This window comes from Choloepus didactylus, chromosome 8 (assembly GCF_015220235.1).
Source record: "Choloepus didactylus isolate mChoDid1 chromosome 8, mChoDid1.pri, whole genome shotgun sequence".
NCBI lineage: Eukaryota > Metazoa > Chordata > Mammalia > Pilosa > Megalonychidae > Choloepus > Choloepus didactylus.
In genome coordinates, this window is record NC_051314.1 from 37267272 (window position 1) to 37339360 (window position 72089).

General features: G+C 39.2%; 1 pseudogene; it reads right to left on the reverse strand.

The window, feature by feature from the left end:
* Positions 1 to 28702: 28702 nt before the first annotated feature.
* On the reverse strand, positions 28703 to 30530 carry LOC119542600 (annotated as a pseudogene).
* Between the last annotated feature and the right edge of the window lie 41559 nt (positions 30531 to 72089).

The following is a 72089-nucleotide window of genomic DNA, read 5'->3' on the forward strand; positions in this document are numbered from 1 at the left end:
TAGGGGAAATGAAATCCTAACGTTAAAGACTGATACATTGAGGGCTGAGTGAACCCAGATGGATAAAAACACACAGTCATAAACAGAGCTATTCTTGGGTATACAATGTTTGTTTTAGAAACCAAAACACTCTATGCCTTTGAAAATTACATTTTTAATCTACAGCATGTCTGTTTGCTGTGTCCTCTAGAGACCTCAGTAAGCCAACGGGAAAGGGGGAAGGGAGCAACATTTTATTGAACCTCTTCTGTTTCCCATGCACTCTTCTAGCTTTTTTACATGCATTATCTCATTTAATTCAGGAGTCCTGTGAGCCATGCATTATTGCTCCCAATTGTAGATAAGAAAACTGAGGCTCAGTGAGGTCAAATCATTTAGCCATGACTCAGAGTTATTAAGTAGCTGAGTCCTCTGCATTGCACATAGCTGATAACTTACTTGATTTCTAAGGTGGTCAAGAGAATAGAAAAGTTCAATGTAGATGTGGTCTGTAAAGCAAACACTTGAAATGCTGCTTGTTCGATGAATATAATGTCAGTAATTATGAAAATGGATTAAAATAAAAAAAACCAAAGGCAGTAAAAAGAAATAAAACAGTTGATGCTTATCCTTTTGGGAAACATGTCATAGGGTATATCATACAGATTTATATAATTTCTTTCTTCAAAATCTTATACATAATTTGATATTTCTAAAAATTGCACATGTAAGTCATGTGTATCAATATACATAGGGTATGTCATATATCACAGGTAGAACAAGATGTGTATGTGCAGGTGTATATGTACGTGTGTGTGGTGTTAAGATATATTCTTTTGAATTTGGGCCAAATTCACACTTTAGATACTTACTAACAGGGTCAATGTCTGATACATTAAAATTTTATTGTAAAATGATGAAGAACAGTTCCACTGGAACTCTCAAGGTGATAGATGTTCCATAGTTAAAATATTGCTTTGCAAAAACCAAAATAGACCCACTGCACCTAAAATAATAAGCTAAAAATACAAGGAAGATTTAAAAAAAAAAGAAAATGGAAGCTCACAGCTACAGTGAGGCAGACCATTCTGTGTGAGTGATTGCGCCCACATTTTCCTTTGTGGGTCACCCCCTGCCCTGGACTGTTTATCTTCCCTTGGGCTTCTTCTTTTGGAGTCATGGTCTTTAGCACTGTTGGCCACCGCCCCTCTGCTGGGTTGCATGAATGGATAGTGGAAGTTCCTGCACTCCAGACTAGGGAATGGAATGATGTTACTTACGCAAGCATTTGTTTGCAAACTGTAACTTACTTTGCCCTTTAGCTACTCTTGGTGAATTACCAGGATAGTCCCTTAGAATATAGTCCCATTTTCTCCATGGTCTCTGGTGGGAAACATCACTCGGCCCCTTGTATGTCCTGCGGCTGCATTTTGGGTCCATAACCCAGATCAGTTAAAGTGAGTATTCTTGGGATATGCAGGTGGGAACTCGGGAGAAGAAAACTATGTTTCATTTATGCCACCTACTCAAGAATTTGTCCCTTTGGGTCTTCTGAAAAGTAACTCAACACATAAATGCCTCCTCTCTCCAGGGCCGCTTGACTCTATAATGTATGGCAGGCTGAATTTTGTTGGAAGAAATGGTTAGGTACACAGAAAAGTGCATCAGGCAAATTTATAGCTTAGTGAATTATCAAATGAATGTGCATGTAATCACCACTGAGGTCAAGGAAGAGAACATGCCAGCACCCCAGGAGCTCTCCACATGCCCCTGTTTTTTGTTTTTGTTTTCGTTTTTTTGGTGATTGTTTCTTTGTGTGGATGTGTATTGACAGTTTTATCAACTAAAGACTGTAGTCTTGAAATTACAGACTTTTTGGCTGCTTTACCCCCTTAAGTTTAATAAGGAAAGACTGCATTATAAAATCCAGGACACTGCACAGAAGGAGGCTTCGTCATTAGACAAGGCTGAGTTCAATCTCTGCTTTGCTATTTACCAGCTGTATGGCTTTGGGTAGGTCACATATACTCTCTAAAATTCAGCTTCCTTATATGTGAAGAGAAGATAACAAGCTCTACTTCACAAGGCTATGGGGCCAGAAATAAAATGGCATATGGTGGAAGCAACTAGCTTGTGATTCTGTGCTTGGTATGTGCTCAGGAGCCCTTTATACTCGAGGAGAAGGATGACATGGGGTGAGGTCTGCATTTGCTGTCCCCTGCCTTGCGTTTCTCCCTAAGAGAGGGCTCTCTGTGTGATGCAGTGTGGTCATTCACTCATTCATTCACTGAGTGCATGGGGCGGGTGCGTGGAGGTATACAGTGCCTGGCAAAGCGAGTCATGGAAATCAATGTCGGTTGAAGGAATAAGTAAATGAATGAGTCATTTACCCTGGTCCCTCCTCTCAGCATTTATCATCTGGTAGAGCAGAGAAGACACATACAAAAATTACCAGAGTTCATCATGAGGGGCACAGGTTAAGCCTGTCAGCCCAACTCTTCTACGTATGAACTAGAAATGGGAACAACTTATTTAACAGTCTCTGCTTCAGCTTGTTCATCATAAACTGGGGCTAATAGCAGTATTGCTTTCATAGACTTGTTGTGAGGAATAAATGAGAAAAAATAGGTAAAGTGCTTAGAGCAGGGCCTGGCACACTGTAAGCCTGAATTAAATGTTGTTCTTGTGATGTTATGAAAAAGTTAATGATAAAATGCTAGGAGAATTTGGGGGGAGGTAAAGTTGGAAAGACTAAATCTCTAGGGGGACATTTTTCGTAAAGTTTTTTGGGGATGATCTTTGCTGAGCCTTCTGGCTAGGTAGGATTTACATTCCACCTCTCTCCCATCTGAGGGCATTCCTTCCCCTGGTTTGCTCTTTCTCCACCTTCCTCGCCTGACTAACTCCTACTCATTTCTCAGTTCTCATCTTAAGTGTCATTTTCTCCAAGAAGGCTTCCCCTGATCTGCCTGACCAGATTCAGACATCTGGCCATGCCCTCAAAGTACCTATACGTGGTTTTATGAGCATAGATGGCAATTGAATTACATATTTATTTATGTAATTATTTATTTAATTTCTAACTCCCCACTAGATTGTAAGATTCTTGGGGGAAGTTTTGTGACTTTTTTTCCACTCCTTTATCCCCAGTGCCTATAAACACAGTCCTGAGCATGTAGTAGATGCCAACAAATATTTGCTGAATGATTTCATTTATATATGTATAGAAGTGGGGGTAGCATTTAGGAAGAGAGACAAATACAAATAGGTTTATTGATGTCACTTATTTAATCTGGAATTCATCTAAGTTATGCATCAAGAGACTTCTCCCTTTTAGATCATGTTCAGCTACAATTTTATGGAGGCCCCACCCCTCCTGCTCTTATCTATAAGAAAGTATCAGTGGGAATTTCAGAAGAGGTAAAGAGGGAGCAGGGGAAGTCCGGCCAGGTTGAGCATCTGGGAGGAGGCGAGGGCTTTTGGACCTTGGGTTTTCCCTGAGGACCACCCAGATAAAGGGCATGTGGTAGTGGTTTGGGAATGGAAAAGTGAGAGGGGCCTTGAGGAAGCAGAACACTGTATGGCTGGGAGCATGGACCCAGGAGTCAGAGGCTCTGTTCCAAAAGTAATCTGGCCTTGGTAATGTCTCAGGGGCTTGGGGTTGTGGTGAGGATTAAATAAGATAACACATGCAAAGTGCTTAGCCAGCCTAAGGTCTTTGAAAATGTGATGAGTTAACATGAGGTCAAACTGGATTGGGGTGAGCCCTAGTCCAATAGGACTAGTGTCCTTATAAAAGAGTTGGGAATTTGGGCACAGACACAGGGAAGAAGACCTGAAGACAGACAAGGCTGAGAATGGAGGGATGTGTCTACAAGCCAAGGAAACACACACATCGCTGGCAAACACCAGAACTAGAAAGAGGCAAGGAAGAGTCCTCCTCTATAGGTTTCAGAGGGAGTATGGCCTTGCTGACACCTTAATTTTGGACTTCTAGCCTCCAGAACTGTGAGGAAATACATTCCTGTTGTTTGAAGCTACTGGTGTGTGGTATTTTATTTATAGAAGCCCTAAGACATTGGCCATGATAACAAAGGCCCAAATTCCCTTATTCTATAGTGTATATCCCCACACCCCATTTTAATGTTTCCAAAATGGGAACATGCCTAATAATTTGTATTTTTATTACAGTGTTTTCTTTTTATTTGGTTAAAGCTATCATTAAAATGACGGTTAAGTCGTAGAATCAATGATATTGTTAAATTGAGGACATATATTCTTCTTTTATTCCTTCTCAGAGAAATGTTTTATATAGGGCTGAGTCTTAACTTGAGAAAAAGTATGTTTAAAGTTGTCACTGAGAAGTGTAATGAATGTTTTGAGGCACGTATAAAAGGAGATGATCTTGGGGGAAGTTTTCCAGAAACTAGTAGATTATGAGACTAAATAGCTTATGTGTCACTCCCACTAAGCCACTTGGGCAATGCTTTTTTTAAGAAACATGAGAAATTTACTTAACTAGTACAGGACCCTACATGCTATAATTCTATTTATAAAGCACTTTATCACAAGGAGTTCAGAGTGCTTGGCAGACAGCTCCTAATAAACTCTTACAAAATGCGTGTGCAATGGCCAGGGGTGCGGGAGAGCAGGGACGTGGGAGGAGTCATTTTTACTTCTCTGTTTTATGGCACACTTAAGTAACTTCTCAAATGCCAGCAAAACAAGAACAAAGCTGGGAACAAATTCTAAGTTTCCCGAAGCCAAAATTACTTGTCTGTTTACTGGATACAATTACCATTTCTTTTTGGATTCTCCCTCTCACCCCCGACCCCTACTTCCATTCTATTTCTTTGAGCAAAATTTTCAAGTTTTGCTAAAAAAAATTATGATTTCTTAACTAGCTGGGTGAACTGCAAATATGATTAGCTATCTGTTAATTCTGTAAGTTAAGTTAAAACCTAAATATCAGAAAGTAAAATAAATGGTAAGTCTATTTCATAGAACCAAAAATTGGATGTTGAATGTGTGCATTCTTAGATATAATGTTCCTGGCCAGTATTTCCAAAGTGTCAATGCTAGCTAATTTTATACAGGAAAAATATAGTTAGATAGCAATTTAAGGGAATTGGTGTGTGTTGGGTCATCTAAACAGTGAGTATTTCCTTTGAAATATTTAAAAACAATAGGTGTCATTTTTCACTATCTAACTGGCAAAGGTAACAAATATACAATGTTGGTCAAAAGAAGAGTCAGCCTTACCTCCATGTGGAAGCTGTGGGCACAGAAATGGTTGCAACCTTTCTAGAAGGCGATTTGTCAAGGTGCATAAAATTGCAAATGTGAAAACTCTTTGGCTCAGCAGTAACTTTTCTAGGAATCTCTCCTAAATAACTAATCATGAATGTAATCCAGGTTTTAAGTAAGGATATTCATCACAGCACTGTTTATTAGAAAAACAATTGGAAACAGCCTATGTGTCCAACTATAATGTTTTTATTCAAAAAGTTATGGAGTACAATCATAAGGAATTCTATGTTGCCTTTAAAAATGATGATGTTGGTGGAGAATGCAGGGGGGTTGGGCTCCCCCACCTCGATGGTTGCTGATATGTTCACAGACATAGGGGACTGGTGGTTTGATGGGTTGAGCCCTCTATCACGGGACTTGCCCTTGGCAAGACTGTTGCTGCAACGGAGAGGCTAGGCCTCCCTATAATTGTGCCTAAGAGCCCCCTCCCTAATGCCTCTTTGTTGCTCAGATGTGGCCCTCTCTCTCTAGCTAAGCCAACTTGGCAGGTGAAATCACTGCCTTCCCCACTACATGAGACATGACTCCCAGGGGTGTAAATCTCCTTGGCAACATGGAATATGACTTCCTGGGAGAAATCTAGACCTGGCTTCGTGGGATGGAGAATGTCTTCTTGACCAAAAGGGGGATGTGAAATGAAATGAAATAAGCTTCAGTGGCACAGGGTTTCCAAAAGGAGTCGAGAGGTCACTCTGGTGGGCACTCTTATGCACAATATAGACAACCCTTTTTAGGTTCTAATAAATTGGAATAGCTAACAGTAAATACCTGAAACTATCAAACTACAACCCAGAACCCTTGAATCTTGAAGATGATTGTATAACAATGTAGCTTATGAGGGGTGACAATGTGATTGGGAAAGCCATGTGGACCACACTCCCCTTTGTCCGGTGTATAGATGGATGAGTAGAAAAATGGGGGCCAAAAAAAAAAAAAAAGCACCCAGTGTTCTCTTTTAGTTTAATTGTTCTTTTTCACTTTAATTTTTATTCTTATTATTTGTGTGTGTGTGGTAATGAAAATGTTCAAAAATTAATTTTGGTGATGAAAGCACAACTATATAATGGTACTGTGAACAGTTGAATGTCTGCTTTGTATGACTGCATAGTATGTGAATCTATCTCAATAAAATTGAATTAAAAAAATGATGTTATAACATACTATACTATATTTGCAGACATGAGATGCTAAAATATATATGTTAGTGAAAATTTTAGGTTATAAAACAATGCACAGCTTGATTATGAAGATGTGCATGTGTATACATGTGTGCACATGTGTGTACACAAACGTACATATAGGAAAATGCCTGTAAGGGTATAAACAAAATGTAAACAGCTGTTATATCTGGGTAGTGGGTGATTTATAGTCTCACTTTTACCTTATCTAGGATTTCTAATTTTTCTGCAATGAATACGTAGCACTGGTATAATTTTTTAATGTAACTATTTTAATTAAAAATATTTTTTAAATGTATGACATTTTGTGCAGTAATAGACAAGTGGGGGTAGGTAGGTTCCTGCACACCCAGTGTCTGATCCGTATTCAGAGTACATTTCCCCAGTAAGGAAGACACCCACCCATGGGAGACAGGCAGCACATAAAGCCAGAGACTGAGAAGAATTCTATAGCATCCTCAGGGATTTTAACAAACCAAAAAAGGCAGAGTAACATGCAGTGGTATGTGAGAGTAGAGAGGTAAATGGTTTCTTCCCCATGTGCTTTTCTTTACATCCATATCCAAGAAATAAAATACTTTATTTCTAAGAAAACCCTTCAAATCTTTAAAAGTTTCATCTTACATGCCATCTTTTGTTATTTCTGCTTGTCCTTCTCTCTTCGCATTAGCCAGAATGTGTGACCTTACTGAAAGATTCATTTTGCTCCTTTTTTGGAGGAAGACAGGCCATCAGTCTGGAGAATGTAGTCAGCCCTCGTGCCCTGTCAATTAGTTCTTGTGCCATGATGTGATCAAATTGATGACACATTCGTTTCGTTGTCCCACTAATATCCTGTGTTTCCCACCCTTCTTTCCTTCCTTCCCTCTCTCCTTCCCTCCCTCCCTTCCTCCCACCCTCCCAACAGAAGCAAGAATAACCCCCTTTTTGCAAACCCAGCAATTCTGCATCTCTGGAAAGTTCTGGCTAGGACCTGGACAACAGTCTTCCCTCAGTGTCTCATCACTTAAATTCTGTAGTATTCTAACATTTCGGCCTTATATTCACTGTGAAAATGGTCAATAATTGACATTCCCAGGGTACAGAGGCTAGGGCAGCCCTTGAGGTCTGAGGCTAGTCCAGGAAGCTGCGGTCTCCCAGGGGGAATGAGAGCCTGGGGGGCCCTCACCTGCAGGGCCCCTCCCCCAACCCCACTTCTCAGAGAATCACAACGTGCTCTCAATTTGTGCCACTCACTGAAACTATTTATTGAGCGCTTACTATATACCAAACACTGTGCTGGCCATAATTCTTGAGGTATTATCACTTCCTATAATGGATGTTGTTCGTGCCACCCCCCTCCCCCAGATTCCCTTTACTGCCATGCACCCAACCCCCAGCTGCTGTGATTACAACCAAAAACTCATCCTTCTTAAGGTTGTACCTACACCAGTGGGAGCCACCGCCCCATCCCAGCCCTCAGACAATGACCACGAAGGGCCGGTTCCCTTATCTCAAGATGGAACTAACTGAGGTGTAATTTATGCTTTAGAGTTTCCTTTCTTGCCTTTTTCCCTGCCCCACCCAGCTTGCCTCTTCCCTTCTCCTGAGAGCAACCCCCAATAAATTGTTTGAATAAGAACTCCCATCTCAAGTTCTACTTCCAGGACTTCCCCATTTTACAAATGAAGAAGTTTGTGCTCAGAACAATTGTTTTCCCAAATCACACAGCAGAGTAAGGATACAAGTCCAGTCCTATCTGACTCTATGTTCAGTTACTGTACCATAATTCCCTGATGCTAATTTTGATCAAGTTTTCTCCCTCCAAGGGGAGGATGGAATTCTGGCTGTCCAGGTGGGCAGGTAGCTGGATTCAGATCCCAGGTTGCAGATCTGGGAGGGGTAATCCCAGAAAAGGGAGGAACCAGATGATATGAGCAGTGGTTCCTGACTGGGGGTGTTTGCTGCCCTTTCTCCCACATATTTTTCCTGTATTTTGGTTTTCACAATGACTACAGACCAGTGCTTGCATTTAATGAACATGAGCTGTTGAAAAGTCCTGTAACACATGGGGCAGTTTTGATCAACAAGGAATTGTTCCCACCACATGCTAACAGTGCCCCTGTTGAGAAACACTGCAGAGTGCCCAGGGTCAAAAAGTAAGTGAGCCAAATGCAGTCATCAAATCCAAAGGGCAAGGGAATGACCAAAAAGGGAAGATGCAGACAAAGAAGGGCGGAAGCCAGACAGCTCTGGGTTGGCGCCAGGCAGGCTAGAGAAACAGGGGTAGATGTGGCTGGTTTGCCCACAGCTTTCGGATTTTAGCCTCCACACTGGGCCATAGGGAGTCCATCGTTTAAAGGTTAAGAATAAAGGAGGAATGTTATGAGAACCCAGAAAGAGACGTTGTGACATTAGAATTCACTGTTCATTTATTTATTCCAACAAACAGATATTGAGTTCTGTATTTTCAGGTGCTATAAAGAGCACTGGGAACAAAAATATATCAGATAATTTGGATTCCAATCAATGCTAAGAAGTAGGTGCAGTAATGATTTGCCGTACTATGCTTTGGAACCAGCATTTGAACCCCATCCTGACAGGGGGTTTCTTCACCTCATAAGTCTGGCTTGGCAAGAGGCCATCTCCCATGTTAGTAGCTGAAAATGCCGGATATTCACTTTCCTAGCCTCTCTTGTAAGTAGACCTGCATACCTGGCCTGGATTTTTAATTGGGAAATAGTTACCAAAGAACAAAGGGAAAGAGAGGGAGTGTCTCTCTGGTGACAGTCATGGTAGCAACCAAGTGAGTTCCTGAGGGTGGCAGAGGTAGTAGAGAAGCTGGTGGCATCCAGTAGACTATGCCGTGGTGTTGCTGGTGCCAAACTCAGTGGCCGGTCTGTGGTGGCGACCCCACTGGACAAATGCTGGGTCCTGTTCACAGCCTTGTTTAACCCACACACCTAGAGGCTGGATCTCCAGAATTCTTTGGAATAAATTCCTTCACGCTTAAGTCAATCACAATTAATGGTTTTTGTTTTTGTTTTTGTTTTGTTTTGTTTTTGTTTTTGTTTCTGTTTTTTTGGTGGGTGGATACAGCCATGCACTATTTACTAAATACTGGGAAAACAAGGATAAATGAGACAAAGTTGCTGTTGACTCATAGTCAGGAAGACGAACAGGTACCCCAGTCCGACTTGGGGAGAGTGCGGCAATGTGGGCTTAACCAAGTGCTGAGGAAGCTCCAAAGAGGAAACAGCTAAAGATAAGCAGGGCGGTGCTCAATTTCAGATGGAAGCCAAGGGCCAGAGGGCTAGGGTGAGATACACTGCGATTCTATGGACATTCAAAAAGAAAAAAAAAAAAAAAAAAAAGATGGGCGTTTTGTTACAAAATGGGTCAGAAATGAGTCACAGGACATGCCCAGAACCAGCTTGATCTCAAAGCAAGTGCTAGAAGCAGGTATTATGGTGGACCAGAGCCTGTGCAGTGCTGGTTTCACTGCCAGCCTTCAGGGAAGACCCTCCATGGGCTCGGATTTCTCCCAGCCTTTCAAGACAGAGGACAAAGAACTGGACAGAGCAGTTGAATTTCTGACCCAGTTTGCCCATGATCCTAAACCTTCCAAAGATGGTCTTATTTCCTCCACTATAATAATTCTAAAAGCCTATGATTTACAGTGTATGATCCAGCCTTCTATGGTTTGTGGTATTTTGTGCAAATCAGGTAGAATGTTATTTGGGGAGGGGAAGTGGTGAGGAATACACTAACTCCCTTTTGTTACATAACTATTATTTATCAAGCATCTCTTCCGTGTCAGCTCTTTTCCATATATCATTAATCTTTAAAACAACCCTTCAAGCAGGTATTGGGAGCTTAGTTTTACAGGTGAGGCCTAACGACTTGGCCAAGATCACAGAGCTGATCAGTGATGAAACAGTTTAAACCCAGGTTGGTCTGCTTCCAGTCCCACATGCTTTCCATGCTGCCTCCTGACACCAAACTGCCTCCTTCCCAGATATCCTACATCAAGGAATCAAATGCACTGCCCCATGGATAATATGTCCATTGATCCATCTGAAGTCCACGACTCATTCCTAGTAGGTTGTGGGGCCTGAGATATGTATCGGGTGTTGTCAAGTGGTGATTAAGCTCATTTCCAGAATCAGGAAAAATGTTACAGGTGAGTAAGTCTTTCTGGCATTTTTTATTACTATTCCACAATTAAAACACTGGATTGGAAGACCAAACTGTTGAGCAGGTGTTGTGTCTGGTTAGCTTGATTGGTAGGACAATGCTGAATGATGTTCTGAGGTCAAAGGGACGGGAGAGGGTCTGTTAGCTTAGGTCTGCCAAACCCTCACCACTGGTCCTAGCCGGATGGTAGGCAAGCTAGTGTGAGAAGACTAATTATTAATATTAATGATAGTGAGAACAATTCACATTTATTGAGCACCTACTATGTGCTTGTTATGTAAGTATTTGGATGCTTCATTTTTAGTCTTCTGTACAAACCTATGAGGTAGACATTGATAGTCCCACTTTTTAAATAAAGAAACAAACTCTGGGAGGTTAAGTAGCTCACTCAGCATCACAGGCTAGCAGGTAGACTATCTGTGATTCAAACCCAGACCTTTGGTTCTTGTGATATTAACTGTAGAAGAGATGTTCCAGTTACACCTATTACCTTTTGGTAGTAACTTTAAAGTTTTCATACATTCATTCAACAATTATTTACTGATGTGTTCCTGACCAAAAGAGACATGGCCTCTGCTCTCACAGGGGAAGAAAGGAAAAAATCAAATAATTACATAAACAAACATATAATTACAAACATAGTATATTCTATGTGCTATGATGAAAAGATACAGAAAGTTGGGAAAAACTGTCACCAGAGGCCTAACCTAATCTAGCAGATCAGGGAAGACTTCTTAGAGGCAGTGACATTTGAGTAAATTCTGAGGATTGAGTAGAGTTAACTAGGAGGAAGGAAAGGGGATAGAAGAAAATTACTGGCACAATAAGAAGCATGTGCAAAGGCCCTGAGGCAAGAGAAACGAGGAATGAAGAATGAACTTTTAGTCTGTGGTAATCATACACGTCTGGTCTGTGGGATAAATTTAGTTTACAGATATTTCTTTTGGCTCACAGACTCTTCTGTAAAACTTTGAGCCCTAAAGAGGAAATGCTCCATAAATATTCTGACTATGAGCTACTCATGAAGAAAATCATAAGATCTGGCAACTCTTGGGCTTCAGGGCTTCATGGCAACCTTGACAAGTACTGAAAATCTGGCCAGTGGAGGTGGGGCATACACTCTCTGAGTCTTCCCATTCCTTATTATCTCCCTAACACTGAAGTGAGGCTTTGGTTGCCATTCGTTATATTTGCACTGTTGTTTTTCTTATACTAGAGAATTATTTCTCTGCATCCATGTGTGCCAATTTGGATATATTATGTCCCTCAAAAAGCCATGTTCTTTAAGGCAATCTTGTGGGGGCAGATTTATTAGTCTTTTGATTAGGGTGGAATCTTTTGATTGAATATTTCCATAAAGATGTGACTAACCCAATTGTAAGTGATACTTTTGATTAGATTATTTCCATGGAAGTGTTGCCTCACCCATTCAGGGTGGGTCTTATTTTGTTCACTGGAGTGTTTGAGAGAGAAGCTAAGAGCCAACACAGGCCAGATGCTTGCTAAGACTTGGAGACACTGGGAGATGCAGACAGAAGGATGTTTGGAGATGCTAAGCTAAGAGTTGAAGCCCAGAGTTTGCCCCGGAGAAGCTATGAGAGGACCCCCCAGATGCTTAGAGGGAAACATACGGGAGAAAGAAGCAAGGATGCACAGGAGCTGAGAGACAGGAGTGAAGACGGAAGCCCAGAGACATTTTGGAGAAAGCCACTTTGAATAACAACCTGGGAACAAAGGACCGGCAGACACCAGCCACATGTCTTCCCAGCTGACAGAGGTTTTCTGGACACCATTGGCCATTCTTTAGTGAAGATATCCTCTTGTTGATGCCTTAGTATAGACATTTTTATGGACTTAGAATTGTAAATTTGTAACCTAATAAATCCCCTTTATATAGCCAATCCATTTCTGGTATTTTGCATAACAGCAGCTCTATCAAACTGGAATACGATGTCTCGGTCAAACATGAAAGACAGACCAAGAGTCCCATGGGCTTTTTTCGCACTCACTGTATGTCACTAATGTTCCTTATTGAGTGGCCCCTGAAGATTTTAAATTTCTTCCACCCTTACTTTGGAGAAAATGGAATAAAGGCTACAGGGTGCCTCACTATTTAATCCCCTAAAATATGTTGACTTTTTTCACAACTGCAAATGCTTAGTGATAAGGGGATATGCTTTATTCATCAGGAACCCCATCACAATGGTAGGTACCAAGAGCTGAACATCTGATTGAATTTTAGTCAGAGATAAAAAGTGCTGGTTCTAGTCTAAATGTAGAACTACACCTGTTTTTAATTGCTACTCAATTTATTAAACATTTATAATATATTAAGCAAAATAGATCATAAGATAGCTTTTACCCCAGAGAACATCTGTTACTCATTCCTTCCTTCATTAGATAAATTAATCTTGCCATTTCCAAACCACTGTTTCTTATAAATTAGCAAGAACAGCAAAAATGAATCTTGAACTTTTCCTAAACGTTTATAAACATGTCAAGGAGCACAGACATCTCTGGTGTCGAGTAAGAGCCCTGGACTTTTTGACTCAAGAAACCACTTTGTTTTACACAGTTAATATGTTCTTGAAAGACAGCATTTAAATCACGTCACATGTGCAGAGCACCAGTGGGACTTACTGGGGGAACCTATAGTGAATCATGTTTTAAAGTAAAGAATTTGAATGTCATATGCAAAGTCACTCATTAATTCATCCTGTTGGCAACAACAAAGCTATTAATAAAGTATATTTGCACCATATATGTGAAGCCTAAAATAAATCCATTTCCTTAACAGTAATTAAAATTTGTTGATTTTTATTTGCATTTGACTTTTATATCCTGGTGGCAGATGGTTTTCACCTTGCTTTGTTTTCTTCTCTCTTTTCCATGTGTTGTCAGAGTAACTAAGCCCTGTTACAAATCAAATCTCCAGCTCAGACTCAACCAGCAGAGGGCACTGTTTGAGCACTTAAGTGGACTTTGTCTTTCCTATCCAAAGAGAACAATATCTGAATGATGGCCAGGGATGGTATTTGATAGGCAATATGCTGGCAAGATACTATACATCCGTGATCATGTTTCAGCATCATTGTGCCGGAAATTCCTTTGTGCTTTTCTGCTCACAAAGGATATTCCTTGCAAAATGCGCCAGTGATTCCTGGTGATACATGCATTTTTAGAGGAGGGATGAAGGTGGTGTTCAAGGTATAAGGAAATCAGCCCCTAAATTTATCAAGTCCTCATATCCTTTTTAGGTGTAGGGTTCTGAATCAAGATATCAGCCCCACATGTACTCAGTTTGCTGGTAAATGATCATGAATAATTCCTGCACGTAGCAAATGGCATTCATAGAATAATCAGGCATTCCCTGCGCATTGTAGATCAACCAGCACAGATGTTTCCAAATGGAAGGGATATTTGAAGACACTTTGCATCTTCTTGGGTTTGGAACGCTTGGAAATTAGCAGATGTTTTTCAAAATAAAATGAGTATTACCCCATTCTGAGATCATGTTCAGAATTAAACATATTGTGAAAGAATACTTTGTCACTTATTTTCTACACAAATTTGATCAATTTGTGTATAACAGTGGATTATACATTTCTTAATAAAATTTACACACTTGGATGTTTAATCATTTTTAAATTTTTTGTAAATATAAAAACTGCCTGTGATAGTTTTAAAAAGACAGAAGCACTTATGCTGAAAAGCAAGTTTCCTGTCCCTCCTTTTTATTTTCAGTCTCTCTCCTCAAATGTAAGTTTTAACTTTTATAGCTATTTGTTTTGTTAGTTACCTCTCCATCTCTAAATATACGCTTATGCTTATACTGCTAATTTTTGACTGATTGGTTTCAGATATTATATATTCTCTTCCTGTATTGATAGAGAAGGAGAATATAACTCAACTAAGCCACTCAATACCTCCCTTTAATCATATCTCTATTTTAGTTCCTTTATTGGATACCAATGAATTTTTAGGTAAAATATTTCTTTCTTTAATAACAGACAATTTATTCTGAGTCTCCATCTCTTCAGTTCTTCTCTCCCACTTCTATCTCCCTACTTTTTAGATCTGTACCTCTATAATGTAAAAATTTACCTTCTGTTCACTAATCATAATTCTACCCTTTTTTGTCTATTGGATTGAGTCTAAACTTGTAAATCACTAAGTAGTGTTTATATTGGGAATCAATATTGTTTATTCCAGTGTCGAGTGGTATACTATTATATACCTTCTGTTTTGTACAGCTTTTATTTTTCTGGAGTTTCTAATTGTCTTTTTTTTTTCTTATATTATTGACAGTTATTGTGTCCTCAGTTTTTTTTGTTGTTGTTGTTGTTTGTTTGTTTTCAGTTTATCCAGTCAGTCAGAGATTGTGTTAAAAATTTCTGGGAACTTCCTTCTCTGAAACCATCCATCCTGCTACTCCTGTCTGGACTTGTTTCTATAGCCGGCTACAAGTTGTGTTGGGTTGATCGCCTCATTTCTGGAACCCAGTTCTTTTGTTTTCTTTGTTTACTTCTTTGTGCTGCAGTATATACTCAACAAAATTCCTAAGAAATTATATATAGGATGCAACTTTTCTGATTCTTTGAATGTATGAAAATCAACATATGGAAGTTTGATGTATGTTCACATTTGAATAATAATTGTGTATAGAAAATATAGTTTGAAAATAACATTTCCTCAGAATTTTAAAGGTGTAGTTCCTTTTTCTTGAGCATCCAGTATTGCCAAAGTTTAATGCCAGCCTGATTCTCACTCTTTATAGATCTGTTTTTTCTTCCTGTTTTTTCCTTTTGACGATGATCCTAGATGGAGGTTTTTCTATGGCCGCTGGTGGTTTCTTACAATCTGATAACTCAAGTCATTTAAGTTATACAACATTCTCTTGTAAAACTTAAATAAACAATTTTTCCCCTCCATTTTTGCTCTTCATTTTCTATAATTCCTATTAATCATCTATTAGTCTTCCTGGATTGATCCTTTTGTCTATTATCTTTTCATTCTATCTCTTGGAGACTTTCTCAATTTTACATTTCAAAATTTCTATTTCTTTTCCTTTTTTAATATTTTTAATTCAAGAGCTTCTTAATATCAGTTTATTCTTTCTTCAAAGCATCTTGTTCTTGTTCAATGGATGTAATATACTCTTGAAACTTACTAAGGATGTTAGACTCTTTAAAACTCCTGTCTTTCATATTAATCTTTTTATTTAGGAAATAAATAGGAAAATATTTATCTTGGTCTGAGTCCCTTACATTAGGGACTTTTTTAAGTGTATGGGAATCTTTGGTTTTCCATTCATATTTTAGAATGAGGCAGTAAAAACATGACTGGATTGTGATTTACATAGTGGCAAAATCAGCTCTTCTATAGACATGCTTTTTTTTAATTGATTTCACCTGTTTTTATCCTTATGTCTCTCTCCATCCCTATGATATCTGAATTTGCAGAAATCTGAGTATCTCAAGGGTTTTTCTAGGCAGCTGATCTCCATTCCTATCACTGTTCCCCTTAATTTTACACTAAGTTAACGTCTTTGGATGCATTTTATCACTTAGAATATCTCCATCCACTTTTCATCTTCCAACATTTGTTGAAATCTTTTATCAGCTGATGGCTACTTCTTATACCTTCTTATACCTTATGGGTTTATACATATTTGTATTCTTTACTGACATTCTAAAGAGCTTCTGGATGGAAGACAATATAAATACATTTGGACAATCTACCATCTTTACTAGAAGTTTACATTTATTTAAAAAATTAGAGAAGTTGTAGGTTTGCAGAAAATACAGAGTTCCCCTATACCTCTCTCACAATGTAATTTTCGTATTAAACACTTTGTGTTAGGGGCATACCTTTGTACAATTGATGAAACAATATCATAATTATACTATAAACTATAGCCCATAGTTTTCATTAGGGTTCACTGTTTGAGTTGTGCAGGCCTATGGGTTTTAAGACTTTATTCTAGTAACATAAACAACCTATAATTTTCCCCCTTTTAACCACTTTTAAATATATGATTCTGTGGTGTTAATTACATTCATGGTGTTGTGCTAACATTACCACCATCCATTACCAAAACTTTTCCATCACCCCAAACAGAAACTCTCTACCAATTAAGCATTAACTCCCCATTCTTACCCACTGATAACTTGTATTCTAGTTTCTGATTCTATAAATTTGCTTATTTTAATTATATCAGTGAGATTTTACAATATTTGTCCTTTTGTGTCTGGTTTATTTCACTCAACATGATATCTTCAAGGTTCATACATGTTGTCACTTGTATCAGAATGTCTTTCCTTTTTACAACTCAATAATACTCCATTGTATGTATATATCACATTTTGTTTATCCATCCACCTTGGACACTTCAGTTGCTTCCATATTTTGGCAATTGTGAATAATGCTGCTATAAACATCGGTGTGCAAATATCTGTTTGAGTCCTTGCTTTCAATTCTTTGGGGTATATACCTTGAAGTGGGATTGCACATTGTATGGTAATTTTGTACTTAACTTTCTGAGGAACCACCAAAATGTATTCCACAGCAGCTGCACCATTTTACATTTCTATCTCTCTGAATCCTCTCCAACACTTGTTATTTTCCATTTCTTAATAGAAGTCATTCTAGTAGATATAAAATGGTATCTCATTGTGGTTTTGATTTACATTTCCTTAATGGCTAATGATGCTGAGCATCTTTCATATGCTTTTTGGCCATTTGTATATCTTCTTTGGAGAAATGTCTTTTCAAGTCCTTTGACCATGTTTTAACTGGGATGTTTGTCTTTTTGTTGTTAAGTTGTAGGATCTCTTTATGTATTCTGTATATTAAACCCTTATCAGATATGTAGTTTCCAAATGTTTTATATTATTCTGTAGGTTATCTTATTTCTTTCATGATGAAATCCTTTGATGCACAAAAGCTTTTATTTTGAAAAGTCCAATTTATCTGTTTTTTATTTCTTTTGCTTCTCATGCTTTTGGGGTAAAGTTTAAGAAACTTTACCTAACACCAAGTCCTGAAGAAGTCTCTCTATATTTTCTTATAGGGGTTTTATATTTTTGGTTATTATATATATGTCTTTGATCCATTTTGAGTTAGTTTTTGTATATGGTATTCAATAGGGTCCATCTCCATTAATTTGAATATGGATCTCCAGTTTTCCCAGCACCATTTGTTGAAGAGACTTTTCTTTCCCAATTGAGTGTACTTGACACCCTTGGTGAAAATCAATTGACCAAGGAGGTGAGGGTTTATTTCTGAACTCTCAATTCAATTCCATTGGTCTGCATGTCTGTCCTTCTGGCAGTACTATGCTATTTTTATTACTGTAGCCTTGTAATAAGTTTTAAAATTGGGAAGTGTGATGCCTCCAATTTCACTCTTTTTCAAGATGGCTTTGGCTATTCAGAACCTCTTACTTTTCCATGTAAATGTGAGGATTGATTTTTTCATTTATGGAAAGAAGGCTGTTGGAATTTTTATTGGGATTGTATTGAATCTGTAAATCACTTTAGGTAGACTGATATATAACTATATTTAGTCTTCCAATACATGAGCACATAATGTCCTTCCATTTATTTAGGTCTTCTTTGATCTCTTTCAGCAATATTTTGTAATTGTAATTTTGTAATTTTCCATGTACAAGTCCTTTATATCCTTAAATTTGATTATCTTAGTTATTGTTGTAAATGGATTGTTCATTACTAATGAATACAAATACTATTGATTTTTGCATGTTAATTCTTCACCCCACCACTTTGCTGAATTCATTTATTAGCTCTAGTAGCTTTGCTGTGGATTTTTTCAGGACTTTTTATATATGGATCATGACATCTATGAATAGTGATAGTTTTACTTTTTCCTTTCTGATTTGGGTGCCTTTTATTTCTTTTTCTTGCCTAATTGCTTTGGCTAGAACTTCCAGAACAATGTTGAATAACATTGTTGTCACTGGGCACCCTTGTTTTGTCCTGATCCAGAGGGAAATCTTTCAGTGTTTGACCATTAAGTATGATGTTATCTGTGGGCTTTTCTTACATGCATGTCCTAGTTTGCTAATGCTGCAGAATGCAAAACACCAGAGATGGATAGGCTTTTATAAAATGGGGGTTTATTTCACTACACAGTTACAGTCTTAAGGCCATAAAAAGTCCAAGGTAACGCCTCAACAATCGGGTACCTTCACCGGAGGATGGCCAATGGCATCCGGAAAACCTCTGCTAGCTAGGAAGGCAGCTGGCGTCTGCTCCAAAGCTCCGGCCTCAAAACGGCTTTCTCCCAGGACGTTCCTCTCTAGCAAGCTTGCTCCTCTTCAAAACATCACTCCCAGCTGCACTCACTCTTCTCCCCCCGAGTTAGCTCATTTATATAGCTCCACCGATCAAGGCCCACCCCCGAATGGGCGGGGCCACGCCTCCATGGGAACATCTCATCAGAATCATCTCCCACAGCTGGGTGGGGCACATTCCAAGCAAATCCAACCAGCACCAAAAATGTCTGTCCCACAAGACTACAAAGATAATGGCATCTGGGGGACACAATACACTCAAACCGGCACATTCCACCCCCTGGAACCCAAAATGACATTATCTTTCCAAATATAAAATACATTCATTCCATCACAATGCCACAAAAACTCAAATCATTTCAGTAACAAAAGTTAAGTACAAAATCCCATCAAAATCAATTTAGGCGTGGTGGGTCCTAAGGCACAATTCTCCTTTAGCCTTGGATCTGTGGACTTAGAACAAGTTATATGCTTCCAATATACAAAGGAGGGACATTCATAGGATAAACATTTCCATTGCCATAAGGAGAAACAGTAAGGAAAACAGGGTTTTCCTAAAACCCGCAGGACAAACTCCATTAGATTTCAAAGTCTGAGAGTCATTAACAGAACAACGTTGCATTCTTGGGGCTTGAGAGAGCGGGAGCCTAACCCTTCCTAAGGGCCTTTTCAGCAGCCCTTTCCTCTCCAAACGCTTGGGTGAGTGCTCCAATATATCCACACATTGGGGAGACCACCTTCTCGGCCCCACCCTCCTCAAACATCGGGGCAGCTCCCGGATTCCCTTCCACCTCCGGGGCACACGATCAACCCCTTCAGAACAGTGTGGTGGCAGCCAGGCTCTCCCCAATTCCCTGGGAATGTGCTCCAACCTCTTTGGGACCTGAGGTGGCAAAACTCTTCCAGAGCATCGAGGCGGAAGGCCCGCCCTCGACCTCCAGGGCAAACTCACCCTTTCCATGCATGTGGGCTGCTCCGCTCTCCCAGCCCGAGACCTCTTGACTCCAGACCTCAACCTCCATGGCTCTGTCTTTGAAGAAATTTTTCCTTTAATTTTTTCCTTGTCTGTCTCCTCCAGTCCAGACCGGCAATGGCTCTGTCTATAAAGATCTCGCAAAAATTCTGTTGGCTTTGCATGAAGCACGCAGGGGTCAAAGCCATCAGACAATAGGACTTTCCACAAATCCTTTCTGCTTAACTCCTTTTCCAGTCTTGGCTTGTACTGAAATGGCGGCTGGGTTCCATGTTTTGTTCCATCCTCACGTTGGGCTGTAGCTTCTGGGATTCCACCCCCTGGAAGCCTGTAATTTTCCAAGCCATCAACTTCTGGTTTCTTTGAACCCAAGAGTTCAGTTCTAAGTTTATCTCTCTCTGCTCGCATTTTACTATAAGCTGCAAGGAGAAGCCAGGGTACGTCCTCCACACGTAGTCTGGAGATCTCCTCAGCTAAGTATTCCAGGTTGTTGCTTCCAGATTCTTCCTCCCATCTGACACCAGGACTCAATTTTGCCAAATTCTCTGCCACTTTAAAACAAGGATCGCCTTTCTTCCAGTTCACAACAACACATTGATCATCTCTGTTCAAGGCCTCATCTGAAGTATCTTTAGAGTCCATATTTCCACAAACAGTCTCTTTAAAGCAGTTTTGACCTTTTCTATCAAGCTCCTCACAACTCTTCCAGAAACTCCCCCTTATCCATTTAAAAAGCCGTTCCAATATGTTTGGTATTTGCAAACTCAGCAGCAAAAAGCACCCCACTTCTCTGGTACCAAAATCTGTCCTAGTTTGCTAATGCTGCAGAATGCAAAACACCAGAGATGGATAGGCTTTTATAAAATGGGGGTTTATTTCACTACACAGTTATAGTCTTAAGGCCACAAAAAGTCCAAGGTAACACCTCAGCAATCGGGTACCTTCACCGGAGGATGGCCAATGGCATCCGGAAAACCTCTGCTAGCTAGGAAGGCAGCTGGCGTCTGCTCCAAAGCTCCGGCCTCAAAACGGCTTTCTCCCAGGACGTTCCTCTCTAGCAAGCTTGTTCCTCTTCAAAACATCACTCCCAGCTGCACTCACTCTTCTCCCCCTGAGTTAGCTCATTTATATAGCTCCACCGATCAAGGCCCACCCCCGAATGGGCGGGGCCACGCCTCCATGGGAACATCTCATCAGAATCATCTCCCACAGCTGGGTGGGGCACATTCCAAGCAAATCCAACCAGCACCAAAAATGTCTGTCCCACAAGACTACAAAGATAATGGCATCTGGGGGACACAATACACTCAAACCGGCACAATGCCCTTCATCGTGTTGAGGAACTTTCCTTCTATTCCTAGTTTTCTAAGTGTTTTATCAAGAAGAGGTGCTGGATTTTGTCAAAGCTTTTTCTGCATCAATTAAGAAAATCATGTGCTCTTCCCCTTTGTTCTATTTATGTGGTGTATAACATTAACTGATTTTCTTCAGTTGAACCATCCTTGCATATCTGGGGTAAGTCCTGCTTGATCATGGTGTATAATTCTTTTATGGTGCAGTTGGATTTGGTTTGCTATTTTTTTTGTGTGTGTGTGCGCTTTTGTTGTTGTTGTTTGAAGATTTTTGTATCTTTATTCATAAGGGATATTGGTCTGTAATTTTCTTTTCTTTTGGTATCTGTTCTAGTTTGCTAATGCTGCAGAATGCAAAACACCAGAGATGGATTGGCTTTTATAGAAAGGGGGTTTATTTGGCTATACAGTTACAGTCTTAAGGCCATAAAGTGTCCAAGGTAACACATCAGTAATCGAGTACCTTCACTGGAGGATGGCCAATGGCATCCAGAAAACCTCTGTTAGCTGGGAAGGCACATGGCTGGTGTCTGCTCCAAAGTTCTGGTTTCAAAATGGCTTTCTCCCGGGATGTTCCTCTCTAGCAAGCTTGCTCCTCTTAAAAACGTCACTCATAGCTGCACTCCGTTTCCTCCCCCCCCACCCCCGCCCGAGTCAGCTCATTTATATAGCTCCACCCATCAAGGCCCATCCTGAATGGGTGGGGCCACGCCTCCATGGGAACATCTCATCAGAATCATTGCCCACAGCTGGGTGGGGCACATTCCAAGCAAATCCAACCATCACCAAAATGCCTGCCCCACACAAGACCATAAAGATAATGGCATTTGGGGGACACAATACACTCAAACCGGCACAGTATCTTTATCAGGCTTTGGTATTACAGGGACATTGGCCTTATAGAATGAGTTAGGAAGTGTTCCCTACTCTTCAACTGAGCAAGACTGGTGTTAATTCTTCTTGGAATATTTGGTAAAATTCACCAGTGAAGACACCTGATACTGAGCTTTTCTCTTTTTTGGGAGGTTTTGATTACTAATTCAATCCCTTTACTAGTAATTGCTTTGTTGGAATCTTCTATTTTTTCTTGAGTCAATTTAGTAGTTTGTGTATTTCTAGGAACTTGTCCATTTCATCTAGACTTTCTAATTTGTTGGTGTACAGTTGTTCATAATAACCTCTTATAATCCTTCTATTTCTGTGGGGTCAATAGTAACTTCCCCTTTCAATTGTGATTTTAGTTATTTGTATTCTCTATTTTTTTCTTCTCAATATAGCTACAGGTTTGTTGATTTTATTGATCTTTTCATAGAACCAAATTTTGATTTTGTTGGTTCTCTCTATTCTTTTTTATTCCCTATATTTTTTTTTCTCTGTTCTAACAGTATTTCCTTCCTTCAGCTTATTTTGTGTTTAGTTTGTTCTTCTTTTTCTGGTTCCTCCATTTTGAGGTTGTCATTGATTTGAGATCTTTCTTCTTTTTTAATGTAACCATTTAGAACTATAAATTTCTCTCTCAGCACTGCTTTTGCTGTATCCCTTAAGTTTTCATATGTTGTATCTTAATTTTCATTCACTGTATTTCCAATTTCCCTTGTGATTTTTTCTTTGGCCCATTGATTCTTTAAGGATGTATTGTTTAATTTCCACATATTTGTGAATTTTCCATTTCTCCCTCTGTTATTGATTTCTCATGTCATTCCATTGAGTTTGAACATGTACTGTATGATTTAAATATTTTTTAATGTATTTGAACTTGTATTGTAACCCAGCAAATAGCATATCCTGAAGAATGGCCCATGTGCACTAAAAAAGAATGTGTATTATGTTGCTATTGAGTGAAGTGTTCTCTATATATCTGCTAGAACTAGTTGGTTTATAGTATCATTCAAATCTTCTATTTCCTTATAGATTTCTGACAAGTTGTTCTATCTACTATTGAAAGTGTTGTATTGAAGCCTCCTACTAATAATGTAGAACTATCTATTTCTCCCTTCAATGTCAATACTTGCTTCCTTTATTTTGAGGGGTTCTGCTGTTAGGTGCCTATGTAGTATAACTGTCAGGTCTTCTTGTTAAATTGACCCCTTTCAGTATACAATAACCTGGTTTGTCCCTTGTAAAAGTTTTTGATGTAAAGTCTATCTTATCTGATATTATTATAGCTAACCTTTGTCTCTTTGTTTTCTATATTCATGGTATATTTCATTCCATCATTTCACGTTCAACCTATTTGTGTTCTCTAAATTTAAAGAGGGTTTCTTGTAAATAGCATATAGTTGAGTCATGCTTTTTTAGCTATTCTGCCAATGTCTGCCTTTTAACTGGGGAGTTTAAACCATTTACATTTAAAATCACTACTGATAATACAGGACTGTCTTCTACCATTTATATATTTTATCTTTGCAAATATTAGACATTTCTTGACCTTCAATTCTTCTGTTAATGCTCATATTTATTTGATTTTTTATAGTGTACCATTTTGAGTTCCTTCTCATTTCTTTGTATATATATTTTTCATATATTTTCTTTGTGGTTACCATGAGTCTAACATTTAGCATTCTAAAAATATAAAAATCATGTGTGATTTGATATCAACTTCACTACAATAGCATACACATACGCTGTTCCTATATTCTTCTGTCCCCCCACCTTTTTTTGTACTTGTTACAAATTATATCTTTATATGTCATATGTTCAAAACCATAGATTTATCCTTACTTTTATGCATGATCATTTTAGAACCTGTAAGAACTAAAAAATGGAGTTACATATCAAGATATACAATACGATAGTACTGGCATTTATAATTGCTTACATATTTACCTTTACCAGAAGTTTTAATTTCTTTGTAACAGTGCTTCAATGCACTGTTTAGTGTCCTTTCTTTCGTTCTGAAAAACTCTTTTTAGCACTGTTTGTAGGGCAGATCTAGTGGTAACAAACACCTTCAGCTTTTGTTTATCTGTGAATTTCTTAATCTCTCCCTCATTTTTGAAAGAAAGTCTCATCAGTTATAAAATTCTTGGCTGGCAATTATTTTTTTTCAGTATTTAAATATTTTGTCTCACTTTCTTCCTGCCTCCATAGTTTCTGATGAGAAATTGTCACTTAATCTTATAGGGGCTCCCTAATACATAACATGTTGCTTTTCTTTTGTAGCTTCTGAGCTCTCTTTGTTCTTGACATTTGAAAGTTTGACTATTGTCTGTTGGGGCATGGTTCTCTTTGAGTTTATCCTGTTTGTCTTCATTCAGCTTCTTAAATGTACATATTCATGTCTCATTAAATGAGGGATTTGTTCTGCCATTGTTTCTTCAAATATTCTTTCTGCTTTTATTTCTTTTTTCTCCTACTTGTCCTCCCATTATGTCACATTGGTATGCTTGATGGTGTCCTCCAGGTCTCTTAAGCTCCATTCACATTAAAAAAATTTTTTTTCTCCTCCATATGATTCATTTCAATTTTCTTGTCTTCTTGCTCACTGATTCTTTCTTCTGCCAGCTGCAGTCTGCTGCTGAAACCCTTTAGAGAAATTTTCATTTAAATTTTTGTTTTCTTCATCTCCAGTATTTCTGTTTGTATTTTTTTTAATTTCTGTCTTTTTATTGTGATTCTCATATTGTTCATTCTTTATTTTCCTAATATCTTCTTGAGCGTACTGAGTATCATTTTTTAAAAGTCTTTGGTGTTTTAGTTTCCTAGACTGCTTAAAGCACAAACCATAAAATGGGTTGGCTTAAACAATGGGGATTTATTGGGTTACAGTTTAAGGCCAAGGAAATGCCCAAATCAAGGCATCATCAAGGCAATGCTTTCTTCCTGAAGACTGGCTGCCAACGATCCTTGGTTCCTCTGCCATGCAGCAAGGCACATGGCAGTATCTGCTTATCTCTCCCTTCTCTCCTGGGTTTCATTGATTTCAGCTGCTTGCTTACATGGCTTTCTCCCTTTCTCTCTGTATTCATTCCATTTATAAAGGACTCCATTAATAGGGTTAAGTCCCATCCTGAGTGATGTGGTTTACAACTTAACTGAAGTAGCCTCATCAAAAGGTCCTACTTACAATGGGTTTACATCTACAGGAATGGATTAGATTTAAGAATGTGTTTTTCTTGGGTACATACAGCTTCAAACAACCACAGCTGGTATGTCCAATGTCTGGTCTTCTTCATGATTTATCTTGCTCCTTTTGGATGGACCTTCATTTCTTGTTTCTTTGTTTGTCTTGTAATCTTTGGTTGCACACTGCACATTTTTATATTTTAAACTGTAACTCTGGTATCTAGTCCCTGAGCTGTTTCTTAGGTTTGTATGCAGCTAGTGAAATGACAGAGATTTCCTTGACTGCCAGGAGCTGACAGAAACAAGTAAATTGACACACAAAAAGACACCCTTCACAGTCTTTGCACATTGACTCTGTGTTGGCTGGTGCTCTCCTTCAGAGCTTAGCCTTCCTGTCAAGATTGTCCTGAGGTGAATGAGACATGAAGGGTCCTCTCCCTCTTTTCTAAGTCTGCATCTTGTACTGGGCTTGTGCTTGCTCTGGACTTAGGAATTCCCCCATTTACAGAAATATGAATGCCCCCACTACTCCCTTTGAAATAGGCTTTCTTTTTCCCCTGTGTGCTCTATTGTATTACTTAAACCAGGTAATTCTTTGCCATATTTACCTACTATTTTTAAAGCTGAGTTTTCTTGATTTGGCACTTGCCCAGTTACTATGATCCTTTAACTGCTTTCTGGAGTTGAGGAAGATGGCACGTCCAGTTTTGACTAGCTGTTCAAAGATTCTGTGGGAGAATGGCCTCCTGGACCATCTTACACCATGATCTTTTTTGACCAAAACCCTCCAATATAAATTTTTAAGTGTACAGTTAATTGTATGACATGAAATCTCTAGATGTATATTCAGTATTTATTTCTTTATAGCCTACATTGTTTGTAAAAATGCATTTTTAGTGGACATATTTAGTAAGTATTTAGCATGCATTATTTCTCTGAATTCTTTATATTTGAAGGTATAATAAGAAGTGAAACAATGGTTCAATTATTTTCAGATATAAGTTAATCAAATATTGTATTTGTTTTCTGCAACAACCCTGTGAAATATGTCCATTTTACAGATGTGAAATGGATGAGAGAGCTGAGTTGTGAGCTGGTGAGTGAGTTCTTGGTACTTAATCCAAAACTTTTAAACTTTTTCTCCTCGGCCTTACCACGTTTTTTGGTACCATGTGACAAAGCCAAGTAAATACAACAGTTTAAAGACACCTGTCTCCAGATTAAATTCTTATTTCAACAGGGCTTCTTCAGTAAGTCTTTGTTCTAGTCTTTGTACTTTGTGTGTGTGTGTGGGGGGGGGGGGGTTAAGAAATATTAGGTTTGTTTAACCGGTTTTCACAACTGAATATTTAATTCTAAAAAGCTTTACAGATTGTACAGTTTATAGCTCAAACTACTTAACAAAAAAAGTACATCAAGGGAGGAGTGTGGACCTGGCATCGTGGGACGGAGAACATCTTCTTGACCAAAGAGGGGATGTGAAGGGAGATGGGGTAAGCTTCAGTGGCAGAGAGAGTCCAGGGGGAGCCGAGAGGTCGCTCTGGTGGGCACTCTTATGCACACTTTAGACAACCCTTTTTGGGTTCTAAAGAATTGGGGTAGCTGGTGATGGATACCTGAAACTATCAAACTACAACCCAGAACCCATGAATCTCGAAGACAGTTGTATAGGAGTGTAGCTTATGAGGGGTGACAGTGGGATTGGGAAAGCCATAAGGACCACACTCCACTTTGTCTAGTTTATGGATGGATGAGTAGAAGAATGGGGGGGGGGGGGGGAACAAACAGACAAAGGTACCCAGTGTTCTTTTTTACTTCAATTGCTCTTTTTCACTCTAATTATTATTCTTGTTATTTTTGTGTGTGTGCTAATGAAGGTGTCAGGGATTGATTTGGGTGATGAATGTACCACTATGTGGTGGTACTGTAAACAACCGAGAGTACGATTTGTTTTGTTTGGCTGCATGGTATGTGAATATATCTCAGTGGAGTGAAGATTAAAAAAAAAAAAAAAAAAAAAAAAGTACATCAAAACTGCTGTACCAATCAATCCAAGGTCGAGGCAGTTTTACCCATTATGCAGTCTCCACATGGCTGGGGAGGTAGTCAGTTCCAAGTATAACTTGGAAGTATAAACTTCAAAACAAAAATAAGGTTTTGATTTTATTTCATTCCTCATACATTCAGTATGATTGCCAGCTCAGAAGCCTAAATAGTAATAGTCACCTGTAGTCAGGAATCAGTCGCCAGTCCTGGAAGGAATGCACAGGGCACTCTTAGCACCCTTTGTCTTCTGGATATTGTGTAGACATGAAAGCACAGACAAAGAACATTAGATGTCTAATAGAAGGTAGTTGTTTTTTTTTTTTTTGAAAGGAGTTTCTGCATTTACGAGTGTGCCAAAAGAATTTTAACTTATTAAATAAAATATATTCTAAGTGAACCTAAAAATTATACTTTATAAACATAAAAATACTTTTTTTGGTGTAATACAATTATATCTGCAAACAGAAAACCAAAACTGTATATAAAGTCATATTTCTCACCCAGCAACAAGAAGCACTTACGTAGTGATTTTTCAAACGGGTCAGAAAAACTGATTATTTGAAACTCAATAAGATTAACTTATAATTTAGATATTCATACTTAAGTTATTTAGTGTTTCACTAACACTGCAAGACAAGCGTTCTTCTAGAGAGACAGTGGTTTCTTCATGTTAACTGGGTTAAGAACTGTACGTATTAGAAAAAAAAAGGAAGGGGGAAAACAATTGATTTCTCAACATGAATCGCAAGAATACATTTAGTTGGGAGTATGTTTGCCAATGGGTTTTTTGTCAGAAATATGTATCCTAAAAGCTAAGCCTCACTTTTGATTTAGAATTTCTCACTTCCGAGGTATTTACACCTTCTTGAAGACAAAGGCAATCTCTTAGATCTTACTATATGGCTACTTGGGGCAAGGAAGGTTGAGGCTGGCTAATGCCCCCTTCAGATTCTGTGTTCCCGAAGGGAAAAATGTGGAAAACAAATACTATTCCAGAACTTTCCTAAAACAGCAAGACACAATTCTTTTCCTTTGTATACAGTACTAGCCCAAGAGAACAAAAAGTAGAGCTCCAAAGAGCAGCCTAGTGCTCACCATTATACTTGTAGACTTGGGGTAATTTAAGTATAAAATAATGATGTTTGGGCAGAGGAGCATTGTGGTTGTTTATTTTAAAAGTACAGTACTCAAAACTCCTTGGTAATAAATAGCTTGGATGGCTCCAGTCCTGGTTCTGAGCATGAGCTAAGGGTAAACGAGGGCCACTGGGAGCCACAGGTCCAGTGTCATTCAGGAGGCATCTGGCCGATCAAAACTCATCGATTTTCCCCTGCAGGTATTCCAACATGGAGTCCATTCCTTGGTCCAAGCCCCAGATTTCCTTCAGCACTTCACACTCCCTCTCATTTGCCTGCTCCAACTCCATCTTCACGTTACAGCGCACGAGAACCTTGGATTCCTCAAGCACAACTGGATTGCATGAGGCAAGTTCCTTAATTCGAACCATGACTTCCTGGGCGAATGTCCCTGGCCAGAGCACTTGGGACACTACTTTGCCGCAGGCCTCCTGTGCAGTCAGCTTCCGTCCACTAAATAACATTTCATTCACAGATGCTCCTCCCATAATCTTGGGACACATAACTGTAGAACAGCCATCTGGACTCTGCCCGAAGGTAGTGTAGGGCATCTGAAACCAGGCCTTTTTGTTAGCCCAGACCATGTCACAGAGAGGCAAGATGGAAGCTCCCAGTCCAATGGCAGGGCCTTTCACAGCTACAGGAATTGGCTTCTTAAACTAGATGAAAGTATTCACAAAGTCTCTGATAGCTTCCATCATTTTAGCATTTTCTCTTTTTCTGTCATTTGTTAAACACTGGATAAAATAAATAAAATCGAGCCTATAGCAGAAGACACTGCCGAAGGCACTAAGCAGCACGAGCTTGCTGTCATCGGCCGCCGCTATGTGCAGGGTGCTTTGCACTTCTTTCATTACCTCGGGATTCCGTGAATTATTCTCGGATGACTTTGTCAATGGCATGGTGGGGGTGAAGCTATCCTGCTTCCTGGCAACGATGTTCCTGTGTCGGTAGGCACTCTCCATTTGCCTCACACTGAAATGCAACTGCTCATCGAAAGTTTGGACTCTTATTTCATCAATAAATTTCCATTTCCCAGCTGACATGCCAGTGACAGGTGCCTGTATGTTGGTTGTCCTGTTGGCTGTTAAGGCATTCATAAACAGAGATGTACCTTTCCCGTTAATGGCTAATCCCGTGGTCATGGCCGTGGTCACTGGGCCGGCCGCCTTGGACACCAGCAGATGGATCCGGGGTCTGCTGCCCATCCTCACTCACTTGGCACCAGGGCCCAGCAGGCTCCAACCAGCTTCTCGGCGGCCACCTCGGGTGCCACCGTGTTCTCCTGACCCTGCTCCACAGGGTCAAACTTCTCAGGGCTCTTGCTCTGAAAGCTGTCAACTGCTGTCCTGCTCTTAATGAGGCTCTTAGGCACGAGGATCTTGATTCCTGATTTTGTGAGGTCCATACTCTTCTGGTTGGAGAGAGCTGGGGCTGCATTTTTCCTGAACTTTGGGCTGGCAGCAAAGAGCTGACTGTTTTTTGGCTTGTGGTCTTTGCCAGTCACCAGGGATTTAGAGGAGGTCTTGGAACAGTTGCTGTTGGTGGATCTGGAAATCTGTTTCCTGGCATTGTTTGGAGAGGTCCTGTTTGTCCTAGTGAAGGTGCTCTCTGTTTCTTGGTGTGGCACCGGTTGGAGTCGTGAGTGTACTCCTCACAGTTCACGAGGTGCTGCTCTGGTTCCCAGCTGTCATCCTCGCTGTTGTAGCCTTTCCATCGGACCAAGTACTCGGTCTTCCCTTTCTTTTGTCTACAATCCTTTTGACCTGCATGAACCCATGGTGGAGATGAATGTAATCCAACTTACTCCTTTTCCAAACAGACCCAACATGTAGATAATGGACAATCAAGACACCCAAGTCTCCCAAGTTTACCAATTAGAAACTGTTCTGTTCCCCACTTCAGGAGAACCCTGACTGAATTCTGAAAGCAGAAGCCCTCCCCTATTCCCATATAGCAGTCAAACCCCGTCACTCTTTCCATTCTCCCAAGAATCGGCATTTCATCTACATTTGAATCCCAAGGCCATGGAGGGGAAATAGGGGAAGGAATTGGAAAGACAAAAGAAGCAAAGATCTGGCCCCTACTTCTTTCCTGCATTTTAGGTTTGGGTGGCTGTGAAACGCAGCTGATAATGATTGTTTTCATCAGTGTCCTGTCCCCAAAAGCATAACCCTCCCAAACTCCAAATTTACCTGTGATCTTAAAGAAGATGTGACCTAGGTGTGTTTGTTTAAGCACACAGAGGAATTAAATATCATTCACATTATAGAGGATCCACTCCACAAAACTTGGTGGAATTCCCATTTCACTCACCGAACTCAAAGAAAGGTAAGGTAAATTCGTGGCGGAGAAGCAAAACAGAAAAACGTACTGAACCAGTCAGAAGCTGAATTCACTGTACTTTTTAACAATATTCAAAACTAAGCCTGAACATTTGATTAGGAGGTAGCATTCCTAACTTCTCTTCCCAGTAAGCACTATGGATAGCTTCCACTGATAAATTAAGTCTTGTTGCATAAGGGAAAAAAGTTGTTGTCCCACAAACATTGGGGCAGGGCTAAGGTACAAACTATTCTAATTGTCTTCAACTGTTAAATATCTTACTACATTTTAGGTCAGATAATTTGGCTTGTGATATTCAAAACTGTATTAATTATGGGATTTTATAGCAAGGTTATGCGGTATATGTTTGCCAATTGGGAAAGAAAGATAATTATGCTTGAATGTAGGTCACATTTAAGAAACCCTCTTAGGCCTAATGGGAACCATGTTTCTGTAAGAATCAAGAGTTAGCGATATTCAACAGAATGGCTCCTCTCTCATCCAGTGACCCAATTCTTCTGGTCAGGGATGTTTTTTACTTTTTTTTCTTTTTTCTTTTTTTTTTTTTTTTGGTGGGGATGCTTAGGGAGAGAAACTTCCATTATTTCTGATAGGGAAATTTGGACCTGTTGTGGTACCTACTGGATTTGACCTTGTTGATTATAAGAAACTGGTGGGAACACATTCCAGGGCTGTCATAGCCTATAATTCTCTTAACTCCCGCCCCGAAGTTATTTAATGCTGATTTTTATCCAGGAAGGATATCTTTGTCTACAATGTCTTCTTTTATCCTTTGTCCTTGAAGAGTTATTTAGTATGTTCGAACTTTCAGTGTTTATTCTTTTCCCTGAGGTTTTTGGTTTCAGTACTACCAAATGGTAAATCTAAAGGACACCACCCTTTTAAAAATGGGAGAGAATTCCTCCTCAAAACTGAATTTGATGTTGGGATTTGATATAATTTTGTAACATCCAGGGAATCTTTATTGCACCTGTATCTAATTAACCATTTTAATTGACACAGTAAACAATGCTCCACTGGAAAATTTCCCAGGCCCTGCCCTACCCCTCCAAACCCCACTCCCCAATACTGAGAGAAAGGCTGTCACGGAAGAACACACTTTTTAGAATTCTTTGCATTGTCCAAGAAAAAAAACCTAAGGTTTTCTAATGGTGTAGTTGGATTTCCAGGAGTGGTGGATGATTTTGCAAGATATGTGGTAACGTATATCTCAGTTTCCTGAGCAAAGTTTTGATTTTACTAGTATAATTTAAGTGGTTTAACTTGAGTTGGGGTTGAGGCAAGATTGCTTTTCAAAAGGAAAAAAAGACAGAGAGCAATCTGAATTTTAACTTACAATTAACAGGACTGGGATTTTTGTCTGTTTAAAATATATAGTCAGTTATTGTTTTCATCTGTGCTTTTTCTTGTTACTAATGGAATATTATAGTTAACCAGTTAGCTGATGAAATATTCTGAGTATGAATTCAATAGCCTGTATTTTCCTTTGTTTCTTTCCTATCTTTAAAGCATTAAGGAACTTTTACAAGCTGTTTTAAGGAACAATACCATAAAAGCATACTGTACCTTATCATTATCTGGCATTTTGCAGTGCAGACACCACACTTTAGAAGGACATATGGTGCACTCAGGATGATCAGGACAATGGAAAGATCTAGGCCCTGAAATAACTTTCCTGGTTGAGTTGCTCTTCCTTCCCCCACCCCCCAGCAAGTATTTGTCTTGCAAGGGTTGAATACCTACCTAGCCATACAATTTATATATATTTCCCTGTTTTGGGTGTTGTTTTATTTTTTCCTGTGGACGTTTGTGTGCAAAAAGCATCCTCAGACTCATTTTATTATACCTCTTAAAGGAGGGCCGCATGTCTTTTTCTCTATTGGCATCTCCATAAAATTCCCTTGCAGATTTCTGAACATAGTAAAAGTTCACAGCAAGCTTTACTAGGTTTATCACATTGCTGCATATTGAGACCAAAAATAAGATTCTTGGAATCCAGACTTGGAGAAAATATAGTTCTTCTTGGTCCTATTCAGGCCCATCTAGCTGTTAATCTCCACTTCGGAGTTCTTTTGTAATGATGTGTGAGTTCCTCTGGGTTTTGAGCTTTATGTGAATAAGAAACTCTGAGATCACTTTTTACCAACAGATGAGCTCGGGCACAGCAATCCAACTGCTGCTCATCTTTTGGGTGTTGTGTGTTTAGCTAATCCTGTTGACTATAATTGTAGTTATAACTCCTGCTGACTCTTGAAGGAAAAGATGTAATCTTATAGCCAAATGCCCATAAAGAAAATACTCCAACTATTCTTGATATCCTCCAGGTCTCAAAACAAGAACTTGCTTTATTTCTTAAACAAGATTTATAAGAATCCCAGACTGTTCTCCAATCAAAGGCTGTGGTCGGACCCTCACCAGTACTGCAGAAACACTGCCTTTGTCAAGCCAGGCACTGCTCTCACCCAGGCTTGAATGCAGGATGAAGAAGAAGTAATGTTAGCATGTCTTAAGATATGTCTAATGGGTAGGAAATCACTCACGGAGCAAACTAATAGATGTGTCCCCAGTGAATGCTGGGAAGAAATTCTTAAATGTTGGAGAAGAATAGGACTTATAATAGAGGCAGGATGGTGTTTAGCAGAGCTTCCTTAAAATCTTTTTAAAGCCCTAGGATAGCTTGTTAGGGTGGGTTCATGGAAGAATAAATGTAAGGGTTTCTGAGACTTCATAAATAGGGACTTTTAGTTAAAGCCAAAAGATTTTGAGGTAGCAGAAATGGTTAGGGTTGGATAGAGTACCAACAGGGTGAAAATCTAAATCTGAGAAAAGTAAATTAAGGATTTTACCTTGTCCTATTTGAATAGTATTCACTAGTTTTGAAATTGTAATTGTGAAACCTTTGTTGGAAAATTTTAAACTTAAGAGCAAGGTGTCTGTTTTATTACCCAACATAACACTTTATTTCTATGAGAAGAGAGTGATTTTTGGATCATTTTTGATTTTTAGAATACCACATTTGGTAGCCCTAATTTTAAACTTTTGAATATATATTACACTCCATAAAATAGCCATAGTTATTTGGATGATTTTTTAAATAGCCAGAGCCATTATGTTTTGCAGCATTTGGATTTGGTCCAAAATGATTCATGGTTCAACAAAAATCTCTAGAGCCCAGAGCCCTGGAACTGATTCCAACCAAACAATAGGTCAGCACTGGAGGAAGTGAAAGAAGTTGTTACCCTGATTGCCACAAAGGGAAATGAGAAAAGAGAAAGGCTTATCAGTCTTATTAGTAAGGGGGTGGCAGGTGATTTGAGGGAGAAACGGGTACTTTACTGAGTATCTACCCAATATCTTGCATGTTAATAGATGCTTTAATACATTATTGCATTTAATCCTTGCTAAATCCTAAAGGATTTATTATCTTCATTATTATAGGTAGGGAAATTGAAGATAGAGATTGAGAAAATTGCCCAAGTTCATACAACCAGCATGTGGTGAAGAAGTTTTATTAACTCTGGTGACTGATTCTAAAGCTCATGCTAGTTCTACTATACCACAGGTAGATATTACCCAGGTGAGTTATTATTTGTGACTGGATAGCTCTATAGCTATTGAGGTCATCCTAACTGTACAATGGCATCTTTTTCCTAGGGTTTCAAAAAGTCAAGGTACAGAATTCAGAGGATTTTGATTTGAATTAGAATTAGTTCTACATTGTTGGGTTCATTCACTCATTTGACATATATTTGTTGAGCCCCAAGTAGGTGCCAGGTACTGAGCTAGGTAATGGTGTTTCAGCAGGAAACAAAGCAAATGCAATTCTTGTCTTCATGAGCTTACATTCTGGAGCTAGTAAACAAGTAGACTTAAACACATTCAAGTCTGGGAAGGAGTTGGTTCGGTGAGTAGAAACATAATATAATCCTAACACTACAGGATGCTGCAAGAATGAGATATTCAGGTAAATGGAATATTCTTGTTATCTGCATAGACTTTACCCAGAAGCAGATCTGGTCTCACAGCATGGCAAATCTGGGCAATCCCAAATGAGGAAGCCCATATGGTTTCACCCCATGGGTTGGATGTCTCAAAGTGGTGCCCCTCATCCTTCTGTGCATACACCACTTCCACTGTCACTCCTTAAAAATCATTTTTTAGTCTTTTCTTCTGGAGGACTTTGCTTGATTTCATTTGTATTAAAAGAGGAGTAGACATTACTGCAAAGGAGAGGCTAAACTTGCATATAATTGTGCCTAAGAGTCTCCCCCTGAGTACCTCTGTTGCTCAGATGTGGCCCTCTCTCTCTCTAACTGTGCCACCTCGGCAGATGCACTCACTGCCCTCCCCGCTACACGGAACCTGACTCCCGGGGGTGTAAATCTCCCTGGCAACGCAGGATATAACTCCCGGGGATGAATCTGGACCCGGCATTGTGGGATTGAGAATATCTTCTTGACCAAAAGGAGGATGCAAAATGAGACGAAGTAGTTTCAGTGGCTGAGAGATTTCAAATGGAGTCGAGAGGTCACTCTGGTGGACATTCTTATGCATTATATAGATAACACCTCTTAGGTTTTAATGTATTGGAATAGCTAGAAGTAAATACCTGAAGCTACCAAACTCCAACACAGTAGTCTGGACTCCTGAAGACGATTGTATAACAATGTAGATTACAAGGGGTAACAGTGTGATTGTGAAAACCTTGTGGATCACACTTTCTGTATCTAGTGTATGGATGGATGAGTAGAAAAATGGGGATAAAAACTAAATGACAAACAGGGTGGGATGGGGGGATGGTTTGGGTGTTCTTTTTTTACTTTTGTGTTTTATTCTTATTCTGATTCTTTCTGATGTAAGGAAAATGTTCAGAAATAGATAGTGGTGATGAATGCATAACTATATGATCACACTGTGAACAGTTGATTGTATACCATGGATGATTGTATGGTATGTGAATATATTTCAGTAAAACTGAATTTAAAAAAAAAAAAAAAAAAAAGAGTAGTAGAGCACTTCAACAAGACTATGACCTCTCTATTTTGTGATGAAAGTAATTTTTAATGAAAGGGAACGCCGTAATCAAATTTTTCATCTTTTAAAGATCATAGCATTTTGATTTAGAATGCTCTCAAATGCATGTCAATAAATTAAAAATGAATTTTTCAGGTGATTACTATATTGACATTTATTTTAAAAATACATCAAACAGTACCATGTATTTTTAAGGGTACATGCATATACAGAAAAAGATTTAGGAGGAAGTACATAAAACCTTGGGGAGGAGCCTGGGATTGCAGCTGGTTGCTAAATGGGACTTTGTGTAATTCATTTAAGGGAATTGATTCTTATACTGTTTAATAATAAAAACTAATGAAAATGTGAGAAGAGGTAAATTTAATGGAGACCAACTTGGAGGCTGTTGTTATAGGCCTGGACAATTCTGACCTGAATAAAAGATGAAGGCAGAGATATGGGAGACAGTTTGGTCTAGTGGTTGAGAAAAAAGGCTCTGATTCTAGACGGCTTGGGCTTGAATTTGGGCTCTTACACTCACTAGCTATGTGCCAATTGAGTAAGTTACTCAACCTTATGTCACAGCTGTTCGGCTATAAATGAATATGAAAAGAATAGCATAGCACCTACCTCATGGGGTTGTTGTGATAATTGAATGGTTTCATATAAGTAAAGAGTTTAGAACAATGCCTGTGTCATAGTAAGACTTCTATAAATGTTAGTCATTATTTTAGGGGAGTATACGGGATTGGGTTGTGAGAAATTGGAAGAGTGATGTATAACAGAAGATTCTAGTATATTGGACACCAAAGTGATGCTGAATAACTTGTAAAGCCTTGTGAATCATCATACATTCATAACTATCACTTCCCACTATATGCCCTAAATTCACAGGAGTGTAGAATATTCTAATGAGTCTTTACTAATTCTATGGCAGGTACTAGAAGTTGCTCTTTTAATCATGCATTACAATCTGGGATGAGATGGTCACATCACTTAGCCTCTCTGACTAATTCTGTAATTAGTAAGTTTGTGACCATGCCACTTATCTTTAGTACTTAGACTTTTTTATAATTAATAAGGTACCAATACATATTTACAGATATAAAATGTTTACCTTCTACTTTTCCCTGCTTACTCTATTGCATTTTCAGTCACTGGAAAAAATCTGCTTCTCTGGATAATTTGTGAAAAACAAGAGAAGTAAAAAGAAAAGCTATTACCTCTCAGGGTTCATGTGTGAGGACACAAAGAGAAATATCATTGTGTGAAGGAAAAAAAAAGACCCGGCATGGCACACTCCTTACCTCTCTGAATCATTTTAAGAATTCAATGAGGAAAAGTAAAGCACTGTACACATTAGTATTTAGTCTATTGACTTTTTGTCATATTATCTCTTCTGTGTAAAATACTGTGTAAAGAAAACTCTAGATGGTTACACTCAGAAGAAACAGCATTCACCAAATTAATATTTCTCTTTAGCTTTGTCCATCTGTCCCATCTTTGAGTATAATGACTGTTGAGTAATTGTTTAAAACCTTGGCATTTTGTTCACTTCAATATTGAAGACACTGGAAGGACAATTATTGAAACTTTAGAAATGGGACAAGTAATTTAATTTAGATGTTATTCTCCCTTCTCTACTCAATGTCTCCATTATGACTCCAAATGAAGTTTTAATGACATTAAGAACTCTTCAGCTGTGCTAGCAAACTTTTTGACTTTTCCTGAGGCTTTAATCTGGCATTTATTGGCCTTAATTTGGGTCATAAGTTAGCCCGGTGTCTAGCCTCTTAGATAAATCTGTAATAATCTATAAACTATAGCCCTAATTCCAGTCCTTTCTCTTTGCTGGCCTATATCCCAAGTCATAATGCCTTCCTGCTTCCTACCCCATGAATAGGAGCACATTTATTATTGTTGATCTTCTTCTAATTATTATTTATAAACCAGGAGATAGGAGCTTATATACTCCTAATCCTGAATTTTTATGATTTGTATATCAGGAAATACTTCAATGTGTTATAATTAATTTGAAGTTTGATTCCCAAATGAGAAGGTGCTAATATTTTGTGAAATTCTGTAACACTTTATTGAAGAATAATTGGCATAGCAAAAACTGCTTATATTACAAGTGTACAATTTAAAACCTATTTTTGAGTAGTAAACCTAAGTTCATTTTCAATAGAAGCTTCTATTTAGGTACCATCCTGTCTTTCTCTTGCCTTCAAAGATAAATTTCCCAAAGTTACTGTCTTAACTTGCTGTCCTTAATTATACTTACCTTTTAGTAAGTTTATTCTCAATCCCTCTCAATCATGTGACTTCCCTTGTTACTCAGTTGAAATTACTGTGGCAAAACTCAGCTACCTAATCCAGTGGATGTTTTTCTACTCTTTTCTTACTTGGATTCCTTGTGACATTTGCCATCATTGGCCACCCTCTACCATCTTGAGATTTCAACTTCCTTGGCATCCATGCAACAGGTTCTTCAACCATTTACAGGGTTCCTTTTCATTTTTCTTCTTCTTCCTCTACCTGCCCCTTACATGGCAGCTTTACCATAGCTCTGTCCTTCATCATTCATCTTGTTATTCTCTACACACAATTCCTCCCACCGACCTCCCGGCCAGCATGAGCCTTTGCTCTCAACATTTTAGTCATTTTAAACCTATGTTGACAAGTCACAAATGAAAGATTTCAGCTTAGACCTCTGTGGTAGGTTGAATTATGTGTGCTAATGAAAGACAAGTTCTTAATCTTAATCCACTATCCTGTGGGTATGAAATCATGTGTAAATAGGAACTTTTGAAGATGTTATTTTTAGTTAAGATATAGCCAACTGTATCACGTTGGGTCTTAATTCATATTACTGGAAGTCTTATAAAGTGAAGAAACTAGAAGCCAGAAGTCAGTGAGGGCTGCACAGGAGAAGCCAGAAGTTAGTAGATGCTGGAAGGGCAGAAGCAAGGAGAGATCACCATGTGTTGGGAGGCAGAGATACAAGCCATAGAACTCCAAGGATTGTGGCAAGCTGGCTCCAGAATGCTACAGACTTTTGAAGGAAAGCATGGCCTTGTCAACATTTTGATTTTGGACTTCTAGCTTCTGAAACCATGAACCAATAAATTCTTATTTTTTAAGCTAACCTGTTGTTTGCATTTGTCATAACAGTCTGGCAAACTCAGACAACCTGTCTTCTGACATCCAGATTGACAACTGGACATTTCTATCTTTGTATATGATAGGGATGTAAAAATTCAGTATTTCAAAAGCTCACCTCATTATCCTCCCCTCAAAGGCCTTCTTTTCCATTTGAATTCCCTGACCTAAACTGTAGACCTTCCCTGTGGGAAGCTTACATGTTGGCTGGGGAAACAAAATACGAATGCAGGAAAAAAAACACCAACAAGCTGTGTTGTTTATGTCAACTTGGTACAGTGAAACAGCAAAGGGCTCAGTAGTACAGTACAACTGCTAGAAAAGAGAACCTTAGAGAATAAATTCCTGGTGATGGGGCAGAGATAATATGTGCAGAGTATTCAGAAATGTGAGAACATCAAAGTTGGGTGGGGGATACCAAGAAAGGCTGCATAAAGCAGGCGCAACTTCATTCCTTCATTTATTCAAGAGGTGTTTGTTGGACATTTTCCATGGGCCAGGAATTCTTAGGTTCTAGAGAAGCAGCAGTGGACAAGAGACAAGGCCCTTGCTTATTTTCTACCAGGAAGAATCAGACAATAAACCTGTAAAAAATAATAAAACCATAATGTTAGATTGAGATAAATATTAATAAAAAATCATAGGGTGTAAGGGAAGATAAAGTACCTTAGAAAGGTGGGGGAGACTCCTTTAGCTACCATGATGAGGGCAATCTCTCAGAGGTGTGATGTTTGAGCTCCAACCTGAATGTTGAGTAGGATCATCCATATGAACATCTGGGGTAGGAGTGTTGTAGGCAGAGAGTATCTGGTATTGAGTAGATTAGTACAATTTTGGTGAATTAAAAACAAATGAAAGCATCCCTATGTGATAAGAAGTAAGTGAAGGTCCAGAGCCTGGTTCTCAGCCCCAGCTACTGTTAGCATTACTGGAGAAGCTAGAAGATTCTAATTCAGTGTATCTGGGGTGAGGCCCAACGTTGGTATTTTTTTCAAAGCTCTTAAGGAGCAGCCAGAGTTGAAATCCACTGGTGGAGGACGAGGGAACGATGAAGTCCTCTGAGCATCAATGACATAGCAAGGACTAGGACATGGGCAGTAGTGGAGAGTCAAGTGGCATAGCAAAGATGAAACCTAATTCAAGGCAGTCTCAAAAACCAGGCTGATTGCCTGGACATCAAGTGGCAAACTATGAGAACACTGCAACCTGAACAGGGGGGCAGCATAGTGGAAAGGAAAAGCTTTAGGAAGATGAGTTTGAATTTAAATAAAAGAGAATGTATACAGAAAGGTAAATTAGGAGGCAATTGCAATAGTTTAGGCATGCTGGGATAGTAGTGTGTTAGAAACTGGCAGTAGTGAAAATAAAAGAGACGGTTCACAAGCAGATTAGTTGGAGGAAAAGAGAAAAGAGAGAATAATTAAGGGTGATACTGCACAGAGCACATGGAAGAAACGGGCAAGTTGAAAACTGGTGCAGTTATAGCGTGAAATTATAATAATACACTTTATAATACTTGACAAAGTATTTTCTCATAAATTGATATTATTGAATCCTGACAAAAACACTATAAAGTAAGTTATATTACCCTCATTTTAAAGATAGGGAAATGGTGCCTGAGAAAGCCTCAATGAAGTCCAAAGTCACATAGCTAATAAGTGTATGAGCTATAACTCTATTTCATATTACCTGACTCCAAATCCAGGGCTGTTTCATTCATTCAATAAACATTTATTGATTCCTTGGCCAGTGAGCTGAATCAGACACATTTTTGTCCCTTATCGTTGAGTTGGAAAGCAGTTGTGTAAATAAATCATAATAAAAATTTGAATGCTATGGTAGAGTTGCAAACCTCTTTGCCATCATGGTATAAAGAGGCAGTGATCAATTTTTGGAGGAGTGATCATCTGGAATGGAAAAGGGCCATTTGAGTTAGGTTTTGGAGGCTATGTAGGAGGAATCCAGGTCTAGAAATGGGAAAACAGGACATTACAGACAATTGGAATGGAACATGCAAAGGCACAAAACTGTAGGGTGTATTTGAGGTACTGTCAGTGGTTTTGCTAGTCTGGAGAAAGCAGATAATGTCTGTATGAGCCACGGAAGATGGAGATGGAGACAGAGATGGAACTTGGGTCATGGAGGGTCTGGTTTGACATGCACAAGTCTGTTTTAGAGCTTATTTGCAAAGGGCAGACATTGGAAGTTTTAAGCAGGGAAGTGATAAGGACACATTTGAAGCTAAGTGCCTGGCCTCTCCCTGATGCATGTAGGGTGACTTGGAAGAGCTTAATAGGAACAGGAAGGTGACCAGTTGCAAAGCTACCACACTAGTTCAGGAGACAAATGATGAGTATTTGATCTAAGGTAGTGGCAATGGGGCAGAAAGAAGATTGTTTGAAGAATACACATGCAGAATCTGCAGGAATTGGAAATTGATTGTGTGCAGAGGTTGGGCTAGAGGGAGAAGTCTGACTTTTCTCCATACTTGGCTGGCTGGGTACATATATATTTTCTAATATGTTCAACAGGCTAAGCTACCCACGAATAATCAGAGACTCTAAAATTAAGACAAGTCCTGAGAATGGAGGTGAGATGAGGTGGGAAGGTAGAAGATGGTGAACAGCTCTAAATAGCTTGTTTCCATATTACTCCATAATGTGGCTTAAGGCTAGAGTACAGGTTTGGAGTTAGAAGACTTGGCTTTCTATTGCATCCTTGATAACTATGTAGCACTTGACACATCCCACACTATGATATGATCTAAACCAGATGTTGACAAGTCAGTATCTGCATTCCTTATGGGGTAGGACCCAGAGTTTGGTGGTAAGCACAGGGGAGAAGTACAGGAACCACACTAACTCTGGTGTGTACATCTGCAACCTGAGCCATGCTCTGTGCCTCACTTCCCTCCTCTGTTTAATGGGGATAATAATACTATAGCTACTTTTCAGGGTGGTTGTGAGGATTAACAGTAAAGTTCTTAGGATGGTGCCTGGTACTGAACAATGGCTAAGTTCATTTATCCTCTGGTGCCTAGCTAAGTGTTGGGTCTTAGTAGGTGTTAGAAAATATTTGTTGAATGAATAATGAATCTTTTTCTCTTGTTCGGTTCTGAAGAGAAAAGGTCTTCAAAACTAAGTCGAATCATTAAAAAGAGTCCACAGAATGGGTGTGCAGCTCTGAGTTTATTAGAATCCTCTGACAAATCTGGAACAAATGGATATGTTTCACTTTCTTTCTGTGACATTTGAGATAAGATGCAGACTTACTAGATTTTTCTTTTGATCGAAATAATTGTGTTTTTGCCTGCAATGCAGGAAAAAAATAGAAAAACTCCGACTGTAGTGTCTGAAGTGAAAAATCCTTAGCAGTGAGCAGTAAATTTTGGTCTCCTCTTTACCACTGATGGTATCCCATATCTGACAGTTTCTTCAACACAATGGACAAATATACCAAAACTGTCTTATACATTGCATCCTTAGTACTTATTCAGGAAGTTGAATTCTGGCTGCTGAGTTTTGGAAATATAACAACAACTAAGACAAATCACATAAGGAACTTATCTTCTAGTAGGGAAAGATTGACAATAAATAAATCAAAAGATAAACAAAAATATGTCAGAGAGTGTGCTGGTTGGATGTATTATGTCCCCCAAAACGCCATTATCTTTGATGCAGTCTTGTGTGGGCAGGAAACATATTGGTATTGATTGGGTTGGAGACTTTTGATTGGCTGTTTCCATGGAGATGTGATCACTCAACTGTGGGCAAGATCTTTCATTGGATAATTTCCATGGAGGTGTGGCCCCACCCATTCAGCATGAGCCTTGGTTAGTTTACTGGAGTCCCATATAAGCTCTGACAGAAGGATTGTGTTTGCTACAGCCAAGAGGGATACTCTGAAGTACGCCCAGGAGCTGGGAGAAGATCTGCAGATGAGAGACAGTTTAAAGATGGCCGTTGAAAGCAGACGCTTGCTCCAGAGAAGCTAAGAGAGGGCAAACACCCCAAGAGCAACTGAGAGTGACATTTTGAAGAGGAGCTGTGGCCTAGAGAGGAACGTCCTGGGAGAAAACCATTTTGAAACCAGAACTTGGAGCAGACACCAGCCACGTGCCTTCCCAGCTAACAGAGGTTTTCCAGACACCATTGGCACCATCTTCCAGTGAAGGTACGCGATTGTTGATGTGTTACCTTGGACGTTTTATGGTCTTAAGACTGTAACTGTGTAACCAAATAAACCCCCTTTATAAAATCCAGTCCATTTCTGGTGTTTTGCATTCCAGCAGCATTAGCAAACTAGAAGAGAGTGTTAAGTACTATTAATAAAATGAAGGAGGGGAAGGGGATAGCAAATAATGGAGGAGGAACAATGTTAGAGAAAGAAGGTGTCTCCTAAGAGGTGATATTTGAGCGGAGTCCTGCATGGTGAGAAGGAGACAAACATGAGGGTGAAGTCTAGCATGAGAGTGCTTCTGGATGAGGGAACAGAAATGGAGGAAAGGCTGAGGTTAAAATGAGCCTGGTGTTTTCCAGGGACAGTGGGGAGGTCAGTGTGGCTGCAGTTCCTTGTGAGGGAGGTAGGCGATGACGTCTGAGGGAGAGTAGTTCCTTGTACACCACAGTAAGTAGTTAACATTTATTCTAAGTGCAGAGGGAAGCCAATGGAAGGTTTGAAGCAGGGAGTGACAGGATATGATGGAATTAACCATTCAGAAAAATCACTGACCATTGTGTGGAGCGTGGAAAGCAAGGATATACATTGACCCTGGAATGGTTCCCAACACACATAAGGCATTAGACAAATATTTCTTGAAAGATGTCTTCACACTATAATACATTAAAAGCTGTGGCAGTTATGGCCCTTAAAGAAGATGCTTTTTCATTCCCCAAGACTAATGTTATCCAGAACTTGCAATGAATGTGGCTTATTTGTTCCTGAGGTCTGGGAACAACATCCTGCTTCACTTTGGAGGGGCAGCAAGCCAGTTGGCCAGGAGTGTGGTTTATCCAATGAAGGGATTATGTCTCACTTCTGTACTTTGCTGTTTACCACACACCATTTTCACAAGCATGACATTTAGAGCAGAAAGCGAACTCCATTTGGAAAAATTTGTTCCCAAGTTGCCTCAACATCCTGAACAAACTGATGTCCTCAAAAGGTGCTTACTTGATTCTCTTGTCAGAGACAAGACTCATAAACAGTTTATGCTCACCTTTTAAATTTTTCTTTAGCAGCAGCAGGATAAAAAGAACTAAATACAAAACTGGAGGCCTTTTTGGTCTCATTGACTTTAAATTCAATAAAATAATGTGCAGGAAAATAAATTCACACTTAACATTACTATACAGTAGGAAGGAGAACGTCATTCTTGAAGCATACCCAGCAAAGTTTCATTTCCTAAGTCCATATCTCTTTGCTTCTCCCTTGGAAAGCCCGCAATTCCCCTCAGAGGCTATAATTTTTCACATGGATGAAGGGAAAAGGAACTAAGACTTGCTACCACTAAGGAGAAACCAGAAGTCATCAGTCATTGGCTTACATTGTATTTTGGTTTCTGTTTGAAGATGCTTACTCTTTAAGAACACATCATGCTGACCTGGGGAATTTCTGCTTGGGGTTTTCAAATGAACCAGAAGACAACTGTGAGTTGGCTGATGAGACAAAAATGTTTTTCTTAAAGAGCTTTTTAGGCAGAAGATGGAGTTTGGAGTCAGAAGCCTGGGAGCTGTGTCCAGACTTGTCATTACACCTGCTGTGTGGCTTTTGGTAAGGTGCAGAGCTCATCTGACAGGACAGTAAGGGGCCACTGAATCTGGAGCACTTCAAAACTATTTATCGTTGACCGTTATTGTTCTGATTGTCATTGTTTTTATTCTCTTGGTTAGATTTCTCATTCCAGGGACTGACTTTATCCAACAGAATTATTAACTTAAGGGGTTTTTTGTACTATGTTTTGAAGGAGTGTGTTCTAAGTACTCAATTCAATACAAGAAGCATTTAAAGAAGAAAAAAACAATATTAGAAGGGGTGAGAAAGATAGATGTGGCGTTAACTTAATCCAAAGAGGTAGAAAAAGAGCATAAACCCAGGGTTAGCAGAATGTAACAGAGGGTATGAAGGATGGATTCTGTCAGAGAGGAGCAGAAAAATGACTCTGTGGAGAAGTGGTGGCACAGAGACCTCAGCACTTGCACAGGGGTGATACAGACTGAAAGTAGACCAGTCTCCTGGGCAGGGGCAGGCCTGGGGCAGAGTGGGGGATTCAGGCAGGAAGTCCAGACCAGCACGTACAACCCGTGTCTGGTAAGCTTGGCAGCAGCCAGCATGTGATTTTCCAGCACAGCTGTCAACATCAAAGGGCCCACAGCAGGAAGGAAGGGCAAGTCCCCACAGGCCCAGTGACAGGGGCACAGAAGTGAGTGATAATAACAGCTCCCAGCAATCAGACAGCAGCTCACCAGGACCAGAAAATCTGGCATTAGGTAGCAGGTTCTCAGCAAGATTTCCCACCATCGCCTCCCCCCCCTCCCCTCACTCCCTGCTCACTCTTCTGTTAAAATTTATCGCTATTTATTGAGCATGGGCTCTGGAGTCAGAAGAACTGCTTTGAATCTGTTCCACCACCTATTGGCCATGGGACCTTGGGCAAGTTTCACAAACCCTCTGTAACAAGGATCTACTGACAGTAGGGTGTTTACCAGCCTCGGGGTGCTGTGAAGACTGAATGGGAGCATATGAATGACATGCCTGGTACATGGTAAAAGCTCAGTCAAGAAGAGGAATAAAAACACAACCAGAAAATCAGTTCTGGAGCCCAAATTGAGATCACACACAAGAATCAATACGGTTCTTATGAAAAGATCTGTTGAACCTGGAGCAGCGGCAAACCTTAGCTAATGGTGCAACTCAGAGGGTGGGGTTAATAACCTTTAAATCTCTTCTCCCTGAATCAAGGGATGCAGGGTCTGAAAATCTGGCAGGTGCATAGAAGGCTCCTAGGCAGATGTATGAGAGAATAGCATCCTAGAAGGGAGGAGGCCTGAGCAGGGGCAAAAGCACATATGGAGGCCAGGAAGCCAGACTACAAGGGTCATTAGGAAGTGGTCAGTAATCTGACCATCTTTTATCCCAAAAGTCCTGAGGTGAAATCCAGAGTCAGAGGTTGGCTTGAAAGACAAGCAAGATTGAATGCAAACTCTCTGGATAGGGGAGACATAAATTTTTGGTTTAGGAATATATGGCAGTAGTAAGATAGAAATAAGAGAATATACTTGTTGCAGCAAGTTTATGGAAGAGAGAGGAGGAGAGGGATCTGGAACTTAGCTGGAGTAATTTTTGAATTTTTGGAATGAAAGAGGCATTCCTTTCCTGACATAAAAGCAAAAAAAAAGAAAGAAAAGTGAAGGAACTTTTATCTGATGGCCTCAATCTCAGTGAAGAATGAGACAAAGTCATCTGGGATAGAAAAGGGGGTACATGAGGTAGAGGGTTGTGGGAAAACTGTCAATAGTGATTGTGGGGAATTTGGTAGGAACCAAATGGAGATGAATCTCTCTATGAGAGTGCCTTCTGCAAATCTGGAATGTACTTACCCCAGGTTCAGGCTCAAATGAAAACTGAAAGTCACCCATACCGATGGCCTAAAATAGCAAAACCAAGCTCATCCTCCAAGACTCCAGCTACAACAAATTGTCTGCACCTTTCTGCCCACTTCCTACCACAGACTCTCTCCTTAATGCCCTCTACTCAGCATCACACCCACTCCACCCTACAGACTGTTCTCCCAGAGGTTGCTCAGGCAGCCTGAACGCCTGTTGTCTTTTCTCAGTTCTGGTTCTTAGTGACATCTCTAAAGAGTAAATTCTCTCTTTCTTCTTGAAACGTTCTGCTCCCTTGTCCACTCTCCCATATTTTGCATGACAGATTGCTTCTCATTCTTCAGGTCTCATTTTAAAAGTCTCCAACTCAGAGCAGGTTCTCCTGAGAAGAGGTCCTTTCCTATCCTGTGTTATAGCATTCTCCCTCTTCCATAACATATTAAAAAGAAGAAATAGATCCATTGTTTCTTTTCTGGATCCTCAATTAGTGTGTAAGCTCCCTGAGCATAGAGCTCCGGCATCTAATGCAGAATGTAACACAGGGTAGGTGCTCTATAAATATTTGTAGAATGAATGAATGAGCCAATAAATGAATTAACTTTGCATTACCCTCTTTCTTTTCCCATCTCTTGCCTCTGTGTATCCTTCACTGGCATCTCTTCTGCCTCCTACAATGGAATGGATGTGCTTCCTTGCGAGTTAATTTTAGGGATCTTGGGCATGCCTCTACATATTCCTCCCTTCATAACCTTGGCTACATCCATACAGAGGAATAGCTACCATAATCAACTTGGCTTCCCAACCCCAGAAGACTGGACCTTCTTTTCCCCCAATCTGAAAGGGACAAGCTGTTGAAGCTGTACATTAAATGTCCAAGTATAGCTTTCATGCTGGTCAGTTCCATTTACTTCAGAGGTTGTCCCTCCTTCAAGCCCTTTTGCTCCCTTGGTTGTCTTGTGTGACCATATCATCCAATTCAGCTCTTCCTCCTTTCTGGTCTGCCCATTTTTGAGAACCTTCCTTCATTGACATTCAATGTCTCTTCTTGAAAGATTATTTCAGATCCAGAAAAATGTCTTACAATTTCAAATGTTTCCTAGAATATATCCTCCAGTTTCCTGACAAACACAAGTACAAGGCATAAGAGCTGGAAAAATGACCCAATCCAGAAGCCAAACCCTGAAAATTGTAGTCATGATGCCCAAGGCAGAAAAAAATCTTAGTTCTAATTGCCAAAATGCTTAGCACTAGGTATCAATTAAGCAGGTGGGTCTTATAACAGAGACTGGTCACTGTTCATGAGTCAGTGGTTGTTTCCTGGAACTATTTCCCACAGCCTTAGATGCAGGCTGATAGACAAGCATCCTGGGGAAATATTTGCTTAAGAGTGCAGACTCTGGAGCTAACTATATGGATTCAAACTCCAGCATCACCTCTTACTTGCATAATGACCTTAGTTAATTTGCTTGATCTCTCTGTAACCCAGTTTTCTTGTCTTCGAAATGGTGGAATAGTTGTACTTTCACCAAAAGGTAGTTATGGATATTGATGATTTGATACATAAAACACTTGGAGCCATGCCTGGTACATCATAAGTGCTATCATAATTTAGCTATTAGTTATGGAAGACAGAGTCCAATCTCAGAGCAGAAGACTGGCAAGAGAGAAATGGGGTGTGAAGGTTCTAGTCCCCAGTTGGTATTGCATGTGGGGCAGTAGACTGTGGTTCCATCAGAACTAAGAAGAGGGCTCCCAGGTGATGCCCACTTCTGTGGTCTGAGTTACCATGGAAAATGGGACACTGGCATCCTAGCACTGTTCTAGTCAACATTTTCATACAATGGTGTTCAGTTGAAATGGCCATCATTTTATACACAATAGGAGAAACTGTAGAGCATTTGGAGCCCTAGATGAGGCTGTTCAAGATGATTGGCTGATGTATATGGGTCAGGAGGTCACTAGGGTCTTTCCAGGTGCTACTACTTGGCCACCTTAAGGGCTAAACCTCTCAATACCTTATGGCATGCCAATGTGCCCAGGTACTGTTGCAAGGTTTTGCTGTGGAGTGTCTTCCCCCAGCTGCTCCTCCTCTGATATCTGTCTCAGCAAATGTCACTACCATCTACCCAGATGCGTAAAGCAGAAACCTGGGAGACAGCTTTGACTCCTCTTAATCTCATCCTGTCATCCAATAAATTACTGAGTCCTGTTGACTGCATCCGTGGCTTTTACTCTCTTCTCCATCACCATCTGGTACCCTTTGCCCTATAGTTTCAATAATGTTGGTGTAACGGAGATAATACGGTGAAAACATTGAATTGATGCATTCTAATTTTGTCTATTAAATTATGTTTTCGTAGCCTCCCACCATTAGAGACTTCTGTTCTCACACAGAAGGGAATGGCTAATGAACCTTTTTTAGCAAGAAAATAGGCTTACCCTCCAAGCTTTGCAGAGCAAGGGAGGCAGAGAGCCTTAGTTGGCTAAACTGCTTTAACACCAGTTTAGTATATCAAAGGTTAATCCCACAGAATTCAAATCAGAAACTCTTTCCAACATGTAGAGAAAAACATCCCTGCTCACCTTTAAGGCTTAGAAGAAGTGACAGAAGGAGGGACGTGTGATCCAGGGGAATGTCTGCCCCTCCTGGGCCCTTGAGAACTGTGGAAAGTAACTCATTGTCATAAAAATGCTAACAGCCTCAATTAAAGGATATAAGATTTTTTTTTAATTTTATTTTTATTCCTGCATGGAAGCAGGAGACAAAGCAGCACACTCCCAGGTAGAGGTACAGGTCTTCAAAATCTCCCAAAGTTTTCACCTGCTATAGCGCTGTTCACGATACCGCCTGCACAGGCTGATGTCCCACCATGTCTGAGAAAGTGACTTCCTGTACATTCTTCCATATTGCAAGGTTTATGCTGACATTCCAGAAGAAATTACAGTAACAATCTAGTTAAAAGATTACTTACATCATTGGACCCTTCTGGTTCTTGACCTCAAATTTGTCTGGAAGACTACGTTCTATTCTTGGGGGAGAAAGTAAAATCAATGCTCAGGTGTCCCTGAACAATACCCTTGCCCACAGTTTTCCATCATCTTGCAAAGCCCCTTTCTCCACAATTCACTGCCTGACACTTTAATCTGGGTAGTATTCCTCAAAGGAGCAAGAAGCATTTGGCCCAGAGCGGGGGAGACAGGTTAGATAAATGTAGGAAGTATGGAAAGAAAGATCTCTGTGTCTGAATCTCCTTTGGGACTCTGGAATGGGGCCACCATAACTTTGGCCACCCTGAACCTAGGTATAGCCATGCCAAATAAACTCAGCATTAAAACATGATTTGCCAGAGAAAGGCCTCCAAGTTTGGCTTTTCATAGATTTCTTTTGGAGGGGGTGGGGGTGGAATTAAGTAGATAAATCCCAAAGTAACTAAGTGCTTGGCTGGAGAGCTTGCTAGAAATTGCTGTAGTTGAGGAATTGAGGTGGCTCTGGTACTGCATAGTGGATTGCCCAGGTTAGGGCAAATGGAAGGCATCTCAGGATTGTAGCACCAATGGAAATCAAAGGGAGACCAAGGCAGCTAGGAAGAGTGGCAGACCCTGACTAAATCTAAAGACACCAGGTCACACATCTCAGTTATAGACTGCTGTTAAAAATGCCTGTTGGACAAATATTAGGAAGTTTTTACATAGCATCATCCTGGAGATCGAGGAGGAGAGGACATCTCTTCCAAGCAGCCTAACTGTGCTGGGTCATCATGAGGTTGCATAAGTTATATTCCTCCTCTCTCTCCACCCAGATGCCAATTTGGAGAGGAGCTGGAAGGGTAGGTGGAGGATAAAGGCAAGAAAACCACAAAATCAAAGAGATTAAGTATTACCCAAAGGGGTTGGAAAAAGTATCAGTTGTTCTAAAAAACCTTTAAATTGGATAGTATTAATATTCTTTTTGCCTTCTAACCATTAGATAGGGGTTCAGGAAGAAGACTAGATAGGTTGTGAACAATATCTGAGTTCAATATCATGGAATATGGCCACATGACTTCATGTTTCACTTCTTCAAATGCACGACAGTCCTATCCTAAGACCTTCCCTTTGCTTGGAATCCTTTCACCTTATCTCTTTGTTCGTTTAGCTCCTAAGCATTCTTTAAGGTCTCAGTTTAGAAACCTTTCTTACAAATGCCCTTTGCTCAACAGCCCCCCACCAAAGGTTATCTTCCCAGGTGAATCTGTGATATACTCCATGTTCCCTTTTCCAGGAGTTGGCAAACTATGTCCTATGAGCCATATCTGGTCCACTGTTTCTTTCTGCAAGCGCAGTTTTATTGGAACAGCCATGCCTGCTGGTTTTTGAGTAGTTGCGACAGAGACTGTACTGTATGGCCCACAAAACCTAAAATACTTACTCTCTGGTCCTTTATAGGAAGGGGCCCTGGACTTTGTAATCATGGTTATCATTCCGTGCTGGTCATCCCTTCTGGATTTAAACTCTATAGGAGCAAAGGACATGTCTGTCTTATTTATTATCATGTCTCTTGTATCCTCCACTCTGTCTAGAACCTGGTAAATTCCCAAACAATATTTGTTGAATATATGAATGAATAAACAAATGAATTCATGAATTACTTATGGCAGAGACTGGATAGCAGCTCACCAAACTCTCTTCCTCTTCTTCCTAGACACACAACTTGAATTGAATTCCTGAGTCTCTCTTGAAGTTACTTGGGGTCAAGTGCAGAATTCTGGCTAGTAGAATAAGGTGGAAATGATGAAGTCCTGACTCATAACATCTTCATGCTCTCTTTCATGCTCTTTATCTTCCATATTCTGCTGATCATAGGCAGAAAATCCATTGGAAGATTCTGAGTACCCTGAAGATGATAGAGCCACTGGATGGAAGATACCAGGGTCCCTGAGTGACTGCATAGAGCCCTTTTCCCTTCCAACTCCAGCCAAACCATAGTGAACTGTGATAGGAGCAAGAAGTAAATTTTTACTGGTTCAAAGTCACTGAGATTTTGGAGCTTACACCAGTTCACCAACCCTGACTAACAAAATAGTCATAATATTTTAATAATTAATAATATGAATAATATTTTACTTAATAAATTGATTCTTGTTGACAGGGAGGAGGAAGCCACTAGCTATGACTGGGCTCTAATTTTGAGGTCTTGGAGGGAGACTGGATTCCAATATATGCTCTGGATAAGTTCCCAAGGGGTGCTGTAACAAATTACCAAAACTGTGAGGCTTTAAACAGTAGAAATTTATTCTCTCATAGTTCTGGAGGCCAGAAGTCTGAAATCAAGGTGTCAGCAGGGCCATGCCTTATCCCAAGTAAGCAAGGGTGGTTCAACATGAGAAACTCAATTAGTGTACTGCACCACATTAAGGAGAAAAACCACATGACCCTTTCAATTGATGCAGAAAGGGCATTTGACAAAATCTAGCACCCTTGTTGATAAAACCAGTTAGAAAACTAGGAATAGAAGGGAAGTTCCTCAACTCAATAAAGGGCATATATGAATAACCCAAGGTTAACATACTTACTGGTGAAAGACTGAAAGCTTTCCCTCTAAGATCAGGAACAAGACAAGGATGCCCACTGTCACCACTGTTATTCAACATTGCCCTGGAAGTTCTAGCCAGAGCAATTAGATAAGAAAAAGAAATAAAAGACACCCAAATAGGAAAGGAAGAAGTATATGTAAAAAATCCTGAAAAATCTGCTGCTAGATTTAGCTACTAGAGTTAAAAATGAATTCATTAAAATATTGAGGTACAAGATCAACATGCAAAATTAGTAGTGTTTCTATACATTAATAAAGAACAATCTGAAGAGGCAATCAAAAGAAATCCATTTACAATAGCAACTAAAAGAATCAGATATCTAGGAATAAACTTAACCAAGGATGTGAAGGCCTAAAAAATGGAAAACTACAAAATATTGCTAAAAGGAATCAAAGAATATCTAAATAAATGGAAGGTCATTCTGTATTCATGGATTGGAAGACTAAATTTTGTTAAGATATCAAACCTACCCAGTGTGATTTCAGATTCAATGGAATACCAATCAAAATTCCAACAGCCTACTTTGCAGAAATGAAAAAGCCAATCATCACATTTATTTGGAAGGATCAGGGGCCCCAAATAGCTAAAACCATCTTAAAAAAGAAGAACAAAGTTGGAGGATTCACACTTCCTGATTTTTTAATTTATTACAAAGCTACAGTAATCAAGCATGATACTTGCACAAGGACAGATTTTTGATCAATGGAATTGAGAGTTCAGGAAAAAACTCTTGACATCTATGGCCAATTGATTTTGACAAGGGTTCCAAGTCTACTCATTGGGGAAAAAAATAGTCTCTTCAACAAATGGTGCTGGGAAAACTGCTCTCCATATGCAAAAGAATGAAGGTGTACCCATACCTCCTACTATATACAAAGATTAACTCAAAGTGGATCAAAGACCTACGTTCAAGGACCAAAACTATAAAACTCCTGGTAGAAAACATAAAGAAGCATCTTCCAGACCTTGTGTTAGGCAGTGAGTTTTAAGACTTTGTATCAAAAGCATGAGCAAAAAAGGAATAAATGGATAAATGTAATTTCATCAAAATTGTAAACTTTTGCTCATCAAAAGATTTTATTATGAAAGTAAAAAACAACCTATGGTATGGAAGAAAATATTTGGAAACCACAAATCCTGTAAGTATTTAATACCCAGAAAAGGAAATCCCACAAGTCAACAGAAAAAGACAAATAACCCAATTAAAAAATGGGCAAAAGACTTGAATAGACATTTCTCCAGAGAAGATATATGAATGGCCAATAAAGATGCTCAATATCATTAGCCGTTAGGGAAACACAAATCAAAACTGCAGTGAGATACCATGTTACACACACTAGAATGGCTACTATTTAAAAAATGGAAAATAGTGTTGAAGAGGATGTGGAGAAATAGTAACATTTATTCACCATTGGTGGAAATGTAAAATTGTACAACTGCTATGGAAAACAGTTTGGCGCTTTCTCAGAAAATGAAATAGAAAATCTCTGTATGAGCCGGCAATCCCACCTCTAAGTATTTACCCAAAAGGATGAAAGTGTGTACTCAAACTGATATTTGCTCTCCAATGTTCATAGGGTCATCATTCACAATTGACAAAATATGGAAGCAAACCAAATGTCTATCAACAGATGGAGAAACAAAATGTGCTGTATACATACAATGGAATATTATTTAGCCATAAAAAGGAATGAAGTTCTGATACATGCAATAACACAAATGAACCTTGATGACAACATGTTGAGTAAAATAAGCCAGACACAAAAGGGCAAATATTGTATGATCTCACTGATATGAAATAAGTAGAAAAAGCAAATTCATAGAGTCAGAAACTAGAATACAGTTTATCAGGGACCAGTATGGGGTTACGGAATGGGGAATTAATGTTCAGTTGATGCAGAGTTTCTGTTTGGAGTGATGGAAAAGTTTTGGTGATGGATAGTGGTAATGGTTGCACAAAATTGTGAATGTAATTAACACCACTGAATTACATGTTTGAAAGTAGTTAAAAGGGTAAATTTTAAGTTCTCTCTATTTTACTAAAATAAAACTTTTTTAAAAAAAACAGTATAAGACAATGCAACAAAAATAGTGAACCCTAATGTAAACTATGGTCTATAGTTAATAGTAAAATTATACTAATATTGTTTCAATTCTAACAAAGGTACCACACTAAGGCAAACTGTTCATAATAGGGAAAAGTGTACATGTGAGGGAGGGTATATGGGAATTCTTATTTTCTGTGTGATTTTTCTGTAAACCTACAATTTTTCTAAGTTAAAAAAAAAAGGCATGTTTAAGGTGTGGCCACAATCTCATCTGAAAGGCTAGAAATTGAAGGTAAGTACTGTTTCAAAGCAGGTTTGAAGGAGGCCACCCTGGGGTAATTACTGTAAGTCTGGGGCAATAACTACCCTGTAGGCTGCTTCAGAAATTAACTTAATGTGAAAACAGAGGTCATTTGACTTGCTTAAGTGTAAGGACAGGTACACGGGTCCAGATTTGAACACGATTTCCCTTTGAAGTTATTGGGCGTCACAGGCGCTTATCTAATCGTGATATTGGGACAGTATGCTTTGCACATTTAGGACTTTGTAATGAGATGCAGTGTTTATTTATGTTCTGGACTCCTCCCCACAGACTGCAAAAATACCCTTTGCTCAACTCTATCTAATCATTGCAAATGTTAACAGCCAAATCTGATGACAGAAGGTAGGTTTATGAGACAGTCACCCTGCCCAGTTGGCATAGATGATCTATTCCCAGAAGAAAGGTTTAAGCAATTGTGTGAACTTCAGCCTGGCTAAGGAAGCCTCAGTGGTTAGGTGATTCCAAAATAATGATTTTTTTTGTCAGATTGGTCATCTGTGTATTAGTGTGGGGTAAGTGGGGGAAGGTTGTAGTTGAGGAGTATTTAAATTATAGAATGAGTCCTGACCTTATCTTTTTCAAGATTAAACTTCAACCCCTAAGTTCTCCTGTGTGTGTCTGTGTCCACCAAAACAGTAACTGGTCACTCCCTAAATTAATTTCTACTTATTAAACATTTACCAAGTATCTTCTAAGTTCCAGGTCCTAGGTTAGGTCTTGGAGAGCCAAAGTTAAGGAGATATAGGCCCTGGATATAGGAGTTTCCTATCTAATTCCTACATCACAGTTTGTTTAGAGCATGGTTCCCAAATCTGGCTGCTCAGTGGAATCATATTAGTTTTGTTTTTTTTTTTTTTTTTCAAAATACAGATGTTTGGGCCCCTCTCCAGATATATCCAATTAGAATCACTGGGGATGGGGCCTCAAATCTATTTATTTAACAAGTTCTCCACCTGAATCTTATGCAGCCTGCTCTACAACAGACTGCAGATTTGAGTTTGGGTACTACTCATACTGCTTACTGCTAATTTGATGCACAGCAATGTTGTACACATATACATATATCTATGTGTATGTGTAGGTATGTATATGTGTATATATATGTGTATGTGTGTGTATTTTATTAATTGTTTTATGTGTCTAGCTTATAAAACCTGATTTAAAACTACTTTAAGAACTATGATTTATGCCAGGTTTTAGTCTCAACGTCTGTGTACAGGCCCTTGATAAATCAGTGTTTCTTAATCTTGATTGTATGTTAGAACTCTCTGGAGAGCTCTTAAAATATACTGACAACAGTTCCTTGCCCCACACCAATTAAATCAGAGACTCGTGGTATGGGGTCCTGGCTATTGATATTTAAAAAAAATTATCCTGGTGATTCTAATATGAATCAAAAGTTGAGAACCATTGGGATAAATGTTTGCTATTAATGAAAAAATATTGTGTGAAACTTGTGTCTTCCTGGAACCAGCATGCGCCTTTTTATAATTCATTCCATTCTTATGGTTATTTTAAGTTTTCAAAGTGCTTCCATATGCCTACACATGATCTTGCAAGGCCCTGGAAGAAACCTTAGAAGTTGTCTTTATCAGGGTTCAGCAAACTTTCTCTGTAAAATATTTTAGGCTTTGTGGGCTGTATGTTTGCAACTACTCAGTGCTGTAGCGTGAAAGCAGCCATAGACAATATGTCAATGAATGGGCATGGGTGTGCTCCAATAAAACTTTATTTACAAAACAGCCATCGAGCTAGTTTGGTCCTTGGGCTGTAGTTTGCCAACTTTGCTCTACACCAACATTGTAACTTTACAGATGAGGACACCAATGCCCGATTGCTAATGTCATCTGACTCAGATCTCCTGGCTGGGGAAAAGGCTAAAATGAACCTGAAGTTACAGTATCTTGATTTAAAAAAAAAAAAAAAAAAAAAAAAAAAAAAAGTGACCCGTTTTCTTAAAAATTAAAGCATGGAAAAGAGGGTTATCATCCTTGCCCTCTGTGTTTGGCCTAGCCATCGTGTTATAGTGTGCTGTATACATTTGTGTCATCCTCCCATCTTCAAGCCTTTAGAGAGTAGAGCCTGGGCTTGCTTTAGAGTGATGTCCCCACAGACCTGGTGCAAAGCAAGCTCCCAGCACATGCAGTGGAGAAAGCAAAAAAGAAAAAAAATCCACCTTCGTATTTTGTGGAAAAGCTGTAAGAAATTAAGTTTGAGCAATGTTCTCCCTAATATTGTTTTCTCTTCACTTTTTCCTCTGTCCAGGCATGCAAGACAGTATATAAGCAATTGGTTTTTCTCATTACATTCAGAGAGCCCCTACCCACCAACAGCCTCCCACCCCTCACTTCCCACAGCCCTGCAGTCTCTTCTTGGGAGGTACTGTTTACAGTTGGGTGAAACTGGGACTCTCCCTTCTTACTTCAAGCTGAGCAAATGGACAAGAAAAACCTGCAGAACCTGCTTAGCAATTTCAGACTATAAACAAGCAATTCATAGGAATAGGGGATAAATATTACCTTATGACTACAATTAAGGTTTTCTCTCCCCAGTCTGTCAACACACCAGGCTGAGCAGTGGCTGAGAAAGTTGCTCACTTCCCAAGCAGGTTTGCTGCTAAGCTTGCAAGTAAGGCCATCCTGGGCACTTACTTAATGCAAGGTGCAACGAGTGACTATCTCTTGCAACTTACTTTGTCAGAACACACCTTTGCCACACACACATACACACACCTGCACACCAATACACATACAGTTGCTAAAGTCACAGTATAGAAAAAGTGCACGACAGAATGTTATGGTCTAAAAGGAAGAAGAGACTTTCAACTGACAATTTATTCTGGGAAAGAATAGGTCAAATGCTTTGGAAATAAATGAGGAGGAAAATTTAGCTAACAAATACAGGCTATCATGTTAGTTTTCATAGTCACAGTATAGAACATCATTATTTCATTTATAAGTTTTGTACCATGATAAATAATTTGGGAGACAGAAGAAATAGACATGGTTCCTGTTCTCCAGAAGTTGAGGAGAAAGGACAATACATGTGTATGTCATTGAATGAATGAATACCAGACACATTTTTAATCATATTTTTTATTGTAGAATATAACATATATACATAAAAATGATAACTTTCCAAGTGCAATTTAACTAGTAATTAGCAAATTTCAAAGAATGTTATGGGTTACAGTTCTATAGTTTCAGTTATTTCCTTCTTGTGAAATGTAACATATATACAAAAAGGTATCTTTCAAAGTATGATTTAACAAGTAGTTATTTAGGAAATTTCCAAAAATGTTATGAGTTACAGCACCATAGTTTCAATTATTTCCTTATTGTGAAATATAACATATATATATACAAAAAGGTGATAACTTTCAAATTACCATTTAACAAGTAGCTGTAGAACAAATTTCAAAGGATGCTATGGGTTACAGTTCCACCATTTCAACTCTTTCCTTATAGCTATTCTAATACCCTAGCAACTAAGAAAAAGAAAATTATATAGAGATTCAGTATTCATAAATCCTTTGTTAAATTCCATCTTGTCTGTTACTACCCCTTCCTCTAGTTTAATCACTTTCCCAAACTTCAGGGATGTCTAGGCAGTGACCACCCTAACTTGTTCATGTTGAAAAGGGGTGTTGACTTTATGCAAAAAGACACATTTTCAAAAATGAAAATACCAGATGAATGGAATAGATAATACTTTTTAAAATGAATTCAGAGGAAAGGATTTTCTGCATGGGATGGCATGACTAGGAAAAGGTGGCACTGGAGTTAGGTCTTAAAGGATGGATTTGGATAGAAGAGAGAAAAGTGTAGACCAAGGCAAGCAAAAGACTGAAACAAGAGAGGCAGGCATGCAGGTGACATCTCTGAAGGCAAGCAGTGTGCCAACTGGCTGGGGTAGTGAGTTTTCCTGGGACGTGGCAGTGTCTTGGTTGCAAAATAAAATGGAAGTGGCTTGTGGGAAACTGAATTACGTCCTGGTGCATACTTTGGACTGTTGCATCAGATGCTTGGTTTCAAATCCCAGCTCTCTATCTATTTGACTTGGGAAAAGCAGCTTAATTTCCCTGAGCCTGTTACCTCTTCTGTAAAATGGGGCAATAAAAGCGGCCATCTCATAGAATTGTCATGAGGATTAAATGGGATGATCTATGCTGAGCTCTCTGTGCAATGCCTGGCCTACAGTAAGCATCCAATAAATAACAGTCATTAAATTGCAACAGATCCTAAATGCCAGAGGGAATTTTCCAACTATGTTAGTACTCATCTTGCCTAGAAATTTGCTTATGACCTATAAATCTCTTCTCTGATTACACTTCTTTCCACTCCTGTCCCTGATCCAAACAAGACTCTACCCCTCACAGAAAACTGTTCTGGGAGCTCATGTAGGATAATCTGAAGCCTAGTACACGAGACTAAACATCATGAATCTGGACTTTGGAGTTCTAATCTGACTGATATTATAGCCAAGGTCTCTGTGCCTTTGATTATCTTGTTTTTTTCATCTATGAAGTGACCTTTGATGTTGGTAGAACAAGGGAGTCAACATCCACCCACCACCATCTTCCACTCCCTGAAAGGTATAAAGTTCTAAGTAAGAATAATGTATCACTGTGTGTACTGTACTGCATGTGTGATATGCCTCAATTAAAAATTTACAAGATGGCCCCTTAAAGAAGGGTTTATAGATGAGGAAACTAGATTGCAGAGGGTGAAGGGGCATGGTTATGGCCACACAGAGGGGTAGGTATCCTGGTGTAAATTGGAGGGCTCCTTTTACCTCATACCAATCCTATTGACTTATATAGTGCAGAATGAATTATGCTAAGTGAAGATTATGCATGGAACTTTTGTTATGCAAAGTTCTGTCCTTCATAAATAGAGAGACCTGCAGACTGTCTTCCCCTTCCCGGGACCACCAAGGTGTCTAAATTGATGGAAGTGCCTCCCACTAGTATATGGGCTGCTCCTTTGACGGGACTGTCATGGCCACTTGATGGCCATGCAATATCACTTAGGAGAGGAGTTAATGTTTTTTGTTGGTGGTCCTTAGCCTTCATGGATCCTGAAGCCTCTACGGGGTCTCCTTTCATTCCATGCTCACAGAAAAGTTTTGCTTGTCCTGGGCTGGCCTATTGCTGCTTTCCGGGACCAGCATGTGCTGACTGCTGCTGTGTTTCCCAGCATTGCCAGCAGGATTGTATTCTTCATATACGCACTTCGGAAGCAATCTTCCCAGGCAGCTTTGTTTGTGCTCCTCTGCTGGGCTGAATGGCGGGTGGCTCAGGGATGCAACATCGGACCCCTTTTGTGTCTGAGCCATTCAAATCTGACTTACAGGGCATTCGCAGCTGAGAAAGTGGCATCTCCTGAAAATGTCTCCCCCGTCCTTTGCCACTGGAGAGACCTAGAAAAGTCCCTTGGGAAGCTTGTCAGATGGCCAGCAGCTGAGAGAATAGCAGGAGCCTGTTTCACAAAGGCAAATTATTTTTCATCATCTTTGCTGTCTGGAGTCTCTTTTAAGAAAAGCCATAAGACAAACATTCTCCTTTCCAAAGAGGTCTGAAGTTTTACCATGATGGTGTGAAGGCTCCTCACTGTGTAAACACCCCCCTCTCACCCTCTCATGGGGAAGCTTCTCTGTTTTCTCTGAACCCCGGGTGCACACAGGTTGGTTTTCCAACCTCCCTACCTTTTCTTCCTCTAGTCCCTTTGACTTTTCTGATTCTCAGAGGGTGAAGAGACAGTGCTCCCCAGAATGGGTCAGGCCTGGTGAGCTTTTGAAAGTGTCTGGCACCTAAAGGCCCTAAGCAGTTACAGTGCCTGTTGTGCGTAAATAATATCCCAGAGAGGCTGACCAGGCCTGTAGTCTGGGAATGTGTGACACAACTAAACATTGGCATGTATTGAGCACTTGCTGTATGTCAGGCCCTGAAGATAATACTCTACATGAGTTGCATTATTTGATTATCACAACAATCCCAGAAGTAGGTTTTTCTACTGTTCCCATTATATAGATGAGAATGGTGAGGCTCTGAAGGGTTCAGTGACTTGCTTGAAGCCACATAGCTAGTGGTAGAGTCTGCCTTCAGTCTCTGGGATTTTGCTCCCTGGAGCCCATACCCTTAACCTCTATTTGTTACACTGATTTTATTCTGGTGTTTAGAGAGTATTGCCAGTTTTGAGAGTAAACTGTGTCTAGATATGAGTAAAGCACAAATATGGGTGTGTTTTGTTCACGTACACATTCTTTTCAAACTCCAGAGGACAAAAGATTATCCTCATGACTTTGGTAGGAAACAGAAGACAGGTTGTGGGGTTTCTTGGATAAGTCTAGATATTTGGACACCTGTTCAGCTATTCTGGGATTCTGCGGTGGGGGCAAGGGGAACATGGGGAGAGTGAGGTCATTACTGCAAAAACCGTTTCCTGAAACCTTGACTTCAGGAAATGCTGGAGCATTAAAAATATCAGTTGAGTGGGAGCAATAGCAGAAGCATGACTCACATTCAGCAATTGTGTCCATAGGTCACAAAGGATTTGGGGAACACAGGGGATATTCATGCAGGATTGTACTTGTGGGTGGTTCATTATGAAATTTTTAGTAGGTTGAGCAGCATGGTCAAATTTCTAGAGGAGTGGCATGCCAGATTCCCCATGGAAATTCTGAGACCTGACTCATCCATTCATACATCGATTAACAAACATCAGTTGTTCCCCTACTAAGTGCAAGGCCTTGAGCTGGGGGCTTTGGGGTAATGCAAGAGGAATGAAGCATGCCCCTTGCCCTGTAGAGCTATGCTTATGAATTGGTAGTAGCAAAACAAGCTGCTTGCTTTGCTGCTGAAGTTTGACAGAAGGAGAACTGCCCTTACAAAAAGGCATTGTGTCTTATTTTTTAGCACAAATACTTTCCAAACACCTGGTTTGGTAACTCCCAGGTTTTATGACCAAGCAGGTGTGATTATTTGGAGGAAAGAATCAGCTACTTGACCTGGCTTAGGTATCTTTTGGGTCATTGTAGAATGAGACAAGGTAGAGGGGCAAGGAATTGATTGCCTGCTCACATTCCGTACCTTTTAAATGTGTCCAAAGAATTTTTTTCATTTTTGCTTTAAATTTTATGTGAAATTTGATACATAATTTAGAAGGTAAGTAATGTACATATCCATTATAAGGTATGATAATATAATGACCACCACCCACCCTAAGTACCAAAATACTATCAACAACTTACATCTCCCTGCAAGTTCTTCCTCTATCCTAATATCCCTCTCCTCTGCCTCCCCAGCCTGAGGGAGCCACTATCTTGAAATCTGCATTTACTAGAGTGTAACCACTTCAAATCTCTCAATGTGAATGTGATGCTGTGCATGAGGGAAAGTTGGGATATTCACAGAGAGGTAGATTAGTGCCCAAGGCTTATTTAACCGCTGCTGATATACCCATTGATCTGTGACTGTGCTAGTTTCAATATAGGGGCACAACCTACACACAAATGCACTTCCTCCTGAAGAGGCTGTGGAGTGGAGGACTATGGGTATACACCTGAAGTCAGGTAAATCTGGCTTCACATCTCACCTCCATTGGCACAAACCAGCTGTATGATCTCAGGTTAGAAACTTATTCTTTTTGATCCTGAGTTTCCTCAACTTTAAAGTGGGGAGGAAGCTAATAGTACCTGTGTTCTGGTTTGCCAGTGCTGCCAGAATGCAAAATACCAGAAATGGATTGGCTTTTATAAAGAGTGTTTATTTGCTTACAAAGTTACAGTCTTAAGGCCATAAAGTGTCCAAGGTAAGGCATAAACAATAGGGTACCTTCTCTGAATGATGGTCGAAGGCATCTGGAAAACCTCTATTAATTGGAAGGCACGTGGCTGGCGTCTGCTCGCTTCCAGGTTGCATTTCAAAATAGAGATCTCCAAAGTGTCAGCTTTCAATGGCCGTTTTCAAAATGTCTGTCTAGGCTGCAGCAAGCAGTGAGCTCCTTCTGTCTGAGCTTTTATAGGGCTCCAGTGAACTAATCAAGGTCCACATTGAATGGACAGGGCCACACCTCCATGGAAACATTCAATCAGAGGTGACACTCTAACCAAAGGTGTCACTCACAGTTAAGTGGGTCATATCTCCATGGAAACAACCTAATCCCAATATCCCACAAGATTAGATTAAAATATTATGGCTACTTCTGGGGGACATAATATATCCAAACTGGCACAACCAGTATCCCATAGTGGTGGGAAGAATTAAAGGAATAAATGCCTGTAAATTGCATGGCACATGCTAGTACTCAATTTAAGTACTCAGTCTGACAATTTATATTATTTCTCATTTATCATTTTTTTTCCTTTTTATGGTCTTTCTCTCACTCTTCACCACTACTGGGTCTTAATATTTGCCAATATGATACGTAGACCATCAGGAGAAAAGTAACTTAAACTTTCAATATTTGAGGTAAGATGACTCTAAGACAGAATTCTAGGTTTAAAGTATACGCACCTACTCATAGTGAGCAAACCTAATGCAAATTACATGTAATCACCTAGACTGATTTAATCATTTTTCTGTATTGGTTGCAACTGATTAATGAAATGTTGGTGGTTTAATTCATTTTTTTATTTTTATTTTTTTAACTTTTTATTGCAGTAACATACACAACTCAAAATTTCCCATTTTACCCACTTTCAGGAACAATTCAATTCAGTGATAATAATTTAATCTTTAAAATCTTTATCTAAAAGTAGCTAAAAGTAAAACATGAAAGCATAAAAGTAAAACAATTATTTTAAAAGTCTCCTTATTTCCCCCCCAGTAAGCAAAGTTTTTCTTCCTCTTGCATAAATTTTGTCTCTGAACAGTATATGTGTGTTTATATATGTGTGTGTGTTTGTGTGAGTGTGTATATTTTCAAGTTCACATCTTTTGCCGGGTTTGACAAAAAAGGGGTGTTCACCTGTGAACTGTTGCATACAGAATTACCTGGGATACATACTTCAGGGATTTTTCTAAACTGAGCTCATTAATTCAATAAAATATTCAGCAAAAATTTATTGCAAAGGTTCTGTGAAACAAGTGCATTTTTAGGGGCTGTGAATAAATTATAAATGCCAGAAGACATGAAATTGAAAATGCCTTTTTTCTGTCAGATAGTTTTAAAGTTGGGTTTTAATCACAGTTAATACATTTAAGAATGAGCCATTTGAATACTCATTAATAATAGAAACATTAGAAATTTTAGAACAAAAATGATAGATTTCCTTAATAAAGAATATTCTAGATGGAACTAAATTGTATTAAGTATTTATGTATGATATCTCAGGGATCCCTATGCTTCTGAGAGATAGGTGTCCAAATCCTTGTTTCACTAGTGAAGAAAAGGGGCTTCAAGGAGGTTATGGAATTTTTTCAGGATGCAAGATAGTAAGAGACACCATTAGCATTAAGCAACCTTCAAGTCTTGTTCCAAAGTTTCTCCTTTTCCTCTTATTAGAAACTTCCCCTATCAAATCAGTAGACCATCCTTCTACATGTCCAACATTGTTTTGGAAGTTTTGCTCAATGAAAAAAGACATGTAACTATATTAGAAGACTTAATATTTGAAAACAAAATAAAAATATTTTTAAGGTATTGTGATTGTATCCTTTAAAAACTAAAAGGAGTAATCTAAGGAAAAAAACTATAGGCATCAATAAAGCAGTGAGGTGAACACAAAGTAGATACACACTAGGCAACCTCTTTCTAGTGTCAGAATAATGAAATAACATCTAACTTATTTAACAATAAGTATTTTCCTAAATGTAGCATGTTTTATTTAATATAAACCGAAGTATAAAGGTTTACCAAGTAATATCAAAGAAGACAAATGGAAAGGCTTATCATGTCTTTGAAAGTAAAGATAAATCACAATGATTTGATCAATCTATGGATTTGACATAATCCAACTCAAAAATCTCAGTGGGATTTTTTAACTTAAAAATGATTAAAATGTTCATCTGCAAAAAAAAAAAAGCTATTGTGTATTGAGCACTTACTACATGCTTGATGCTGTTACAAATGCTTTAAACACAGTAAGTATCTCATTTAAACCTCACACACACACACACAAAACACTTTGTTTTACAAATAAGGAAGCTGAGACCAAGGGAGGTTATGTAACTTGCCTAAATCCACACAGTGACTTGTAAATGAGGGCTCTAATCTAGGCTCTCTGTCTCCACTGCCCATTAACCTAAGCACCACCACGCTCAACCAAGAATATTAACTAGTATTTTGCAAATGGAACAGTAAAGTGGAGCTACATCTTCTCCAATAAGCATGTAGATAAATGGAAAAACAAAGTCCAGAAATAAGTATACTACATATACGGATATAATTCATACAAGAGCCATCTCAAAATAGCTGTGAAGGAAAGAATTATTTAATAAACATTATTTAGGATTCCCTGGTGCAAAGCTTTTTTTTAAAAAAAAAAAAAATCTAATACCTCATCTTGTATCATAAAATAAATTTTGGGTGGTTAATGTGTTAGATAACAGAAAATATAATAGAAAATAAAAGTTTTTGTCTATTAGATCTTTGGAGAATCCACCTTTTTTTTTTTTTTACTTCAAAGTCAAAGAAGAAATCACAAAGGAAAAGATTGACAGATATGGCTACATAAATAGTTGTACACACATGTACAATAGCAAGAATAAAATAACTTAGGTCAGCAGATGGGAGAGCATTGCATCAAGCATGATGAACAAAGGTTATCATCTGTTGTGAAAGTCCTCAGAGGAAAATTGAGAGCAATGGACCAAATGTGCTGGGCAGCAGAAGGCAGAGAGAAAGAGCAGCTTCTAGGGGAGAGCAGAGATGGCTTCGTGAACCTCGGTCCCCCATTTGCAGCCTGTGCACAGGAAGTCGGGGACTGACATAATGCTTAAGTCTGAGAGGCTCTGGGGACGGGAGAACTGGGATGGCTCTTATGTGTGGCAGGATTTGTGTCCCTGGGAGGGTCTTCTGCTCTAGAAGGAAGGAAACACTGAGAGATGATTCAGCCCTGGATATGGAAAGAATTGGGAGAGGTGTCCTAGAAAATTACCTCAGTGATAAGGAGAAAAACTGCTTCTCCAGGCAAAGATGATGGAGACAGTGTCTAAGCAGCCCATTGGCAAATGGAAGATATACAGGCAGGGGAAGAGGAGCCCGCGGCACGTAGATTTTTCTTAGCTATGAGTCAGTTCTTTGTGTGGTGACAGGGAAATGAGCCTTATGAAGAATCACCCCAGGACTCAGGGAGCCACATGGAAACCTGGAGGGAAATAGAAGCTGTGAATTACCACAAGGACCTTCACATTAAGAACTCAATTAATAGATGCAAAAAAGACGTGAATAAGCAATTTATGTAACACAAAATGTGAACCATGGAATGATTATCACCTTTGAAGTAACCAAGGAAATGAAGTTGAAGTAATACTTGGAGAACATGACTTAATGCCTAGTAAACTGGCCTCCTCCCACTTAATACAAACTCCAGGTGAGCAGAGGGTTTTGTCTATTTTGATCATAACTTCCCTATCCCCAGAAGAGTGACTGGCTATAGTAGACACTCAAAAAATATTTGTTAAATGTAAAATATAGCAGCCAGCTGTCTAATTTTTGGCAAAAGCTTGATAACCCAAACACTGCTAATGGCATGCTAATTTGGTGCAAGGCTTTGGGAAAACAAAGAAGTGTACCACTATACAATTACTATACAGTTACAAATATTCAAATCCTTTCAACCTGTCAATACACTCTTGGGAATTGATTCTAAGAAAATAATTGAACACCAAAACAAAGCTATATGTATGAAGTTCTGTAACAGTAGGAAAAAGTCAAAATAGAAAGGGGTTAATAAATTATGTTATGTCAATAAAATATTATTTATCCATTTAGAATGATAATTAAGGGGGCAGTAGAAATATGGGGAAAGATTTTCTGTAATAAGTGAATAAAGCAGATATGTAGAGGGGCCTCCCCGCCACCTCCAGGCCCATTAGTGTGTCCCCTCCTCCTGCCACTCTGCATCTGGCTGCTGTAGGTGCAGACCTCGGAGATGCCTGATGCAGCTTCCAGTGCCTCCCCGGTGCTCCCATGTCCATCAGGTGGGTGACAGCAGCTGTTGCTGGCACTGACTGTGCTTCCTGTTCATGCCCTTGAAATCCCACCAGGCCAGCACCCACTTCAGCTCACATCTCCTACACTGGTCCCACAGTTGCACAACCTTGTCTTATTAATATCTCAGAGATGTTGTTGTGCAGAGTCTATCAATTCAATTAATACCAGTGTTTCTGGACCTATGATTCACATAGAGGGACGAAGTTGGAAACCATCAGGTATTAAGGATGTATTCTTTGCCTTTCTGCTGTGTTCACAATCATCCCAGCCCTCCAAACACCATTCAGTCAAAAGTGTGTCCAACTCTAACTTGTTTAAGATGAGATTTTCTTAGGGGGGTGTCCTCAGTCCCTCATGCAAATCAACCTCCAGCAGTCCTAAGCCATTAGCCTTCTCTACATGCACAGACATGTCTGATCCTGTGGCAGCAAGAGCCACTTAGATGTGGGGACCTCAGGCAGGGAAGTAACTTTTTTTAATGGTGAGATTTGAAATGTGCTTTTCCTAAAACAGTTTATATTTTAAACTGTTACTTGAATGTAAAATGTAGAGAAATGAAAAACTCAATCATCTTTGATTTCTGTTACTTTCTCGACAATTCTTGAGTTACCATTTTGTGCTTTATTCTTGTATTTTTAATTTAATTTTTAAAATTACAAATATAAGTGTCCTTTGAAGCCATGCCTAGATTTATTTTTTAAAAAAGCTGATGATCTTCCCTCATCCCCTGCCATCCATTTCCATGCCTCTGAAAAACAAATGTTAAGAGTTTGATGTATGGCTTCCTCATGTTTCTCTTTGTCTCCATATTCACACAAATAAACATAAACACTTGTACCTACATAAAGGGAAGTGTGTGGCTGTAAGTGTGTTGATGGAATTGCCTTATACATATAACACTGAGAATTTTTCATTTAATAATTCATTTTTTCATCTCCAGGTCAATTATTATAGATCTCACCAATTACATTTATTGCAGCATAATATTCTGTAGTATAAAGATCTCATAATTTATTCAGCTCTTTTCCTGTTTTTGGACATTCAAACAGCTTTTTCCTTAATGGCAAAAAATATTACACTAAAGATCCTTACATATATATAAATGCCTATATTATAAATATACAGATACACACACACACACACACACACACACACACACATAAACTTTTGGTGCTTTTGTTTCTCCCAAATAGGATTTTGATATTGTTTCATCTTGTATGTTTTACATTTTAATAGCTCATGTTATTAATTTCCCAAAAGGGGATGGCAATTCACACCCCCATCAACAGTTTTCCGAGTGGGTCCACTATTTCCTCAGCTCCTCACTGATATTGAATGTATCTTTTAATTTTTTTCACTTTGATAGATGAAAAATGGAATGTCAGCATTATTTTAATCAGTGTTCTAGTTTCCTAATGCTGCCAGAATGCAAAACACCAGAAATGGATTGGCTTTTGTAAGAGGGCTTATTTCAGTAAACAGTTACAGTCTTAAGGCCATAAAGTGTCCAAGGTAATGCATTGACAATCCAGTACCTTCACTGGAGGATGGTCAATGGTGTCCAGAAAACCTCTGTTAGCTGGGAAGGCACGTGGCTGGTGTCTGCTCCAAGTTCTGGTTTCAAAATGGCTTTCTCCCAGGATGTTCCACTCTAGGCCACAGCTCCTCTTCAAAATGTCGCTCTCAGCTGCTTTTGGGTGTTTGTCCTCTCTTAGCTTCTCTGGAGCAAGAGTCTGCTTTCAATGGCCATCTTCAAACTCTCTCATCTGCAGCTACTCTCTTATCTTCTGTGCATTTTTCAAAGTGTCCATCTTGGCTGTAGCAAACTTGCTCCTTCTGTCTAAGCTTATATAGTGCTCCAGTAGTTTAATTCAAACCCACCCTGAATGGGTGGGGCAACACCTCCATGGAAATTATCCAATTAGAGTCATCACCCACAGTTGGGTGGGTTGCATCTCCATGGAAACACTCAAAGAATTACAATCTAATCAATACTGATACATCTGCCCACACAAGATTACATCAAAGATAATGGCATTTTGGGGGACATAATACATTCAAACCAGCACAATTGGCATTTCCTCAACTACTTGTTAGGTTGTGCATACTTTCATAAATTTATCGTCTATTGATTTCTCTTTCTGGTAACTAATTATTTATATATTTTCTCATATTTCCCAATCAAGTGTTAATCCTTTGCCTGTCAATTTGTAGGAGCCCTTTGTCATATGCATTACAGTCTATGCTTTATCTTTTAACTTTGTTTTATGGTGTCATTTGTCATAAAAAGTTTAAAAAGTGTATATAGTTAAATATGTCTGTTTTTCTGTATGATTTCTGGATGTCCTGGTTTGCTTAGGAAGACCTTCTTTCCCAGCTTGCACAAACTGTTTCTTAGATTTTCCTATATTTTATTGTCTACTTACAAGTTTTTAAATCCTCTGCATTTAAATAAATACATATGTGGTATAACATCAGGGTACAGGTTTATTTTCTTCCAGATGAAGAACCATTTGGATTGAACCATTTCTTAAAGATTGAACTTTCCTACATCCTCAAATCCCTTGCTACATTGACCACCCATCAAACATGTGGCAAAACCAATGGCTTAATCAATCCAACTTTTCACCTTCTGCACCACAGCATCTCAGAATTTAGAGACAACCATTACAACTCATGCATAGATGTGACTGCTGTAAGAGCTTACAGTCTAGGAACATTTACTGTAAGCCTTCCCCTGATAACCTATGATCTCAGATTCAATTCTCAGAGTCTGCACATTATAGTTAGTCCATATTAGTGAGGCGTTATAATGTTTCTTTTCAATTCTGGCTTATTTCACTCAATGTACTGTCCTCAAGGTCCATTCACTTAGTTGCATACCTCACAACTTCATTTCTTCTTACTCCCACTCAATATTCCATTGTATGTATACACCACAGTTCACCATTCTATTTATCAGTCAGTGTACCCTTAGGCCAGCTCCATCCATTGAGAATCATGAATTCTGCTGCCATAAACACCAGTGTGCAATGTCCACTCATGTCCCTGCTCTCAGTTCTTTCAAGAATATACTCAATAATGTGGTTGCAGGACCATATGGCAACCCCATAGTTAGCTTCCTGTAGAACCACTACATTGCCTTCCATGTGGGCTATGCCATTCTACCTCCCTACCAACAGGGAATAGGTACATCCCACTCTCCACATTTTCTCCAGCACTTGAATCCCTCTGTTTATTTTTTAAACAGTTTTATTCACATACCACACAATGCACCCTAAGTAAACAATCATTGATTCCCAGTATAATCACATAGTTATGCATTCGTCATGACAATCTATATGAGGACATTTCCATTTCTTCCCCAAAGAGGAAAGGGAGAAAAATAATGAAGAATAAAAATACAAAAGATAAAATAAAAATAAAAGTAAAATACAATGAAAAGACCAGACAGTGATGCCACCACCAAGAATCCCACATAACTCTCTTACATCCCTCTCTTAGAGACATTTAGCTTTGGTATATTGCATTTGTTACAATTAGTGGAAGCATCTTACAATGTTACCATTAACTATAGACTCTAGTTTCCATTGGTTGTATTTTCCCCCATATCATCCAATTTTCACCACCTTGCAATGTTGACATTCATTTGTTCCCCATCATTTAAAAACATTTTTATGTTTGTACATTTAGTCACCATCATTGACCACTCAAGGTTTCAGTAAGTTATACAATCCCAGTCCGTATCATCTGTCTTTCCTTCTGGTATCATACATGCCCTTAGCCTTCCTCTTTCAACTGTACACACACTCATCTTTGTTCGAAGTACTTACAGTATTGTGTTACCGTCACACACTATTATGCTATCCATTCCATTTCTGGATCTATACAATTGAATCTGTTGAACCTTCTGTACTCCCTCAGCATCAAATGCCTGATCTCTAACCTCTTTCTATCTCCTGATAACCTGTGTCCTCAACTCTCAAATTTCGTTCATCAATGTTAGTCCATATTAGTGAGACCATACAGAACTCTTACTGATAGTCTTCATTTCTACACTCTTCTCCAAACCTCTCTCTTCTGTCTTTTCCTCTCTGCCTATAGTGTTCCCTTCAGTATTTCTTGTAGAGCAGGCATCTTGTTCACAAACTCTCTGTGTCTGTTTGTCTGAAAATATTTTAAATACTCCCTCATTTCTGAAGGACAGTTTTGCTGGATATAGAATTCTTGGTTGGCAGTTTTTCTTTCAGTATCTTAAATATATCATGCCACTGCTGTCTCGCCTCCATGTTTTCTACTGAGAAATTCACATATAGTCTTATCGAGCTTCCTTTGTATGTTTTGGATCACTTTTCACTTATTGCTTTAAGAATTCTCTCTTTGTCTTTGACATTTGATAATCTGATTAAGTGTCTTGATGTTAGTCTACTTGGATCGATTCTATTTGGGTTATGTTGCACTTCTTAGATCTGTAATTGCATGTTTTTCATGAGAGATGGGAAATTTTCAGTGATTATTTCCTCCATTAGTTTTTTCTGCCCCATTTCCCTTCTATTCTCCCTCTGGGACACCCATGACACATATATTCATGTGCATCATGTTTTCATTCAATTCCCTGAGACCCTGCTCATATTTTTCCATTCTTTTCCCTATCTGTTCTTTTGTGTGTAGGATTTCTGATGCCCTCTCCTCTAATACCTGAATCCTTTCTTCTCCCTCTTCAAATCTGCTACTGTATATCTCCATTGTGTTTTTCATCTCTTCTATTTTGCCTTTCATTCCCATAAGTTTTGCCAATAGTTTTTTCAAACTTTTGAGTTCTTCCTTATGTTTGCCCAGTGTCTCTTTTATATCTTTCATCTCTTTTGCCACATTTTCTTTGAACTAGTTGATTTGATTTTTGAATTGATTTAGCATATTTGTTTGAAGATCTTTAATTAGTTGTTTCAACTCCTGTATCTCATTTGAAGTGTAAGTTTGTTCCTTTGACTGGGCCATATCTTCATTTTCCCTGCTGTGGACATAATTTTTTTGTTGTCTAGGCATCTGGTTTCCTTGTTTACCCCAATCAGATTTTCCCAGACTAGACAGGCCCAGGTCTCAGGAGGTGGCTGTATTCAGTATCAGGTTTCCCAGAGGGTGAGACCCAGCAGGTTGTCAGACTCTCCTTTGAGGTCTCTAGACTCTGTGCTTTTCCTATCCTACTTGTCAGTCCGCAGCTCCCCACTGGTGTAAAGAGCTGTGTTTCATTTAATTCTCAGTGGATCCTGTCCCAGCCAGAGACTGAGGGTGTCAGAAGTCAAGCTCAAACTGTTTCTGGTCCCCCCTCCC